Source organism: Lathyrus oleraceus, chromosome 5, assembly GCF_024323335.1.
Source record: "Lathyrus oleraceus cultivar Zhongwan6 chromosome 5, CAAS_Psat_ZW6_1.0, whole genome shotgun sequence".
In the NCBI taxonomy this organism is placed as follows: domain Eukaryota; kingdom Viridiplantae; phylum Streptophyta; class Magnoliopsida; order Fabales; family Fabaceae; genus Lathyrus; species Lathyrus oleraceus.
The window spans coordinates 629908353-629980441 of NC_066583.1; the positions used below are offsets into that span (position 1 = coordinate 629908353).

The 72089-nt window shown below is 33.8% G+C and overlaps 3 protein-coding genes across 3 annotated transcripts; 2 read left to right on the forward strand and 1 right to left on the reverse strand.

Annotated features, from left to right (window-relative positions):
* Nucleotides 1-17988: 17988 nt before the first annotated feature.
* LOC127087348 (uncharacterized) lies at nt 17989-19778 on the reverse strand. Its single transcript, XM_051028235.1, has 3 exons — nt 19659-19778; nt 18971-19391; nt 17989-18643 (listed from the first exon to the last, which is right to left on the reverse strand). Exons 2-3 carry the CDS (start codon nt 19347-19349, stop codon nt 18165-18167), a joined length of 858 nt encoding a protein of 285 aa, XP_050884192.1. The 5' UTR covers nt 19350-19391; nt 19659-19778; the 3' UTR covers nt 17989-18164.
* A 21268-nt stretch (nt 19779-41046) lies between these two features.
* On the forward strand, nt 41047-43795 carry LOC127087349 (glyoxylate/succinic semialdehyde reductase 2, chloroplastic). Its single transcript, XM_051028236.1, has 12 exons — nt 41047-41379; nt 41450-41531; nt 41603-41668; nt 41759-41834; nt 41921-41976; nt 42143-42227; nt 42367-42427; nt 42753-42805; nt 42904-42974; nt 43072-43144; nt 43278-43382; nt 43467-43795. The coding sequence occupies exons 1-12, from the start codon at nt 41235-41237 to the stop codon at nt 43635-43637; spliced, it is 1044 nt and encodes a 347-aa protein (XP_050884193.1). The 5' UTR covers nt 41047-41234; the 3' UTR covers nt 43638-43795.
* A 10664-nt stretch (nt 43796-54459) lies between these two features.
* On the forward strand, nt 54460-58231 carry LOC127087350 (nucleosome assembly protein 1;4). The gene is made up of 11 exons (XM_051028237.1): nt 54460-54683; nt 54853-54896; nt 55556-55651; nt 55908-56000; nt 56100-56184; nt 56271-56332; nt 56425-56609; nt 56692-56869; nt 56951-56994; nt 57412-57610; nt 57773-58231. Exons 1-11 carry the CDS (start codon nt 54644-54646, stop codon nt 57812-57814), a joined length of 1068 nt encoding a protein of 355 aa, XP_050884194.1. The 5' UTR covers nt 54460-54643; the 3' UTR covers nt 57815-58231.
* Nucleotides 58232-72089: the final 13858 nt, after the last annotated feature.

The following is a 72089-nucleotide window of genomic DNA, read 5'->3' on the forward strand; positions in this document are numbered from 1 at the left end:
TATCCCTCGATGCGCCATATTTTGAGTCCTTTGAATTGTGGATAGAATTCTCCCTATGTGATTGTCTTAGCTCTCCTCTTCCCTGTTTCTATCTCCATCTCTTCGTTTGCTTTAATCATTGTATGACATGTTATAGGAGATTAACTTTGTTTTAATTCCCTAACATGACTGATACATACATTGTTATTGACTGACCTCATATAGGTATGGATTCTACATAAGCCTGCTTATGATTGCTTAACATAGCTCTAAATTCCCCTGACACAATCAATTGATCACTAACTCCTAACATTAGTGTGTGTTCTTTACATTATTGTCATTTAATTCAAGTCAGCTACTTTATGTCGTTTACTTTTATGTCATTTACTTAATGCACTTTAATTTCATGTCTCATTAATCATCATCTCACTTCATATTCTATTCATCTTGCCTTATTCATTTGTTGCTTCTTATCTTGTTAGATTGATCTACTTATGAATATTAATGAATCAAAACATGATAAAGTGGCTTTGACTTAATCTTAAACTTGTGCTTGACTTGGAGTGTTGATGACCTCTTCGACTATGGACTAAGACCTAGGTTTTAGACCCATTTTCTTGACTTGGAGTGACCTTGGACCCATGAACCTTATAGAAAATTTGACTTTCTCTTCTCATATGCACCTTTAAGCTTGTGGTTGTTATTCATCTGCTGTATGCCTCTTGCATTCATCTCCTTAGGCTTAGAATACATTCTACACACGCATGGCTTTCTCTTGGGCTACCTAACAATGAGACATAGAATAATACACTTTGCACCCACATGGCTTTCTCTTGGGCTACCTAACAATAAGACCTCTGGTTAGTTTTGTATAATCATGCATCTTATTTGTTCATAAATTTTATTTCCTTTGATTTGGCTTGGTTAATTGATCAACTAGATATTTTCATCTGATACACCCCCCCCCCCTTTTTATCTATGTCAAGTGACCATAAGTCCCTTGGTCACGTGATGGGACTTTTCTCTATTACTTTGGAGCTTCAACCTCTCAACAAGTACAAGACTCTTAGTGTACTACAGATCTCCTCAGTAGGTCACAATCATCTGATTCATCCCCACAAGCATCTTTGGGAACCTGCTTCAACAACTTGTCAGTCATTGACTAGGCTTGCATACCACGAGCCTTAATAAATAGGAATTTGATGAGAGGGGATTTTCCATACCCTTGTCTAGAGTACCTTTATGCATAGGATGTAGACCCTAGTTGCTCAGAGTATTCGTTTCTATTCATAGATTTTAGTGCAATTCCAGTCAATTGACTGTCAAGTCTGCAACTTGCCATGTGGCTCTTTTATCTCTCTTAGTTTAAAAACCATTGTAATCACCTTTATTAGGGACACACCATTATGGTTAACCCCCAATCTTTGGGATACACCTTCATGATCATTCCCCATTTCTTGGTTTAAACACCATTGTAATCACTTTATTAGGGACACACCTCATTGGTTAACCCTTTATCCTTTTCTTTGATACACACCTCTATGGTTAACCCTCATCCCATGGTTATGAAACCATAATTTAGGGGCACACCTCTTTGGTTAACCCCTTGTCCTTTCCTAGTTTAAACATCATCCCCTTACCCTATGAGACCAATGTCTTGGTAAGACCCTTTTCATTTAGTCCTTGTGCTTTAACAAGTTCCTATTTTTCTTTCTTACCATGTTAGACTCAGTGCTTTGGTAAGATCCCTTTCATGTTAGACCCAATGCTTTGATAAGTTCATGCTTTCCTTACTTACCATGCCATTCTCAATGCTTTGGTAAGCCTTTTCTCTCTGGTTTAAATACCACCCCCCCAATCATATTTTTTCTTAGTCTTTATCCTCCAAACTACGGAGTTATGACTTCCTTATTACATTATAAGGATATTTAGGCACGAGGATGTGAATCCTTGGCGAGCACATTCCTTTCTTTTCTTTGTCCTCCCCGGTCCCACAAACTACGAGGATCTAACTGTCTCATTGCACCATGATAATACGTAGGCACGAGGGCCATAATCCTCCTCGAGCACTCTTTTCCTAACCCATTTTGTCATATATCTTCAATTGGAGACTATAATTGGGACGACCTAGTTGGTAGAAGGAGTTAAGCCTAGTTTTGTTTGTTTCTTGCTTGCTTAGGTGTTTATTTTATTTTATTTTTGCTTGCTTTTAGCTTTTATGTTGTGTATTACATTTATCTTTATTTTCTTTAGATTTTCCTTTTTCCTAACCATGTTTTGGATATTATTGTGGTACTCTGTGTTTGTTAGGGTTGATGTTCCATGAGAGAAGCTTTATACCCGAGCTCGAGCATAAACATAGGATACTATCATGAGTATAGTCGTGGAGACCTACTTGGAGTTAGTCCCCATTTATCTAAAACATGTGATGCTTGTGAATCCATGATGCTTGCATTATTATTACATCATATTTAAATTAATTTTTAGCATGTGCATTTTCAAGAGACCATCAGTTCATCACTTGAGGTAGTTCATTCAGTTACAGAGAAATATGACCGAAGGAATACATATCAATACAAACTCAGAGAGTCCAAGTTTGATAAGCTTAATAAGCTTGGTTCCCTGTTGATTGGTGAGCAGAAAGATGTCTTCAAGAGGGCTTATGGTAATTTGTAGGGTGTCCTGATGACCAAGGTAGATCCGAGGTTGATCCTTACTTTTGCCTAGTTCTATGATCCCATGTTGCATTGTTTCACGTTCTAGGATTTTCTCTTAGCTCTTACCCTATAGGAGTTTTCTCATATTGTCCATATTCAAGTTAGAGATCATGTTCCTTATATGGGTGTTGTTGGATTTCCAGAAGTCGCTTTGGTTGCTCGAGCTCTTCATCTTGAGAAGAATCTGGTTGAATCTAATCTTTGTACAAAGGGAAACGTCGGAGGTTTTACTTTGAAATTCCTTTTTGAGAAGGCCACTTTGTTTGCTAGTAGTGGAAGTTGGGATGCCTTCTATATTGTTTTCTCTCTCCTTATTTATGGGATGGTACTCTTTCCAAATATTGAAGGGTTCGTTGACAAAACTGTTGTTACTATTTTCATCTCCAAAAATCTTGTGCCTATGCTCTTAGACGATGTTTTCTTTTCTTTCCATTGGAGAAACCATAAAAGAGGTAGGAAAATTAATTGTTGGATCCCTTTTCTCTACAAGTGGATTTTGACAAACTTTCCAAGAAGAGGACCTTTTGCAGACAACGTGGGAGATTTGAAGTGGTCTCAGAAGTTAATGTTGTTGGATGCCGATGATGTTATTTGGTATTGTCAAGACTATGATGGGGTGGACGTTATTTATAGTTGTGGAGATTTCCAAAATGTTTCTCTTGTAGTGCCAGAGGTGGAGTCATCAATTACAACCTTGTTCTTTCACTTCGATACTTGGGTTATCAGTTGAAGGAAAAGCCTGAAGCCAAGCTATTAGAGGAGTCTCTTATAGCTGAAGGGGTTGAGAATGAAGATATGATGAAGAGGATACCCCGTGCTTAGGGAAAAGTTTACCGTATGGAGAAGAACCACATATCCATAGAGTAATATATAAGTTTAAGGGCCTAAATCATGATTATTCAAATTCTGGTTGAAGCATGTATGGTTTGTACATCATGGTAAGTCAACAACTTGAACCAAGGCCAAATGAAATTGGTTCGTACATTTTGTTCAAAACTTGTGACAAATGCTCCTTGCCATGTCCTTGATTAGATACAGAAAGAACCAGGTCAAAAGGAGTTATGGTTTGGAAATGGCAATGTGGTAAAGTAGTGATCTCGGTCATGTTTTAGGGCATGGTAAGCATGTTGGACCAATATGGCCAATGCAAAAGTTGAGGTCTTTTCTCAATGAGTTAGGTCTTGGACCTTGAAACAAAGTTGGATAGGGACTCAACTAGGACATTTTTTTCGAAGTGGAACTTAAAAATCTTGTAAGATGAGAAAGTTATGGACTTGATAACTTGCCATAGGCCATTCTTGCCAAAATGCAACCAACCAACATGACCTAAAAATGTGATTTTGATATTTCTTGATCTTTAAGCTGAAATAATAGATGCTTGAAGCTCATGTGATCATATCATGATGTAAAATGAGTTTTGGGGCTTTGTGGAGTGATGTTAGGTCAAGTTCATAGGTGAATCAAATGCCTTGAAAGTTCAAAAACCATGATCAAACCAAGTACTTGTAACATGAATTGGATGAGTGTTTGAATGGTGAATTGTGGTTGTAATTGACATGAAATAATGTTGAATGAGTGGTGGTATGATGGTGCGATCAAAATTAAGTAAAGTCAATGATCAAAGGATGCCCAAATTAGGGTTTCTTGATCCACACGTTTCATCAAGAACCTTGGTCAGACAAATTAGGGTTTGGTAATGCAAGGGTCATATTGAGATGTTTCAAAGGTTTGAGGCATGAAAAAACTTTGGAATTTAGGGGTCCTTGGTGACATGGTCAAGATCCATGGTAAACCATCACTTGTACAAGCCAAAAAGGGTCTAGAGCTAGGGTGAGGGTCCTTGGGTGACCAGATGAATCTTGATGCATCTTCAAAGGGGACTTAGGATCCAAATTGGGTTTGGAGAGTGAGTGAGATGTATTGAGTGATTCTCCAAGATTTGTTGGATGTTTGAGGATAGATATTAAGGTTGATGTGGCTTGGGCACACCTCAACATGGCTAGAGAATCTTGAAGCTTCACAGATGAACCCCATGCCTTTGGGACATTGTGGATTATTAAGTACAAATACATATGAGATGGCATGTATGGATGCATGCACATGAATTAGGGTTCAATAAGGTGATGTGGGGGTAGGGTAAATTTAAGAGTATGACAGAACCTAGAATTGGATCTGAACGTATCTCGTTTTACGTTCTTCATCCAGAAACCTAAATGTCTAAAAAAATCAATCCTCTCGCCTTTCACAAACTAACACTTCATACCTTAGTTATCCAAACCAGTAGGGAAGAAATAAAATCTATCTTTCTTGATAAAGTGGGGGATTTGGTTGATCAGAGAACTTCAACTTCTGACCCCGACAGCTTATACTGCTAAGTGGGATTGTCTCTAAATCTTTGTTGTATCAGTTATTCAGAATCTGAAGGATGCCACTTCAAAATTTGTCACCTCTTCTAGCAAAAGATAAGAGCTTTTGGAAGAAAAGTTGGCCTTTGTTACTGCTACTCAACAAGTTGTGTCTATCAAGCAAGTTGAAGTGGATGAGTGGATGAAGTCTATGAATGTCAGACAAGACATTATGGGTGTTGATCTTTAAGTTATTCTAGATCTTCTGAAGAAACCATAGGCTTAAGACTTATATCTGTTTTGTGTTTTATTTTTTCATCTTCTCAAAACTGATTTTATTTAATTTTAATATTTACCTAAAATCTTATATACTTTTTCTTTCTATCTAATATCCGTGTGTATGTGTGTGTGTGCGCGTCTGTTATACTATAAGTTATATTCTTTGGGAATCTTTATGTCTGATGATAAAATTAAAACTGGTTTTTAATTTGTGCTCAATTGGTTGATTTTTTTCTTCTCTAATGATTGGATCATTGATAAGGAATAAAATGACTACTCAGTAAGTATCATTGCAAAAATATTCATGGAAGAAGAGTATAAGAGGATTGATATACGTACTTTTATCTAAATATGAACATATCCTTGAGCACAAAAGGACGTCTCACATTCTATATCTCGCTCCTCAGAACCTTCATCTGAGTCGAAGTAAACAATTTTCTTTGGCACCTTCTTCTTCTTCTTCTTCTTGAGAGTCTTCTTCTTCTTAGAAGCCTTTCTCACCCTGAGTTCCCCTTTGATAGTGGTTGACCCAGAAGGCTGGGCTTCTTCAGTTCTCAGTTGATGGTGCTATACAATTGTGTTGGTCTCCCTCACCATTGTGGTCTCTATTGAGACGACGATGTTGGTTGCTTTAGAATGAGTGCTCATGTTGATTAAGAAGGAAAATAGTTGGATGAAGTTGTGAGAACTCAAACTATGGAGGTGTGCTTTTATAGAGGATCTTGAATTTCTTTTAAGTTTCTTATGGAGGTTAAATCATATATGCTCTTTAATGATACTCTAGGTCTTGTAGCTCATTATTGCAATTATTACTTCTGATGGTTCATATTCCTGGAATCTGAAATACACAAGTCTGACTGTATTGGGAAGTAGAGAGGATTTTTCAACCAATCTAAGTCATTTCTCTTTCCTTTGAAAATCGTTATTCTTTTTCTGGAAAGTGCAAAAAACTATTTTTTTTTTCAGAATATAAACTTATCCACACATTTCTTTTCTCAAATATATTTTTTCTCTCAATGATGGCATATATTTTTATTTTAATCTTTTGTTATTGATAAAAGGGGGAGAAAATTATGGGATTATTTAATAGGATAAAAGTATTTTTGAAATGCTTTTATATACATGAACCCTCATCAAAACTTATTTAATGTTTAAATCTGAACGTATATGTTTTATATTAAGATAAGTTTAAACAACTTCGATAGGACTTAGGGGGAGCTTACAAAACTCAACCTATGGCCTATTAAACCTAGAGGGAGCTTACAAACCTTAACTCTGATATTGTCAAGTTAGTTAAACTAACCAACCATTATTCTTAAATATATTTGTTTGTTGTCGCTACCGGGATTTCACGATAACGAAACCGGGACTAAAGAGATACCAAAGAGAGGCAAAATCAGAAGAGTCGTCACCGAATTTTATTTAGTTTACCTCTATCGAAGATACGAGGGGAAATAGTCGATAAAACCCTCAAAAGATACGCGCACGGGAAGCGCTAAAAGAGAATAAGGAATCAGTCTCGCAACCGAGGTTTGGGTTCGGAAGTCGGTTACGCAAGGGGAAGGTATTAGCATCCCTTACATCCATGGTACTTCATGGGAATCATTTGGGTATTTACATACATGGAGATTTATCTATCATTGTTTTATTTTCAAAAGAATATGTGTGAAAAAGGGGGTGTTTTTGTTATTATAGTGCTCGCCAAGGATTGGGGTCCTTATGCCTACGTATCACTCATTCGGGGATGAGGAATTAGAGCTCTGTAGTTCGGAGTAGAAAATATTTATGTGTTGGTTGATTTTACCTTTGAGAAAAGGGTTTTCAGAATGATGCCCTAAGGCACGAAAATGAGTTTGATAAGTTGTACTATTTTTACCTTGAATAAGGGTTTTATGAAATGAATGTTTGTGATTATATTGCGCTAAAGTCTATGGGCGGAGGCGATTATTCTAAACAACAAGACAGGCGTCTTGCGTCTAAAATAGTCTGACTAAGGGTAGGAATGCTCCATTCTTACTCCTTCTCCGCCACTTAAGGCTCGTGGCACACAATAATAATCGTAATTTTATTGTATTTGGAATTTGATTATGAAAATGCCACTTGACGTTGAATCAAGGGTTTGGTTTATTTGATTATGAAATTTGGCTTATGCAACATGAATGTAAAGTAACCAAACAAGAAAGTAAAGGGTCTCATTGTAAGGTAGCCCAAGAGAAAGCCTTATGTGTGCAAAAAGTGACATAAGCTAAACAAAGGATAATGGTCTTACAAACATGTCCCCCTAAGGTGGTGTCATGATGTCAATCTTACAATGCATGTAAGTTACGGATGAAAATCCAAATGTTTACAAAGTATCACCAAGAGTAATGAAAAGGCCTCCAAGCAAAGGTCCTAAGATGAAATCTTCTAAGTCCAAGTTAATTAAGAGCGAAGTGAATATTTTTGGTCTTATCATTTTATCATGTTTTTGTTATTTTTAATGTTTGATGATAATAAAATAAATAACAAGTAAATAAACATGCATTATGAGTTTGTACAATGATGATGATAATGAGTACTTGAATGTAAATTACAAGGTAATGATATAAAAGTAAATTACAAGATAAAAAAATGACAATATCACAATAATAATGGTTAGTGGATATAAATGACATTAAAATAAATAACAAGTTAGTAGTACCAAAATTACAATAACAAAGGTTAATGATAAACAAAGTTATTGAAGTATAATTAGTGGTTAGTAATATGTACAAAATGAACATCTTGGGGACTATTTTCATAGGTCAAAAAGACTTAAAATATAAAACATTAAGGGATAGCTTATCATTGATGCAAAGTATTGAAGATGATTAAAAAATCAATTAATAATAGATTTGTAACAAAGAAAGTTATACAACTCTAAGTTCATCTATCAATATTTTAACAAGTTATGATTTGTTCTCTTTCTTTTGTTTTTTTTACTTCTTTTTATTTAGCAAGGTAGTAAAGAGTAAATAAATTAGCATAATGTAAATGATGTGGTTAGATAACAATAAACATACACATAAAGGACTTGAAGTAAAGTGAACAATAAAATAATTTGCAAGGAAATAAAGTGCAATAATGTAAATGTTAGAAATTAGTACTTAGTGGTTAGTGGTTAGTGGTTAGTGGTTAGTAGAATAACAATAAGCAAATAGAATAACAAGTTAATGTAAAGAAAATGGTTTCATCTATGCATCAAATGGTTTCATCTATCAATATTTTAACAAGTTATGATTTGTTCTCTTTCTTTTGTTTTTTTTACTTCTTTTTATTTAGCAAGGTAGTAAAGAGTAAATAAATTAGCATAATGTAAATGATATGGTTGGATAACAATAAACATAAACATAAAGGACTTGAAGTAAAGTGAACAATAAAATAATTTGCAAGGAAATAAAGTGCAATAATGTAAATGTTAGAAATTAGTAGTTAGTGGTTAGTGGTTAGTGGTTAGTGGTTAGTGGTTAGTAGAATAACAATAAGCAAATAGAATAACAAGTTAATGTAAAGAAAATGGTTTCATCTATGCATCAAATGACTCAAATATGATTGAAATAGGGGCAACATATCAATGCCTCAAAATATCATGAAGGATCTATTGATCAATCATTAATAGGTTTGAAACATTGAAGATTTTATCAACTCTAAACAACCATGATCATGATCTAATAGATCTCATCAACCAAACAAATGTGAAAACAAGTCCACAATAAAAGAAAATGATACCAAACACAAAGCAAGACTAAAAAAAGGTCAACAAAAAGGTAGTAAAAGCAAGAAATCTAAAAAAAATGTGTAAACCAAAGTTAATCATTTTTCGCAAGCTTGAATCTAAACCCTCTCAAAAGATCAACCAAGAACAAACAACCATTTTTTAACACAAAACAGAAACAAAAAGTTAACAAAGTTTAAGCTAAAATCATTACCCAAAAATGTGAAAAAAAGCTAGGTTGAAATGGTGTTGAGATTGAATATGAAGCAAGGGGTTTGGGATGAAAGTATTTATGGTGGAAGCTTAGTGAAGGGGTTGAGTTGTGAGTGTTAGAGAGTGGGAAGTTTTTTGGAAAAAAATGTGAAGTGGAAAAAAAAGTTGGTGGGGGTGACTTTTGGGAGAGAAAGCTTTTTTTTGTTTTGACATAGGTTTAGAGAGGAGAGTGAATGATGATTGAACAGAACTTTTGGGAGCTAGAAAGCATGGAAAATAAGGGGAAATAGTGCCCCTATTTATAGGGAAGGCAAGTGGGTAAGGGGGTGAAACAAAAGTCACTCTGTGTAAAAAACATAGTCGTTGCTGCTGTTTACGCATGTGTAATCGATTACCATGATTGGGGTAATCGATTACACCAGCCAAAATGGAATGGGAACCTGATTTTTTGCCAGGTAATCGATTAGCATGATTAGGGTAATCGATTACACAGTCAAAAAATTGATTTTTCCTTGTTTTGTTGGTGTTTTCTCATGTATGAACACCATGGCTTAAGCCCGTGCAACACGTCTTTGGTTATGGATGTTAATGCAATTATGATGATCGAACAATGAATGTATGTAGGAGTAATAGGGAAATGGATCAGATGAAAGTTGTATGGGGGTAGAGTGAATTTTGGGGTATGACATTTGTTATCATTAAAAAGGGGGAGATTGTTGGAATAAGATTTGTTCATATCCCTTGGGTTTTTATGATAACAAAGTACTTAAAGAACAATTGGGTATACTAACATATGTTCAAGTATGCAGGATCATAAATTTTAAAATATACTCAGAATTGACCCTTCTAAAAGCATTTGTTGACGAGCTGAATGTCTCCGATTCGGATGAATCAGAATCTGATGACTCTGAAAGACCAGCCTCTGAAGGATCAAACTCTGGTTATGATACTTCTACCTCTGGTGACAACTCAGACTCTAGAGACCTCAGCTTGAAAATCTCAACCTCTAGTCCGTACTCTATCCCCATAGCAGACATGTCTTGTAAAAACCATACTTAGTGTAAAAGCCAAATATAGCCCCTCAGTGCAAGGCTCAAGAAAAGCTTATGTGACTTGTCTAGTTCGCCCCCTCGCCTAGTTTATATCTAGTATACAGTGGACTATATTATTACACATTGGTTGAAGATCTTAACAGTATTTGTCTTTCAATGACTCTTTCTTGGAGCTACTGCATTTCAATAGGTTCTCTTGTGCAAACAACTTTCCAATGACTCTTTTATCTTCCTTTATAAAAGGAAGCTGGAGATTTTAAGAAAGGTTAACAATCATCAAACATCTTAACATAACATATTGAGTACAAACTTTGAGCTAAAATTTCATTTGTTTATTAGCACAAGCTCTTAAGATTTCTTATCTTCGTATATCTTAGAAATCTTAAGTGTTAAGAATGTTTGTAATTGTTGCAATACTTTTATACTTCTGATTGTGTATCAAAGTATAGTTGTAATTATTTCTATTAAATTGTTTGTTTAAAGTATATGACGTATCTTGCAAGGTTGCTTGAGAAGTGAAGTCTCTTGCATGTGTGATTGAATGGTGAAGTCTCTTTCTTGTGTGATTGAGCAGAAGTCTCATGCAGTATTTCTTGAGCGGAAGTCTTTTTCAGGATTGATTGAGCAGTTGAAGTCTCTTTCTAGTTTGATTGAGCAAAGTTATAATCATAATTGATTATAACAAACAATATCTTGTTGGACAAGGGGGTTGGACTACTCTCTATTTAGGAGAGGAACCAGGATAAACTATGTGTGGGTTTTACTCTTGCTTCTATTTGTTTATCATTCTGCTGCAAACCAACTATGTGTTCAGACTCTGAACTTGTTTAAATCTTGAAGTTGGTTTATCATAAGTTTTTAAAGAAGTAACATACACAATTCAACCTCTTATCCCATTCTTGTGTATTTTTCTCACCTTCATTATGTTGTCAAGTTTTAAACAGTAAATATTATGTGTCTAACATCAAAAAGTGTGGAAGTAGGAGTTGTAATTCAAAGCTTTGGAGAGACACCATGAAACTGTTGGCAACTGTGAAAGATCATGGAAGTTGGAGCATTAACGACGACTCGAGTACTGATGCTTGGCGTGATTGTTGGGTTGAACCGAGCATCATCATTCAAGATTTGGATTTGGACATTCCTGCAAATTTGGGTAATGTTGAGGTGTGTGATTTAGTAAATATTATGGGAGGTTGGGATTGGCAAAGATTACACTTGTGGTTGCCGAATTCGATAACACAGAAGATTAAAGAAATTATTCCTCCTAACTCTTATTGTGAGGGTGATGAATTTCTTTTGGCTGGAGCAGGAAGCGATGGTTATTCAGTTAAAAATATGTATATCAGTTTGGTTATTCAGCATGAAATTAATGATCGTGGTTGGAGGAATATTTGGAAAATGGAAGACCAAGACCAGGTTCGACGCTTCATTTGGATGCTTAAACATGATAGACTTTTAACCAACTTTAATAAAAGTGTGAAAGGTTTGGGAGGTGCTGACTGTAAACTATGGGGTGGCGTGATAGAAAGAAACCTACATGCTTTGAGGGATTGTCCAAAAGCCATGCAATTTTGGATGAATATGGTGCCTGAAAGAATCGTTTCGGACTTTTTCTCTATGAATACGATGAATTCAATTTATTTGAATTTGCATGAAAGAAGCAATTGAGTTAGTTATTGGGTGGTTGGATGTCATAGCCTTTGGTATTGGCGTAATATGGGGATGCATGATAAAAATTACAATAAACATATGTTCTAAGGGAACCATGTTCAAGGAAGAGTGGAAGATTATTGTGAAGCTATGAAGAGTAATGTGATTGCTGCTCGTGGAGAAAATATGTGGTTATGGTTGGATGGAAACCACAAGCAAAAAAATAGACCAAGCTTAATATTGATGAAGCTTGTTTTGCTGTGAGAGATTTTGGGTGTGTAGGTATTATTCATCATATGCATGGTGATTATAAGAGTGGTTTCTCAAAACATATTAGGGAATGTAGTGCGTTAAGGATTGAGTTATGGGATATTTATGTAGGGTTGTCAATCACGAAGAGTTTAGGATTCCATAAAGTAGAGTTAAATATTGATTCTTCGACCATTGTCAGAATGCTTGAAGCGAGCAAAGTTTCAGTTATCGATGGAGTTTCAATGGTCTATCAAATTTTACTCCTTATAGAGACGTATGATGAAGTGAAGATAACTCATTTCTATAGTGAAGCAAACAAGTGCGCGAATGTACTTGCAAAAGTTGTGGCCGAGAGTGGAGAAGGCATAGAATTTGGAGATCAATTTCCAAATTTTATTAAGAATTTTGTTATGTGTGATATTAAGGCCTTCCTTGTTCCGAAATTGATTCTGATTTAGTTTTCTCTTTTTATTTTGGCGTTACCCCTCTTTATTAAAAGAAATACATATTTAAAGAAAGAACTTAAACAAACATTATTTTTACCTTGTCGGTCTTAGTCTCCCCACACCGATGATTAATTTAATAAGATCCCAAAACTTATGTTTAACAGAAAACTTATGTTTAAAGGATGTTGATAATTTGACAAAACTTTCCTATGCACAACACAAAAACATATGGTAATAGGATCAACAACTTTTGAAGCAACCCCTATCTTTTATTGAAACAGATTGAGTGTAAACCTTCATATTCTAACGGGAAAGTTTCCCTTTTACTTTGAAAGATGTATACAACCATTAAGTCCTATGATTCATCTTAATATTCTGAAATTCTATCTACAATGATGAAAGCACAAATTATTTTTAAGTTAATAACATATTAAAGTCTTAGCACGCATTATTCTTCAATACGATAAGACTTTTATATATATATATATATATATATATATATATATATATATATATATATATATATATATATATATATATATATATATATATATATATATATAATATATATATATATATATATATATATATATATATATATATATATATATATATATATAATATATATATATATATATATATATATATATATATATATATATATATATATATATATATATATATATATATGATAATTAAACGCAATATTCAAATTATATAGTTTAAATAAATTGATACACCAATTTAAGATTTTTTTTAAATAACCACAATTTAAAGAAAAATATATAAAATAATCATTTTTTCAAAAAAAAATCTAAAATAACCACCTTTTAAAACAGATGCGTCAGATGAACTGGTGCATCCATTTTGCATCATGAAGATGCGTCAATGCCTCTGGCGAATGCACTGGAAGTCTCATAAAGAGGCGTCAATGCCTATGACGCATGTATTTGGCTCATGAAGATGCGTCAATGTCTATGGCGCCTACATATCTTGACATGTCAGGCGCCTAACCCTTTGGCGCATGCATTTTCCAGTTCCTCTGTATAATTACCTCGTCCTGTATGTAATATTTTTCACTCAAATCTTACCCTACAATCATATTTTCTTTCATTCAACTTCACTCTCCTTCAAATTTTTTAGTTTTAACCATGTCTGAATACATTCACAAGCGAAATGCCGATTTAATATTTTCCGCCGTTGCGTCTCCGATAAAGATTCGACTTTGGAATATAGATTCATTTGAACGTCTTAATCGGACGTTGAGCAGTTGGTTAGATGGAGAAATTGGGGATGGTGAAAGGATTAGAAGAATCCAATGGCTTGTGTCCACGTTCAACCAAAATGGAGAAGTGCGTGAATGGATGAATATTAAGACTGACCGAGACGTTCATAGGATGATGCATTACATGTTCAAAATTGTTTTGATGGTTGTAATCGCTTAGTTATTGTATTGTAGTTGTTTTAATTGTTTGTGTTGTTGTTTATGTAATCATATTTCCTCACAAACTTATAATATGAAATAAATTTAGTTTTTCATATATCGCAACAGAGGTACATGTGAATTTATCTGGTTGTGCTCGTTCCAACACTGGGACAGTTAGTACGATTGTGACTTGGCTGACGGCATGAACTACATAATCTAACCATTTTGTTTGCCGTATCCATTTGAGTTCGAATGCAGGTGCTGTTTGGGCGACCATTTTTCTTCCTTCGTATAACTTCGTTGTGTTAGACGATATACCTTTGATATTCTGGCCACTAATCATCTTTTGCCACTACGGAAAAACTAATTTTATAAACATTTGATAGGCTGGTGACTTGTAAACGTCAAATAGCAAGTAGGATAGATCCCTTCGAACCTTTGAACATGTCGCAATGACATGGGAGCAGGGCGTACGAAAGGCTTGGAACTTTCCGTAGTCGCACCAACTTCTATCTAGTTCGACTTTGTATTATCCCATCGGCATGCCCTCATTGTGATCCATGGACTCGACAACACTATACCAACCTTTAGTGCAGTCAAATTGTGAATACATGTGTGTTTGCTTTGGCAGCTTCATGTCTAATGAATTTCATTGAAGCATCACTGAACAACTGTCCAGATTGCAACACTGAACTCCATTTTGATCTGTATGGGTACTGAAATTGAATGCATTGATATGTTATTCTGATGCACTTAAATAGCATAAACGTTGAATGCATTGATCACACAATTCATCTGCATAGACTTAACTATGCAGAGAAAAGAATGCATGCAGAGACAAGAACATACAATGCATGCGTCTGGTAGAATCTCTGCACACACAAAGCATGCTCCTGCACACAAGGAATCTCCCAATAATCTATGTCCTAATAGTCCAAACAGGTGCCCATTCCCTAGGCGCATAAAGCAACCTAGGCGCCAATACCATGGACGCCTCTTCATGAAAAAGTAAGACTTTCTCATCTATAAATAAGGTTTCAAATCATAACATCTAATCATCTGCAACATTAATCATCTACACTCTTTCTTTACCACACTCTTTCTATGCCACACTCAATCTCTGTACCATTATGTCTCTGTTGACTATGGGTGATGAATACAGAGGAACACTCGAGAATATCTCGACATTTGTATGTTATCACTCTCTTTTTACTTATTTCATATTTATTTTGTATATCTTTCTTATCTATGTTTGTATGATATATTACTTCTTCTTATTGTATTTCTTACTTATGTGTTATTAGGACCCAAAGCGTTTTCGATGTCGTGTACATGAATATGTACCCCACGATCATTTTTGATAGAACCATATATTAGAGGATGTGGATTTGGAAATCTCCTCAACATAATCCCGTACTCGGGGGACTACAAATTCATTCTTGTTTTGTTAGAGAGATGGAGACCCGAGACCCACACATTTCACCTTCCTTTCGGTGAGTGTACCGTCACACTTGAGGATGTATGCATGTTATTGGGTCTCCGTATAGATGGTAAGACCGTGAATGGTAGAGTTAACCAGGACAAGTCTATTTGTAATGAATTATTAAGTGCCCTTTTGTATGACGACCAAACTGAGGGAGAATTTAAAATATTATTATTTTGTGAGTATAATTAAAGTTCGGTGTTATAATATTGTCCGAAGAATCAACCAAGTACGAAAAAATAATTAAAGTTCGGTGTTATAATATTGTCCGAAGAATCAACCAAGTACGAAAAAATAATTAAAGTTCGGTGTTATATTATGATTTCATTTGGTAATTTTTTATTTCCAAAAAGTACAAATAATACAGTAAATATTATGTATTTACCATTGTTACACAACATTAATAAGGTAAGCACATATAATTGGGATTCAACTGTTTTGGCCCATCTATATAGTGCAATGTGTAAAAATACCAAAAAAAACACTTCTACTTTTTATTCATGTGTGTATTTGCTACAAGCATGGGGTTGGTCAAGAATGTCGTCACTCGCCCCGGTAAACGAGAACTCATTCATGTTCCCGTTTGCAACAAAGTAAGTTTAACACTTTACCATTTAATTAATTATGCTTTATATTACAATTAACTGTAAATGATATTTTTCAATTTTTTTTATCTAGGTGGTCAATAAGGGGGATGAACTACAATAGGTGTCTGAAACACACTATAGTACTCTATCGCAATCTATTGGACCACATTGGACCAGACGATGTAATACTCATACACAACTCTATTTTAATTTTAAAATACTTATCAAATTATTTATCATCTAATTGTGTCGTATTGTTGTACAGTTTATCTGGAGGTCATATCTAGGTCTTGATCATCAGGTTAACCGTGACGATGTTGCAGTTTAGACAGCAAAGATACCAATTATCCGATTCACTACTATGAAAATGCACCAGAGTGACCGGGTAAAACTGCAGTTCGGCATGCAACAACAGATTCCAAAACCCCGACGTGTTTGGGAGATGGACATCAAAAAAGAGTTGATGTCCAATGGGATTATTCCGACTGGAGAGACTTTGCAAAAGAGATGTGTCGTTAATGGAGGAATCGACGACAACACATCTTAAACGAACCAATCATCCATGGTGCAAGACCAACTCAATAATATATGGCATGGTTTAGGTCGGTAACAACGCAATAATTTGTGTCAGCCGCGGTATTTTATTGATCCACGCCAACTAGTTTCGTCATCGTACGCCCAACAATAAGTCCCCTTCCAACACCAATGTCAAACCATTCAAACTCAACAACCAACCTCACATCATCAACCTATCACATACACCCAACAACTAAACGTCCAACTTCGCAACCCATTCATATCATCCACCCAACAACCAAACACCCAACGTCGCAATCCATTCATGTCACCCACCCAACCACAAAACCAAGAATCAAACCATACCCACCAACAACCATACACTTCAACCACAACCGTTTATAGCCCAAATGATTCATATGGGTCACTTCATCGTAGCCCTCCACCAATGACCACTCAAATATCTCATCACCAAAACACACAACCATTGTTTAACTATAGTACATCCCAAGAACAATTGCTTCGTTTCCAAAACAATTCAATGTCTCAATTCAGGCAACTATATCCACAATCCACCCAACCTCACTGGCCTAACTACGATGACATGGGCACCGAACTCCATTACTGAAGCGTCGTTGGCCAGAAGGCATACACCACATGCCAAAGACATGCGTCAGATGCATTGATGCATCTTCATGAGGCATCCAATGTATGCGCCACTCAAATTGGCGCCTCCTCTTTAGGGGAAATTGATGCGTCAATTCATCTGACGCATCTGTTTTGAAAGGTGGTTATTTTTGAGGAAAAAAAATAAAAAATTATTATTTTGATTTTTTTTTTTTAAATTGTGATTATTTTCAAAAAATATCCCAATTTAAAAAGGATAAATAACGTGTACTTGACTAATTTATTACAAATGTCTAAATATTTATCCAATTATATATTAAATAAACTCTAGTTCTCACACATTCCTTTATTCTCACAATTTTTCTCATTTTCTCCTGCACAATACTTACTATTATTTTAGTTTTCCATTAATTTTGGAAGGACTTGGTGATTTATCTCAAAAGTAAGTAACTAAATCCACCCAAAATCAATGAAACCAAAAAATATACCTAAAGTTTTGTCGTTGTCTTTATAGAAATCACAACCAAGATTTGGGTTATAAAATGAAGGAAAAATATGGATGTAGGAAAGTTGTTTAAATGGTCACATGACAGGCAATTTCACTCAGAACATCTAAGTTGTGATTACATGTTCTTTATTTTTGACAATAATTTATGTGTTCTTTGATGGGTTGAAAACCAAGAGAAAAGAAGATGTTTAGAGTTCATAGCCATTTCATACATTGAATATAGTCCTAAACACAACAATTCATCAGACCATCACAAAAAACAATCAAATTGATGTTATCATGATGAAACTTGGTTTTTATCACAAGGCCACAAACTTGGTTTTTATCTTGATTTTTTAACCCACCACAGCATCAATCGTCATCTTCTTCCTCTTCTTCAAACTCTTCTTCCTCCTCATCTTCGTCGTTGCCCTGTTCTTCACCGTTTTCTTCATCGGTAACAATGAAACCTCCTAGCGTCTCATCATCATCATCATTATTGTCATCTTCTTCTTCTTCTTCTTCAACAGTTTTGTTGACACTAGCTGTTTTCTTTCTCTTAGCTCCTCCTTTATCTTTAGACCTTGTGGAGTACACAGGTTTCTTACCTTTTCCCGTCTTAGCAACAAGGTCTTTATCATCTTCACTATCACCGGTCCACTCGTCATCCTCATTGTCTTCAAATACTTTTCGCTTTCCCTTCGTTTTCCTCGTCTCCTCAGAATCATCCCCATCGTCATCCTCGCTTTCTTTGCTAGGCTCCTCGAGGAACCATTTCCAATTCTCCACTTTCTGGATCATGCCCTTTGGATACCGGTCAAACTCATGTCTCATCACAAGAAAGCCAAACTCTGCATTTTCAAAACCACAATATCTTCAAAAGTATTCAAGAGGCTATCCCCGCAAATTCAAAAAACAAACTCGTGTCACAAAAATAACCATCATGTGAACAACTGTTAAACTGACATGAACTATACTACCCTTAGGTTTCACATATACATACAAGATATAACCGAAGATATTCATCACAAAATATTGCTATGTTAGAGTACCATTGTTGACATGAATTGAACATAGTTTAACTAACAGTCATCAACTTGAAAATCTCTATTTCACCATCATCATTAGCATGCAAAGCAAAGAAACAAAAATTGTTTCGATAGAAAATGCAAAAGTACCTTGAACAGGATCAATCTGTGAAAGATCAAGTTGGTCAAAGTGAATCTGAGTTTCAGAAAGTTGAGGCTTGTTCAATTTGAACCAGAGGGGAGTTTTCCCTGACAAACAGAAACGGTCTCCGAGTTCCAATTGACCGTTATCGAACTTGTTGAAGAGCTTAAGAGTTCCGTCATTGTTTTTCAAAACCCAAATGGGGTTTGTTCCGATGACTTGGAATGAAACCCTAGGAGGCTCTGAATCGGCATCGTTGAGTTGGAACGAAACGTGACGGCGGGAAACAGTGTGGTCGTCGGTGTTAAAACCAGAACCTCGTCCGAACAATGCTTTCTCGCCGCTTTCCAAAGGGAATTTGGAACCATCTTCGCCTTCGAGCTCCATCCACAATTCTCCACAACCATCTTTTCATTCCGGTTGCTAGCGCTAAAAAGTAAATACTCTATTTTTAAATATTCTATATATTTCTTTAGCAATGATATTCTTACCCCTATATTTTTCCATTAATGATATTCTATTTTTAAATTACTTTTTCTCCCTAAAATTAATTCTATTTTTTATATGTTCAATGGTAATATGGATCGAAAGAAAGCAAAACAAAGCTGCCAAAATAGCATAAATTTCGGTAATTTTAACAAAAGGTGTTATAATATGTAATATCTGTAATACATAATTGAACAGTAAGGAACTAACCCCGTCTGAAGCTGAAATAATAGAATGAAGATTTGGTATGAAATCAGCACTTTCAATTTTTATAATCATGTCTATATCAGCATTATGTTCTGCAGAAAAAATATACAACTAGTGTGTTCTTAAAAGGATAAATATAACAATAAAGAAGAAACATGATATCATATCCACACGCTCGGATAAACAAGCACAAAAAGGAAATTAGACAGAAAAAAAATAGTTACTTTTGAGGTATTCTTTTAACTCATAAACCACTATATATGAAAATGTTCAAAATGGCAATATGAAAACGTGGTTCAGTTATAGCATGATACTTGAACTTGTTTATTAAAGTTGGTGCAATTTTACTTTTAAGCAAGTCTCTCGTTGATTTTGTTTCAAATATTGAAAGAGTTTATAAAGCTTCGACATATATATATATTGCTTAAGTAAAATAGAATGATAATAGGCTTGTTGGACTATTGGTGTATTTAATGGACTTTAATTTTAAAGGTGTTAACTAATTAATTAGTTTAGAAACATATTATTTCAATTTATTAAATATTAATTCATTTAAAAATATATTAATTAATAATTATACTAGCCACCGTTGTCACCTAATTAAAAAATACTTTTTTATCTTAATCATCAATGTCACGTTTGCAAAAGTGGAGGGAACCGCAAAAATCCAATGACCATCAAAGTTAAGGGATCAAAATCACAGGTTTTATAATAGGAGTACCAATTATTTGAAACGCCGAAACTAGGTGGATCAAAAGTGCATTTAAGTCAATTGTTTAATATTAACCAATTTTATTTTACTATTTATTGTTTTTTAATTTTTAAAATTTATTAATCAAATTATAAATTAATGTTACAACTTGGGTAATATTATGTATTTTATTGGTTAATAAAATTGTGAAGTTGATTAATAAACTATCAGGAAAAATATATGGTTAATAACATATATTTTTGTGGTTAATGCAATAATAATATTGATTAATAACAAATGTTATATTTTTGTTATGAAATTAATTTAAAAAATATATATTTTATAAATATATTTTATTTAAAATAAATTTTTAATATTATTTTATTAAAAAAAATTGTTCATAATATAAATAAAGTGAATAATATTTGTATAAGTATTGGTATAGACAATGGATGTAAGAATAACATTACTCATATTTTATATTTTATATGTATATATTTTCACTTCTTCCATTTTGTGTCAAACAAAAAATAAACTATCAATTTAATGTATTCTTATATATATATATATATATATATATATATATATATACTATTAATAATTTATTCTAAACTATTCATAATTCATCAATATTTAATATAAAATATATCAATTTAGTTATCAAAACATACACACACAAAAATTGCAAATTTAGTATAAGAACATCTTAATAATAAGATTGAATCAATGTTATTTTGGACAGGTTAAAAACCTAATTGACCAAGGCTTAATGTATCTTAAATTAATTTTATTTAACCTAAGGTGTAAATCAGTTCACACGATAAGATCAAAATACAATCTCTTATCTCCATTTTTGATATATTAAAGGAGATTGAAGCCACTTCACTCACTTCAAACACTTCTATTTAAACTCATTTAACTCACTTCACACACTTTCGCTATTATCACAACAATCTCAACAATGGCTTCTCCACAACAATCTCAACAACAAGAACAAGCTCAACAATAAGATGTTATTTCTACTCAATGTACTTGTCATGGTTCTGCTTCATCTGAAGGTGGCAAGAAACACAAGAAATCGGGGTTTGAATTGGTTTCTAAAAACAAAAGTTTTTCCAAAACCAACTCAAAAAACAATAATACGAATAAAAAATAACATAATTATATTTATACTAGTTTGCTGTCAACAAAACTACCTTCAGTCCATCCTACCAAGGTAATTTTTCCTTCTCAATAAGGACTTAATCCACTATAATCAAAACCTGATTACAGACGCCACAAAGACAAATTATCTTTGTCTTCTTGAGTCTATCTGACTAAAACCTAGTTACTCAAGGAAAACCACTCAAACAAATTTGAGATTTACAAGTTTGTGTTTACAAAGAATGCTTCTAAGAAAGCAGATTAACACAAGTTTAATACAAAGAATATCTCACACAATAACGAGAAACAACTCTTGTGTGTTTACAAAGAATATACACATAAAACATTTACTATATTAGAGAGAGTGTGTATGTTCAATAACGTAAGCGTTAGCAACTTTTTTAATTCTTCCAAGTCTTCTTTATATAGGAAGTTAAAAGATCTGTTGGAGAGTAGAATTGGAATAGAAAATTACAGTTGTCTCTTTATGTAACAGTTTGCATATAGGAGAAAAAAGTATACAATAGTATTGTCCTTAGCCAACAAAGTAAGTGTAGTGGAGGGAAGGGTGATCTTGTACTGTGTACTATTTTTCTGATGCAAAACCTTTTGATCTTGTCTTCTAATCTATAGAGGCTTCTGATGAAATGATGATGAAGCATGCTTATAAGGATCAAGAGACTAGTTGATAGAATCTTCAGAACCTCGGCCTTCAGAGTCTTGACATAGTTCCTCAGAACCTGGTCTTCAGAGTCTTCAGATCTTATTCTTCAGAATATTAAAAAATTGAGCACAGAATCTTGAAGGCTGGAAATCCATCAAAGACTCTTCAATCAGAGCCACGGTCAGAAGCTTTAGCATAAACGTTCATCAGAATCGTTGTCTAAGAGCTTTCTTGAACTTGATAGCATCTTGTAAAACACTTGTATCTCTTCAGAGTCATAGTGTGTTAATTTCATAATTTAATGGCGTCACACGTTAATGTTTCAGAGTCAAAACCTGTTAGCAAAAGCTACACACTAGATAAAAACCATTAGTGTACAAAATTGGTCTCTAAGAAACAATGCATTATTATCGTCAAAACTAAATGCCAAATGCAAAACAAAATAGTGTTCTAACAATCTTCCCCTTTTTGATGATGACAAAATCATGTATTTTTATGAACACTTTTTACTTGGTTTAATTACATAAAAATATCATAGTGAGGTTTGTAAGCTCCCCCTAAATTTTATATAGTTAAAAATTATTTTCAGCTTAGAATATCAGAGTTAGGTTTGCAAGCTCCCTCTGAATTTAAGACGTAAAATAATCTTAACACATATAAAAATCTCAATTAACATGAAAAAAATAACTTCCCATAAGGCAGAATCTTGCTTGCTATTATCTTTCCATAAGGCAGAAGCCTGGTTACTATCTTCCCATTGAGGCAGAATCTTGATCGTAATGGTTGAAGTAACTTCTCATAAAGCAACTGCTTGGGTACAAAAGTATTTCATTCATAATCCTTGCTTGATATCAATCTCATCATAGAGCATGATTTGTCAAAGCTTTCATATCTTGGTTGTATTCCTGATGTCTTATTGTTATCAGAACTTGAATATATTAGGTTCAAAGCTTGTATAAACCAGATTCAAAGTTTGTATACTCCTGGTTCAACCTTAATCATGTGAACTTAGTTTAGAACAATAATATGTTTGGTTAACTACAAACTGCCTAGTTAACTATAAACTGCTTAGTTAACTATTCAGAACATAAGCTTGATTCTTAAACTTAATCCTTGTTCCTACGAAGTTGATTAAACTTGCTTGGTTGATGCCTTAGAACCTGAAACACTTGGTTAACATGATGAACTTTTTCAAAGTTCTCAGAATCACCAATGTCATAATATATAAAGACATGTTTGGTTTTCATAATGGAATTATATATATCAAAATCAAAGTTATTCTTTCTCCCACTTTGTCATCATTAAAAAGATAAAATAAAAGACAAAGTGAACACCAAACAAAATTTTCATTTCATGATTGCAAAATTATCAGCACATAACAAAAATGAAAAGATAAAAACTTAGAAACTAAAATTTGAATAAAAAATAGGGGTTTCTAAGAAGGCAATTTGACTAAGATGGCGTCCAGCATTCCTTTAATCTTTGAATTTTTCCCAGCGTGAGCCTTAAGAATCTCATTTTGCTTATCCAGCCTTTCTCTGACAATCACATTCTCAACCTTGATTTCTTCTAAAGTCTTCATCAACATAGAAGGAGTAGGGCATGAGTCTTCAGCAATCATTACTTCCTTTGATCCAGAAGTGGATCCAAATTCAATAACTAATTGAGGAGGAGGAAGAGGTTCTACAGAAGGAGCGGAGAGCAAAAACATTGCAGGATCCTTCTGAAGCAAAGGTTCCACTATACCAGAGAGTTTGGTATGAAAGTCCCTTTGTGTTTCCTTCAAGCACCAGAAATTCAGTTCCTCAGAACTGTAGTCAACCCATTTTATGAACTCGTTACACATAGTGTGAACTTCATAAAGGTCTACAATAGATGCAGAACCTTCAGTGAGAGAGTTCAACTTGGCAATAGCCTCAATCTCAAACTGTGAAAATAATTATTCCAAAGGAGTTATGAGGATGTTTGTTTTGAGGGTAGTTTGGATGGAATATTGGAGGGGGTTTCTATCTGGTATGGCAACAATCTCAACCTCTAACTCAGAGTTAGAGTCAGAATCAGAAGCATCTGATGTAACTAAAGGAGCATTAGGGTGAGTTGAGCTTTGTGGGAGAGTGATTGAAGATAAGAGTGATGGTGAAAGTTGAGGTTGAGGAGATGGTGTGATGGTGGATATGAGGATTTCAGTAGGTGATGGGGAGGATAATGGAATTTGTTGTTTAGAAAATAAGTTGAGATGTGGAAAAGTATCATTTGGATTTGAGGTTTGGGGAGCAGAAGGTGTTTGGAAATGAACTTGTTCAGAAGTATGAGCAGGTTCAAAGTGAACTTGTTCAAAAATATGACCAGATAAAATGAACTATTTCAGAAATAGAGATGGGTAGATAATTAGTGGTAGGGATGGAAGAACTATTAATAACTGAAAGAGAAGGAGTTCCAGATGGAACTGACTTACCCAAGACATTTCTAATAGATACAAAAGCAGCAAAAGTTTTGGGTTCTTCATAAGAAGTCTCCTGAGCCTTCTCAATAGCCGTAACCCTTTTTCTATTCTCTCAAAATGCTTCTTGGAAAGCTTCCTATTCTTCTTCTTAGTGGGTTCTAAAACTGTAATGCTTCTTAGAAAGCTCCCATAATCCAGAAGCTCTTGATTTGAGAAGATATGAAAGTCTTCCAGATGGATCCTTTTGTTGCAAATTAATTCCTTAGGAATTTCAACTAGAGGACTGGTTAGATCAGTTACAATGCCCATGTTCTTCAAACTCTTGGCATTGGAAAAATTCCCAACGAGAGATTCCATCCCTTTGGTCTTCTCAGCATCTGTTAGAGAGTCTATCAGTTTGCTCTCTATCAAAATGTCATAAATTAGCCTACCAAGAGGAATCAAGTTTCTCATCTTTCTGCTTATATTCCTTGTTACATTCACAACATCCATAAAGTCCTGAAAAAGAAGTGCATAGAGGTTCACCTTATTTTCCGTAGCAATATAATACATAACATATTGTTGATTAACATTGACGAAGTTACAATAATTTGTTGGCTTTCTGTGATTGACACAACCAAGAAGAATTCTTGCCCAAATTATCATACTAGGGTGAAGATTTTTGATCTTGCTTGCATGACTTCCAGTCATGGAAATTACTTTGGAGATTTTGACCAAATCAGACCTTCTTTCTCCCATATTTTCACACTTTATTCCAGACCCATCATGACCAATGAGTTTAGATATGACTCTCTCAGAAATGACAATCTTCTTTCCCATAAAAAAAGAAATAATTTGGAAGGTGGAAATCTTAGCATGAATCCAGAATTCTCTAACAAGATGAAAGAAAACTGGACCTTGAAGACGTTCAAAGTACTTTTCCCAGCCTTGAGTTTTGACCACAGGTAAAAGATCAAAGCCATTTTCTTTCATGTTGTCAAAGTCAACCATAATTTCACAAAGAACTTCCAAATCTTCTACAGGAGTGGATAAAGTAATTTCAGGAGTATCATAGGCATCTTCAGTGAAAACAAATTTACCAGGATGCGAAGAAGATTATGTCTTATGGGTTTGGAGAAGATGAGGAATATGTTGTGGTGGTTGTGATGATGAAAATTTGTGAACAACCTTTTGAATAATTTCACCGTGTTGTTTTTTAACTTGTTGTTGAGAAACCATTTGATGAAGAACGGGTTTTAGGATTTTAGAACTTTTGGCTCAAAGAGTGAAAGTGTAGGTTGTGACAGTAGCAAAAGTGTGTGAAATGAGTGAAATAGGTTTAAATAGAAATTTTTGCAATCATGACAAACATAAATCAAAAAGCAAACATCTGACAAGGGGGTAAAGTGTGAAAGATTTTACCTAATCCCAAGGTATTTTAACCCAGCGTGTCACATCAGATGTCAGAAACGATTTAGTTTTCTAAGACAGTTGTCTTAAAAACCATTCCACTATTCGAGACTGATTGACAACTATTTAATGAAAATTGTTAAGTATCCATAATGCATATTTGTTTAACCAAACAAATTCTGACTGGATACATTTGAACTTATGAAACCTTCTCACTTCAGAAGACTCACACGTTCAGAACAACCAACAAATATTAGAGTCTAATTTTTCAATTATGAGAGATTAGCATTCTGATAAAAACATCTTTTTCATTCTGGACATAAGTCCATTTTCAAATTTTTTAGAATGAAAACGAATCTATCTTCCTCAAGGAGTTTTGTAAAGATATCATCCCATTGAGGGTATGAATCAAGAAATTTAGATTTAAAATTCCCTTATGAACATAGTCACGTATAAAGTGATGCTTTATCTCAATATGTTTAGCTCTAGAATGAAATATGGGATTCTTAGATAAACAAATAGCAAAAGTATTATCACAGAGTATAGGAATGTTACTCTCATATATCTGGAAACCTTCTAGATGACTTTTCATCTAGAGCATCTGAGTGCTACATCCAGGGGATGTTATATATTCAGCTTCAACCGTTGAAAGTTCTATGGTTGATTTCCTTTTGTTGGGCCATGAGATCAGGTCATCTCTCAGAAAATGACAGATTCCAAAAGTGCTTTCCTCTCAAGTTAGTCTCCAGCGTAATCAGCATCACAATAACCACTTAGATTTTCTATAAAATAAGCTAAGGTTAATCGTACCTTTCAGATCCTCTTAACAGTTGTTAAGTGGGACTCTCTAGGATCTGATTGGATGCGAGCACTCAAACATACACTAAACAAAATGTCAGGTCTATAAGCAGTCGAGTACATAAGAGGACCAATCATACCTCTGTATACCTTATGTTCTAGCTGAGCACTTACCTCATCCTTCTCAAGGATGCATGTAGGTTGCATAAGAGTCTTTGACATCTTACATTTTGTCATATCAAACTTCTTTAGAAGTTATTTGGTGTACTTTCTCTGATGGATCCTTCTGGACTTCGATTGATCTGAATCCCCATAAAGAACTTGAGTTCTCCCATCAGACTCATTTCAAATTTTGCATGCTCAGACTTGGCAAATTCCTTGCACAAAGTAGCATTAAAAGAACCAAATATGATATCATCAACGTAAATTTGAACAACAAGAATGTCGTTTTTTAATGACTTACAGAATAATGTTGTATCAACTTTCCTCTGGTGGAATCATTTTATAACTGAAAATTTATCAGTCTTTCATACCATGCTCTAGGAGCGTGTTTCATACCATACAATGATTTCTTCAGTTTGAAAGTAAAATCTGGATTGTTAGGATTTTCAAAACTATGGGGTTGGTGTACATACACTTCTTCAGTAATGTAACCATTCAGAAAGGCACTCTTAACATCCATCTGATATAAGATGATGTTATGATTAATTGCAAAGGAAATTAAGAGACGGATATACTCTAACCTGGAAACTGGTGCAAAGGCTTATGTATAGTCAATCCATTTTTTCTAACTATAACCTTGTGTTACTAGTCGAGCCTTATTTCTTATTACCTCACCTTGTTCATTCAACTTGTTTCTAAAAACCTATTTGGTTCCAATAATGTGAGTTCCTTTGGGTCTTGGCACCATATCCCACACGTCATTTCTGGAGAATTGATTGAGTTCCACTTGCATAGCCAGAATCCATTTTGTTCCCATAAGCGCTTCCTTAATTTATATAGGCTTTATCAGAGACATCAAACCCAGAAGAGTTTCTTTAGAAGGTTTGAAAGAGGATCTGGTTCTAACAGGATCAGACTTGTCTCCCAGAATCAATTCTTCAAAATGTGAATATCTCTATTTGTGCCTTCTCATAGGAGTCCGAGCTTCAACAACTTCTTATTGAGGAGCTTCTGAAGTCTTTCCTTCAGAACCTGAATAAGTAATCTTCAAATCTGCAAATTTCTCTACTAGCTTTGACTTTTCAGAGTCAAGCTTATTATCGAATCTGACATGTATTAATTCTTCAACAATCTGTGTCTCAGTATTGTATACTCTATAGCCTTTTGAGTATTCAAAGTATCCTAACATGATTCACTTCTATGCCATATAATCAAACTTGCTCAGATGCTCCTTAGTGTTTAACAAAAAACAAGAGCATCCAAAAGGATAAAAATATAAAATGTTGGGCTTCAGATTCCTCCACAATTTATAGGGAGTCTTACCAAGAATAGGTCTTATATAGATCCTGTTCTGAATATAACACGTTCTATTGACTGTCTCTGCCCAAAAGTGCTTAGTCACATTAGTCCCGTTGATAATGGTTCTGAACATCTCTTGCAGAGTCCTATTCTTCCTCTCTATAACTCCATTTTGTTGTGGAGTTCTAGAGCAGGAGAAATCATGGGAAATACCATTAGCATCAAAGAGTTTTTCAAAGTCTTTGTTTTTAAATTATCCACCATGATCACTTCTGACTTTTACAATTCTGAGATCCTTCTCATTTTGCACTTGGGAGCAGAAGGTAGAAAACACAAAATGTGACTCATCCTTGTGTCTGAGAAATTTCACCCATGTCCATCTGTTGTAGTCATCAACAATGACTAGTCCATACTTCTTACCATTGACATAGGCAGTTTTCACTGGACCAAACAAGTCAATGTGAAGAAGCTTCAATGATTTGAAGGTTGAAACAACATTTTTAGCCTTGAAAGACGTTTTAGAAAAATTTCCTTTCTAACATGCTTCACAAAGAACATTTGAAGCAAACTTCATATTTATCAGGCCTCTAACTAAATTAAGTTTATTTAGCTGAGAAATCCTCCTCATGCTAACATGGTTCAATCGTTTATGCCACGTCCATTGCTATTCATTTATAGACATAAGACATTTTACATTTTTATTCTTCAAATTAGAAAGCCATATCTTATAAATTTTATTCTTCCTCTTTCCATTGAAATGAATTGAGCCATCCTTTTGACTGGCAGCTTTACATGACTTTTGATTGAAAATAATATCATAACTATTGTCACTTAACTGACTTATGGGAAACAGATTATGCATTAAACCTTCAACTAAAAGAATATTAGTAATGGAAGGAAGTTTACCATTACCTACTGTTTCGGAGCCATTGATCTTCCCTTTCTGATCACCTCCGAAACCGACGATACCTTTAGGGTTAAGTTCTAGGCTTTAGAACATATGTCTTATTTCCGTCATGTGCCGCAAGCATTCAGAGTCCAGGTACCATGACTGATGTCTTAACTTTGCTGCTAAGGATATCTGTAACATATACTATCTTATCCTTAGGTACCCATATCTTTATGGGTCCTTTTGGGTTAGTCTTCCCAGAGTTCTTAACGAACTTGGGTTTCTGTGCAGGATATTTATACATGAATGCATGATTAGAACGAGCATGAGGATTTGCTTTATCCTTAGGTTTAGAAACAATTCTACCTTTAAGCCTAACATCATTTTGTTTCCAGAAGGAATAAAATGTGACTAAAAAGTATTTGGCTTGTCATTTTTTTTCAGAATTAGATTTGTCATCAGAATCATAGCCAATACCCCTTGTCCCGTTTCCGCTAACACCATAAATCATGAAAGTCATTAAGCTTTTATTCAGGCTTTTAGTAAGAAATTTCTGGAAATATTTATCATACTTTTGTATGATATCACCAAAACCTGTAGAGGCTTTAGAAATAATTTTCTTTTCAGGTTTGAGACTCTTGCATTGAGGCACAAAGTTGTTGTTTTTCAAAATGAGATTTTCTTCACTCAAACTTGAAAAATCTTTTTGAAGCTTACAATAAGCTTCTGATTCAGATACATGAATCTTCTTCAGATCCTTTATTTGTCCAGAAGATTCTGATATTTTTCCATAACTTCTGATAAACTAAATTCAAGCTCATAACGAGAAAGTTCAGAAAATACCTCTTCAGAATCTGACTCAGATTCTAATTCTGATCGAATCGTTTCTGCAAGAGCTTCTATGCAAGCCATCAACGCCATTTTAGCCTGCTCTTCTTTAGAATCATCTTATGAAGACTCTGAATCATCCCATGTAGCCATCATACCCTTCTTCTCTCCTCTGAAGTTATTCCTAGGCCTTTATTTCTTTAACTTTGGATATTCATTCCTGAAGTGGTCAGGCTCCTTGAACTCAAAGCACGTGAGTTCTTTGCCAGCTCCAGCCTTCTTGGATCCAAATTTGGACTCATAACGACCATTTGTCCTTCTTTGTCCTATGAATTTATGTTGTCTTTTCTTCCAGAGTTGATTAACGTGTATGAACAGAAGAGACAATTCATCTTCTTATTCTGATTCCTCTTCATACTCTTCATCCGTTTCTGCTTGAAGAGCTTTTGTCTTCTTAGATCTTCCTGAAGACTTCAGAGCAACAAACTTACTCTTTCTCTTGGGCTCATCTTCCTCGAGCTCAATCTCATGACTTCTTAAAGAACTGACCAGTTTTTCAAGAGAAATATTGTTAAGATCCTTTGATAACTTCGGAGTTGCTACCATAGGTCTCCAACACTTAGGTAGATTTCTGATGATCCTTTTAACATGATCAGTAGTAGAATACCCTTTGTCCAGAACCTTAAGTCCTACAACAAGAGTATGAAACCTTGAGAGGATGTTCTCAATAGTTTCTTCATCCTCCATCTTGAATGCTTCATATTTTTGAATCAAGGAAAAAGCCTTAGTTTCTTTTACTTGTGCATTCCCTTCATGCATCATCCTCAGAGAATCAAATATAAACTTATCAGTATCTCTGTTGGTTATTTTCTCATACTCAGTGTCGTACCCCTAATTTTGATCACTTTCTCAGCTAACTCAGAGTTTTGATTATTGACATGTCCAAAACTCTTTACAGGCTATCTGGTCAACCCAAAGACTTAAAAAGTTAAAGGGGGGTCCTTTTGACTTTTTATTCTCCTCTAAGGAGTTTAATCTTACATTAGAGTTTAATTGCTATTTTAGATTTTTTTTTCAGGGAATAGTTTAATTTGTCAAGCTAACATATAATTGTATTAACTACTTAGAAAAACATATAGTTTGCAATCTATTAGAAAATACCGGTTAAAGTCATTTGGTCATTTGTTTAGTTAAGTAATTAGGCTAGAAAAATTATTAATTATTATTGACTAGGATGATATTTTAATTAGTGAACTATCTAAGTTTAAAATAGTTAAGATTAATTCATGGTTATTGAGATATTTAGATCGTTATCATATATGCTTGCCTAAGGTACTTTATTTCAAATAATTGAAATAGCATAATTGGTAGAAGAACATGTATAAGGAGTTGTGAGTGTGAGAGGACATGAGTTTGAATCTCAATTTTCTTACTTTAGATCTTATTTTTACTAACATCACAAATCTTTTTTTTAAACTATTATTATAAAGAACTTTTTTTAACAAACATCATAAAACTTTTATAACTAAAATCCTGAAATAATTTCTAAATCAATTTTATTTTCTAACAATATTTTTTAAAGTATCATAATAAAAAATGAATACAATCTTAATGTATAATCTATTTCCAATTAACAAAATCCTAATTTGTTTCAAAATCACTAACCAAAGTTAATTTTCAGATCAAATCATAATATATTAAAAATTATATAAAAAAAAGACAAATAAATATTTAATATTTTTGTACATCTTATATTTTGTACTTTGTGGTTAAAATATTGAATTAGGACAAGTTCCGCTTTTAAATCCCTTTTTAATAAATGTATATTTAAGTAATCAAATATTTCATAAAAAAAATATACAAAAGAAATATAATTAATTAGGGTTATAATTTAAAATTAATTAAATTAATTTAGGATGAGATTAATACAAAAAAATAACTAATTTGGATAATTTTAGGGATAATATGGGATAAGGTTATGGGACAAAACCCTAGGATTCTAAAGGATGAAAATTTATGGGATAACTATGGGATAATTTAGGGGATAACTTTGGGATAATTTTTGGGAGAATAAGTAGGGATACATTTTTAGGGTTTTAGATATAATTTTTTTTATAACAATTTCAAGGGATAAAAACAAGGGACAAACATCAGGATAAGTGATATGGTCTTTGAGATTATATAATTAAACTTTTAATATGTTTGTTAAAATAACTATATATAGGGCCCATTTGTTTTGGCTTTTTTTAAAAATAATTTTTATAATGTTATATATTTTAGTGTAAAAAAAATTTACAAAGAAACTTTTCATAAAAGTTTCAAATGAAAATTTGGTTTGAATAGTTATTCTTAAAATGTTATTTTAGGTATTTCATCATTTTATCGAAACTTTTTTGGGTATCAAATTTTCAAAAAATCACTTAATTTTGAAGCTATTTCAAATAGCTTTTCATAAAAATTATTTTTAAGACACAACTTCTTGAAAAAATTGTGATTTTGACTATGTTTTGATCTTCAATAATGTATATTTATGTTATAGAATGAACAATTCAATCTTTTAATTTATGAAAAACAAATTTAGAAAAACTTATAATATTTTTAAAAACATTTTTATAAAATCCATTTTCAAAAATACAAAGAAAAAATCCATTTTTTTAAAGCTAAAAGAAACTGGCCTAATATCATTATGGGTTTAATTTCTTAAATCAAAATAGTTATATTTTTTTTCAATCAATCAAAAGGGATATGCCATATAAATATATAATATTTATTTTCATAAATAAATAAATTATTATTTTTTTTGTAATCAATAATGGGGATAATCATATGATAAATCTCTAAGGAAATTTTAGGGTTTAACAGATAAATAATTAGGGATAAGGGATATAATACTTGGGTTTATATAATTATCTTTTAATAAAATCTCTAAGAAAATTTTAGGGTTTAACGGATAAATAATTAGGTAGGGATAAGGGATATAATATTTGAATTTATATAATTATCTTTTAATTTATTTTTTTAAATAAATTAATAATTATATTTTTGCGAATAATCAATTGGGATAAAATCAATCTAAACTCACCTCAAACTATAAGTCATCTACTTTAGTGCATTGAGGTATTTTTCAAAATCAATTACTTCTCCACCCCCAATGCGTGAGAACTTTTAAGAGATAAAAACAATCAATCAACCAACATTTTAAAGACGAACTACGGGACTCTGATCCTTCAATAAATTTGAGGGTACGTAGGCATAGAGTGGTAAGACTCTAGCGAGTATAATAATCAAAAAACAATTTTTACGACTTCCCTTATTAAAATAATAAACATTTTTTTATAAATAAATAAATAATTAAACAATTAATAAATATTAAAGCAAACATTCCTTAAAAGCACATAAACCCTAGAATTAAAGGAGGATCACATTGAGTACAATGGAGGTAAGGGGTGCCTAATACATTCCCCTTACTTAACCGACTTCCGAACCTAGCATCTTACCCTTAGTTTATAGGTTCAAAACCAACTCAATAAAGCAATAACACGAACAAGAAAAATAACAAATTTATTTTTATACTTGTTTGTTGTTAACGAAGCTACATGCAGTCCACCCTACCAAAGTGATTTTTCCTTCTCAATAAGGACTTAATCCACTATAGTCAAAACCTGATTACAAACACCACAAAGACAAACTATCTTTGTCTTCTTGAGTCCACCTGACTAAAACCTAGTCACTAAAGGAAAACCACTCAAACAACTTTAAGATTTACAAGTTTGTGTTTACAAAGATTGCTTCTAAGAAATAAGATTAACATAAGTTTAATACAAATAATATCTCACACAATAATGAGCAACAACTCTTCTGTGTTTACAAAGAATATACACAGAAAATATTTAATATATCAGAGAGTATGTGTATGTTCAATAGCGTAAACGTTAACAACTTCTTTAATTCTTCCAAGCCTTCTTTATACAGGCAGTTAAAAGATCCATTGGATGGTATAATTGGAATAACAAATTGTAGTTGTCTCTTTGTGTAGCGGTTTGCATGTAGGAGACAAAATGATACAATAATATTGTCCTTAGCCCATAATACCAGCGTATTGAAGGGCATGGTGATCTTGTAATGTGTATTATTTTTCTGATGCAAAACCTTTTGATCTTATCTTCTAATCTTCAGAGGCTTTTGATGAAATGATGTTAAATCATTCTTATAAGGATCAAGATACTAGTTGACAAGATCTTTAGAACCTAAGTCTTTAGAGTCTTGACGCAATTCCTCAAAACATGGTTTTAGAGTCTTCAAAGTCTTCAGATCTCGTTCTTCAGAATCTTCAGAACTTGAGCGCATAATCTTGAAGGCTGACAATCCTTCAGAGGCTCTTCAATCAGAGTCATAGTAAGAAGCTTTAGCATAAACGTTCATCAGAACCATTGTCTAAGAGCTTTCTTGAACTTTACAGTATCTTGTAAAGCATTTGTATCTCCTAAGAGTCAGGATGTGTTGATTCCAGAATTTGATGACATCACACGTTCATGCTTCAAAGTCAGCACCTGTTAGCCAAAGCTACACACTAGATAAAAACCATTAGTGTACAAAGTTGTTCTCTAAGAAATAATGCATTGTTATCATCAAAACTAAAGGCCAGGTTCATAACCAAATCTTATTCTAACATCATCATCGCAACCAAAACCATGAATCCCACATATGCTACAAGTTGTTTCATCAAGATCTTTTTTAGGAAAACGTATGCATGTTGAAGATGCTTATGATGCTCTTGAGGTTACTTTGTCTACTCCAGTAGAAAATCTGGAAGTGCTGTGTGAACTATTGGTTGAATTTGACAATATGAAAGATAATGGTATTGATCTTTTAACTGATGTCAAAGTTCAAGATTGGGAATAACTATCCAACCGTCTTCAAGGCCTAATCTTCTTTAATCTGGTTAGAGAAATTTAGATTCATGCTAAATATTATGTCTTCCAAGTTACATCCTTTGTCTTTTGAAAAAAGATTGTGATTTTAGAGAAGCTGATTTCCAAACTCATTGGACATGGTGGGTCTGGAATCAGATGTGAATCAATGGTGGAATAGGAGTCTAATTTGGTTGATATTCCCAAATTGATTTTCTTATTTGGAAAACACTCTAGAAAGGTCAAGGATCTTCACACTAAGCTCAAGGTTTGGGCTAGAATTCTTTTAGGATGTGTTCATGAAAGAAAATCTACATACTTTTTTTACTATATCAATGGTGATCAGTAATACGCCCTTTACTATTTTGCTAGTGAAAAGAAGGTGAATCTCCTTACACTTATCTTTCATCACTTGAGGGAGAGTGTGAAGGAAACCAAATATGGTAGTAGAAAGATGAGGAACTACATTCCTCTAGGTAGGCTGATCTCAAACATTATGATGGAGAGCCAACTGATTGACTCTCTAACGGATGATCAGTTCTCCAAAGGTATGTAACATTTGGATGGAAGGATGCTTAATGCCAAAGGTCTAAAGAATATGGGAATCATTACTAATGTAATAAACCCTCCCGCTAAATTACCCAAGGAAGTCATCCAACACAGAAGGATCCATTTGGAATATTTTCCTATCTTCTCAAAGCCATATCCTCTGGAAGAGGTGGTAGGATTTTTGGAGAAGTGTCATTCAGGTGATATTCTTGCAGCTTCTAAAGCTACTTCTCAGAAGAAGAAGAAGAAGAAGAAGAAGAAGAAGAAGAAGAAGAAGAAGATTACTAAGAAGCATTATGAAAATGTGGCCAAGAAGTTTAAGGCTTCTAGGGAGAATTTGGATACTTCTGCTGAAGAACCTAGATCCTCTAAAGCTACTTCTGCAGGAACTGCTTCTGGAAATTTTGTTCCTTCTGAAAATCGTCTACTTACTGTTAATAACAGTTCATCCATCCCATCAACCACACTCACTTCATATATCCCTTTTCCACACAATTCTTTACAAGTTTGCTTCCTCCCTTTCTCTGCTTCCCAAACTACAAATCCAAATGTTACCATTCCACCATCCTCACCATCACCTTCTGAAATTCTAACCTTAAATAACTCACACACACCTCTACCAATATTTCCATTTGACCTCTTATCCCAACTCTCCCATCTAGAAAACCCATTAACAACTCATTCTGAAAACTATCAACCCACACCCCCCACTCACCTTAACGTCTTTATTGTAGAATCAGACATTGATTCTGATACGGAGTTAGATGTTGAGCTCATAGCCCTCCCAGACAGAAACCTTCAACCCTACTCTGACTAAGCACCCTCTCAAACCAACATTCACCTTACACCTCTAGATGAATTATTTACTCAGTTTAAAGGCGAGGTTGTTGCTAAACTCAACACTCTCTCTAAGGTTTGCACTTCTAATGCAAATCTTTCTGAAGTGTGCTCTAACCAACAATTTCAAAAGTTGGATAGAAGTAAGCTCTGAAGAGTTGGAGTTCATGTTCCTGAAGGAAACTAAAAGGAAGTTCCATGTCAGACTCTCTGGTATTGTTTAACCTCTGCTTCAGAAGGTTCCTCCAACATTTCTTCTTCCTGCTCCAAAAGTTACTCCACCTCCTTCTCTAGTTCAACCTGCTTTTGTTGCCTCTAAGATAACTCTTGTAGCTGGAACCGATTCTAGGGTTAAGAAGACTATGATTTCTGATGAAGTCATTATGAAGACTTTGGAGCACCTGACGGCTGAGAATTCTGAAGTTAAAGAGAGACTCAAGAAACAAGATGAGAAGACATCAAAGATTGAAAGGATGCTTGGATTGATCTTATCAAGACTGCCACCCCCTCATTAAACCCTAATTTTTAAAACTTAATGTTATCTTTGTTGTTCATTTATGTACTTGTTTATATTTTTTAATGGAATGGAATTTTATTCTGGTTTACTTTGTCTTTTATTTTTACTTTTTTAATGATGACAAAGTGGGAGAAAGATTGACTGATTTTGATATATCTAATTTCAATTCTGAAACCCAAACATGTCTCTAATTGGTTATTCTTACATTGGTAATCTCCCTGAGAACTTTGAAAAAGTTCATCATGCTAACTAAGTGTTTCAGGTTCTAAGGCTATTTAGTTCATATGAACCAGGCTTATGTTCTGAACCATGAATAAGGCTTATGTTATGAATAGTTAACCAATCAATTTTCACTTAACAAGACATATTCATGTTCTGAACTAAGTTCAAGATAACCATGTGTGTTTTGAACCAGGCGTATACAAGATCTAAACCAGATAAAGTTCTGAATCAGGTGTATACAAGTTCTAATAACAAACATGCATGCATAATACAACAAGGCATATTGAAATCTCTGACAAATTATGCTCTGTGACGAGGCTAATAACCAAACTTTCTGACACTTAAGCAAAATCAACTCTGAATGAAATAGTTATGAACCCAAGTTGTTGCATTATGGGAAGTTACTACATCTATCATTACCAAGCTTCTTCCTTATGGGAAGATAGTAACCACACTTCAGTAATCAGGCTTCTCCCTTATGGGAAGTTATTTCTTTCAGGCTGATGAGATTTTTATATGTGTTAAGATTATTTTAAGTCTTAAATTCAGGGGGAGTTTGCAAACCTAACTTTGATATTCTAAGCTGAAAAATAATTTTTAACAATATAAAATTCAGGGGAGCTTACAAACCCCGCTCTGATTTTTTTACATGATAAAACCAAGTAAAAATTGTTCATCGAAATACATCGTTTTGTCATCATCAAAAAGGGGGAGATTGTAAGAACAAGATTTGGTTCTGCATATGACCTTTAATTTTGATGATAACAATGCATTGTTTCTTAGAGAACAATTTTGTACACTAATGATTTTTATCTAATGTGTAGCTTTTTCTAATAGGTTCTGACTCTAAAGATTTGACGTGTGATGTTATCAAATTCTAGAATCAACACACTCTGACTCTAAAGAGATACAAGTGCTTTACAAGATGCTGTCAAGTTCTAGAAAGCTCTTAGACAACGGTTTTGATGAACGTTTATGCTAAAGCTTCTGACTGTGACTCTGATTGAAGAGCCTCTGAAGGATTTTCAGCCTTCAAGTTTCTGCGCTCAAGCTCTGAAGATTCTAAAGAATAAGATCTGAGAACTCTGAAGACTAGGTTCTAAGGAACTGTGTCAAGACTCTGAAGACTGTGGTTTTGAAGATTCTCTTAACTAGTCTTTTGATCCTTCTAAGCATGCTTCAACATCATTTCATCATAAGTCTCTGAAGATTAGAAGATAATATCAAAAGGTTTTGTGTCTGAAAAATAGTACACAATACAAGATCACCCTTCCCTCCACTACGCTGATTTTGTAGGCTAAGGACAATACTATTGTACCATTTTGTCTCCTATATGAAAATTGTTATACAAAGAGACAACTGTAATTTGCTATTCTAATTCTACCATCCAACATATCTTTTAACTTCCTATATAAAGGATACTTTGAAGATTGGAAGAAGTTGCTCATGCTAATTCACTGTGCAATATTACGCTCATACACACGCTCTTTGCTGAAGTATATATTTTATGTGTATAGTCTTTGTAAACACAAATAGAGTTGTTGCCCATTATTATGTGAAGAAATTCACTATATTTAACTTATGTTAATTTGCTTTGGTAGAAGCAATACTTGTAAACACATACTTGTAAATCTCAAAGTTATTTGAGTGGTTTCCTTGAGTGACTAGGTTTTAGTCAGATAGACTCAAGAAGACAAAGACGATTTGTCTTTATGGTGTCTGTACTCAGTTTTGGTTATAGTGAATTAAGTCCTTATTGAGAAGGAAAAATCACATTGGTAGGGTGGACTGGAGGTAGCTTTGTTAACAGCGAACCAGTATAAAAATAAGCTTGTTATTTTTATTGTTCGTGTTGCTATTTGATTGAGTTGGTTTTGAAAAAGCTTTCATTTTTAGAAACCCAATTCAAACCCCCAATTTCTTGTGTTTCTTGTCACCTACCTATTCTTGTAAATAGCCACTCATAGAACGGGACCACGCATTTGTCAAAAGAATTGCATATCCTCTTCTCCATTAAAACCAAAAGGACCAACCACTATGAAGGATCACCAACCATAATGTCAGCATCGGTTAAAGCGGCATTAATACTCGAAGTCGAGCAAGTTCTCACTACTTTTTCATCCACCCAGTCATACTCCAATGCATCCGATCGACTTTGAAGATTCAAGTGCTCCAACACCTCAGTGTTTCTCGGATCAGAACCAATTATTCGCAGACAGAGTTTATTGAAGTCTCTAGCTCGTCCCTCATTTGCAAATTAGCTCGTACCTTCTCTCCGACAAGATGAGTGGGGGGCATAGGGATCTCAAGGCAATGTATTATTATGTCAACATTCAATATAAGGGCGTCTAACGACCTAGAAGAATAAGTCTTTTCCTATAAGGAGCATCCTGGGCTAATGGTGCTTCAATTCCAAGAATCCATATGCCACTAATGGATGCCACATTAAGAATGGTGGGAATAATCATGTTGAATATTCCATATTTATTCCAATCTTGGTCTTTAGATATCTCTATTTGAGCCACCCAGATCAAATAGTCAATCATTAACTGAGGAAAGATTCAGAAGTTACTTGGTTTCCCTTTAATGAAGAACCATATATCAGTAATCAATAGGTTGTAGTGCTTAATATGGCACAAATAGAACACTAAGAACATTGCATTGTCACTGATAATGAAATTGGAATAGCTCAGGGTGAAATGATCCGAGATTGGGATCAAAATGCTAGATTGACCAAATGTTTCTCTTACGAAAAAGGGACTAATCAAAGAAGTAGACGAAGCAGTGGAAGTATAGCCCAATGAATCTCTCCACTATAGACGTGACCATGATTCTAGGAATGAAATAAAGACATTGTTAGAGGGGAAATTTCTATTTTAATGAATGAAATGTAGGAAGAAACACGAGAAATAAAAATGTTCTAGAAAAGTAATGAAACTCAAAGGTAAATGGTGTAAAGTAGGAAAGAGATATATTGACTATAACTATTTATAATATCTATAAGGGGTTCCAAATAAATATAAAGATTAATCATGAGAAATCCACTAGAGGTAGGTGGTTGTTGGGAAAATCAAGTGTATACCGTAGTTGTCTTTTTGTAGGCTGAGACGAAGTTTACAACAATTAGGTTTTTTATTTTACGATACAATGGTAACATTGTTCACTCGTAGTAATCACTAGTCACACCATGCAATCCCATACCTCAATATTTGTCATTAATTAAAGTGTTAATTAGAATCGAGAGATAAGTGATTTGAAGGTTAACTAAAGGTTCCTCCGCCAACACAAGATCTATCGAATACAAATATAACAAAATGTAAGCAAACTTGATATTTCTCTAGTATATCGGGGGTTTATGATGGTGGTCGCCAAGACTCTAGACTAAGTGGAAATACAGTAATGCTATATAATGGAACTTTATGATCATATTTTAGCTTTGTAGCACCACTAACTAAATATGGCAAAAATTATGGAACCATAGAAAAGTTAAGCATACATGAACCGAGTTAACATACCACACTAAGAAGCATACAACGTCTAATCAAACGTGGGTCGTCATGTATCTCAAAATGGAGAGAACACTCATACACCACTCACATAAATAGTTGAATGAGACATCATTTGCTAGTAGCCACAATGTTAGAGTGAGTAGAACAATTTCTTTTATAAATACCACACATCGTAAATCAGTTACAACACTCAACCATTCAATCAAATTATTTATACACTATTTTTTCTTTTCTTTTCTTTTCTTTATATGTATGCATTTTTTAAAGTAATAGTTCAACTTTTCACATTCATATTTAACCCAATTAGTTAAAAATTGGAACGATCTTTTTTTCCTCAATGTAATATCTTGGAGATTAAGATAATCATTTTTAAAAGCTATCAACCTAATCTCAACAATTTGGAAAAAAAAAACAAAAAATAATCATATTAGTAAATTTACAAGTGTACTCATACATTCATTTTTACTCTACTTTCCAATTTATTTCCATGTCAAATCTTTATAAATTATTGAGTAAATTATGAACCAAATGATTAATGATAGTAATAACTGATTTGGTCTTTGCTTTTTCCTTTGTCATATGATGCCTATCTATAATCTAATTATCTCTCTTACATGAAGAGTACACCACCATTTTTCATCCAAGATAAACATCACCTTCCACTTGTAAATTGGAATAGAAAAAAAGAAGAAGATAGGAAGTGGGGATAACATAACCAACACAAGAATTATGACTAGTTTGGTGAACAGCAGTCACTTTGCCATTCACCGTCTCCCATCTTCATTTTCCACTGCCATCGCAACTCATTTCAACTCTCCGCGCTTCTCTCGCCACATTTTCAATGTCTCTGTTTCCTCACAACCTCAACAACAAGGTACTTTACCTCTTTACTTTTTTCCCTTTAAATTCAACTCTACAATTCATCTCCATATTTTTGTTTTCAGGAATTGAAACCCCTCCCCGCGTTGGCTTTTTGGGCCTCGGAATCATGGGCTCTCCAATGGCTCAAAATCTCATCAAAGCTGGGTACTTATTTTCCATCCTAACCAATTCAATTTCAAGTGTATTCAAATTAACACAATTCTCCTGCGGTTTAGTGTTGATTTGACGGTTTGGAATAGGACCAAGAGCAAGTGCGATGCTCTAATCACCTTGGGAGCCAAGTAAGGATTCACCTTTCCATTACTTGCACTTTAAAATAACTAGAAATTTCAAATTCTGTGTTTGAAAACATGTGCATTTTGCTTCTGCAGATATAAATCATCTCCCGAAGAAGTAGCCGCATCTTGTGATCTCACATTTGCTATGCTTGCTGATCCTCAAAGTGCCGTGCGTCGTTTACATTTCTGTTTAGTTTTTAAACCTTATATATATGTTATGAGAGTTAGTTATATTTGTTCTATTTCATGTATCAGATGGATGTTGCTTGTGGGAAGTATGGAGTAGCAAATGGAATGGGTCCAGGAAAAGGGTACTATATGTACATTTACATTTACATTCAAAGTATTTTCAATATATTGCGACAATTTCGCAGATAATAGAAATTCAAATGAATGTTGATACCTCTATATGTCCATTACTTGTCTATCTATAGTTGCCAAGACATTGCAGGCTTAACATCTTATATATATTTTCAGATATGTGGATGTTTCAACCGTTGATGTGGACACGTCTAAATTGATTAACGGGCACATAAAATCCACTGGAGCGCTGTTTCTGGAGGTGTGGTTTTCTATAATTTCCGTATGTATTCTCTATGGAACATGCAGGGTGCTGTTTAATTAGGATATGCGTTATTCCTTGCATGTTTTAGATGGATGATTACATGAACATGTTGTGAGTTGTAACACTTGTGAAACAGGCTCCAGTTTCAGGTTCCAAAAAGCCAGCAGAAGACGGACAATTGATATTTCTAACAGCAGGTGAATATTCTTCATCAAGTACTAATAACTTAGCGGTGTTAAACTTGGCACGGAAAAGGAGTTGGTATATGATTTTTTCGTACAAGTAGAAAATTCAGCTAGGATGTGTCATGAAAGTTGCATCACTGATTCATTCCAATAGCTACAGATATTTGAAATTATGAACTTATGAAGTCTTTTTCAAATGTGTTGTACCGTAAAGAATTTCTTCCTATATAACTCCCATTTGAAGACATAGCAGCGCATAACAATCGTTCGGACTTTAGTTACAACTATATTGGAAACTTACGGAAACTGAGACAATGTATGTTGTATATTGTTTCAGGGGACAGAAATCTTTACGAAACGGCTGCTCCTCTCTTGGACATCATGGGGAAAGTATATATATCGAGTCCTTCAATTAAAAAAATCTCCGATCTTTCTTTCAAAGCAAACAATTAATTTGTATTATAATTACGGTTTATGCTTCGATGCAGTCTAAATTTTACCTTGGTGATGTTGGAAACGGAGCTGCAATGAAGCTTGTCGTCAATATGATCATGGGCAGGTCCTTTAAAATTTGTCTCCTGCTTTTTTGCTTCTATTTGAACCTGTGTAGATGATTACGGTGACATTATTTCTCTCTCTTTTTCACTGGTGTATAGTATGATGGCATCCTTTTCTGAAGGTTTACTTCTCAGTGAGAAAGTTGGGTTGGATCCAAAAGTACTAGTCGAGGTATTCAGTTATTCACTAGTCCACGAAATAAAACCTAGAGTGCCCGGTGTTTGTGTCGGAGTCAATGCTTCATATGATTACTGAAATAATCATTCTATTATATCGGTCCATTAACGAAATGGAACTTTTGCAGGTAATTTCACAGGGTGCGATTAATGCTCCAATGTACACAACCAAAGGCCCGTCCATGATAAAGTCACATTATCCAACTGCATTTCCCCTAAAGCATCAGCAGAAGGCAAGTAAACAAGAAATCTTGTTTTATAATTCTCAAACATCAGATTTAATTTTGCACTTACACAACATAACTTAACGTTGACAGGATCTAAGACTTGCCCTGGGGTTAGCGGAGTCTGTTTCCCAATCTATTCCAATTGCAGCAGCTGCTAACGAGTTATACAAAGTTGCAAAATCACATGGCTATAGTGATGAGGACTTTTCAGCTGTCATTGAAGCATTAAAAACCAAATTTCAGAACACAGAAAACCAGTAATGTTCTTATGAGAAACAGGTTTAGTTGACCTGACATCAAGTATAGACAGGTTGTGAGACTAGTCAACTTAAAAGCAATTCCCAAAATGTAAAATACATAGTACTTTCAAGGGCTTAAATTTTTTGGAAAAACATTATTTTCAACAAATATTTCATGTATGTCCTCCTCTTAACCATTTTTTCCTTGATTTGTTCTTCCATAGCATACTACTTACAAGCAACTTCAAGCAGTAACTTACAAAATATGAATCCGATAAAAAATATTAACATAAATGAAAATATTAAAATAAGATTTAGAGATACAACTTAGAAAATTTAATTACTATGAAATACTTAATTTAAAATCCAAAGATGTCCAAAGGTTGGTGTGCAAGAAGGCGGCAAAAACGGATTACAAAGAGTTATTTTTCACTCATCATTGTTATGAATCCATCCATCTTTGCGTGTGTTTTTGAGGTCACCATGACCAAGGAAGCTTTGGAAACTGTCACATGGTGTATGGAGGTGTTGAAAAGTTGAAGAAAGTGAAACTTCAAACACTCACAATATGAGGTCTTGAACATGTAGAAGGAAAGTGTTGCAGATTAATTTCACAAATGTGACCACTCTTACAAAAAAATATAAAGAACTGAGGTGAATCTTTGACAGGTCAAAAAGTAGTTCAACATATTTTGAGAAGTATCAATCTAATATTTGATCATATTGTGATGGCTATAGAACAGTCAAAAGATTTTGAAAGTAAGAAGGTGAAGAAACTCCGCACCCTCTTATCATATTACTCTCCCTCTTTTTCCAAGTACTTCCACTTTGAGTAAAGAATTCAAATGTAACCTTTGGATTATAACCAGCCATGAGCTCTTTCATGTTTTCCTTTTTGCATTCACTGTTTTGCAGACAACACATTTCATCATACCATATAAAAAAAATGGTCGGAGAAAAACTCGGGGAATGTATACTAGTCCATGCATCCGTGTTCCCGAGGGAGACCCTTTCTCCATTTACCAGTTTCCAGGCTACCATCACATACAATGAAGTTTTTATCGTCCGACAGGAGCTGACTAGCAACAACACAAAAGATAAAACCCATCGACTTGAAATTTGGAGCAGAAGAGAGATCAACAGTCACTGAAGTCTGTGTGGTTCTGTACATGAACCACTCCGGAATTTTACTTCCAGGGTAGGTCACGTCAACCAGACCATCAAGAAATTTGTTTCCTAATATTGGGAGACTACAAGTACATAAGTTACACGTAAAATCCCAAAAAGAGAAGGTTAATCTATTAGTCGAAGAGGAAGGCTGACGAATGCTTAAACTGATTCAGAAATCATCAAAAAGAGAACTCTATGGAGGTCTTTGGTGAGATATCGACAATTTAATGTCGGGAAGGAACATGAAGACGCGGGTCAGACCACGAGCGACCTTCACCCGAAAAAAGGGAATGTTCATCTCAATGTGTTTAGTACGTCGATACTGAACATGATTGCCTGATAGGTAGATAGCACTAACATTATCACAGTACAGAAGAGTAGCCTGAAAAACGGGAAAATGAAGCTCCAAGAGAATGTTGCGGAGCCAACATAATTCTGAAAGCACATTAGCAGCACCCTGATACTCAACCTCTTTAATGAAACGAGAAAGTGTGGATTGTTTTCTGGAAGACCATGAAATTAGGTTGTCACCTAAAAAAACACAATAACCAGAAGTAAATCAACGGGTATTGGGACATCCATCCCAATTAACATCTGTGTAGAAAACAAGCTTCTCAATTGGAGAATGATAGAGATGCAAACCATATTGTAAGGTGTCCTAAACATAACACAAATTTTGAACATCATGTGTCGACATATAAATAGGATAGGTCGGCACATAAAATCAATTTTTAAAAATTTTCAAAGTTCTTTCAGAATGTGTCGACACGTGTGGTGGATAGGTCGGCACATAAAATAAATATTTGAATTCTTTATAGCTTCAGTATAGGTCGACTCATGACCTTGATAGGTTAGCACATAAGTGACTTTTCTTGGTCAAATCTCTTCATTTCTGTCACTCATACATGCACCCAAACTCTTCAATATCTACATTTCATCTTTAATTGTGAAAATCACTCAATTGACATTAAATATTGTTAAGCACATTCACTTCATATCATTAATCATCAAAACTTTATCAAATTGTTTACATTTTCATCTATTTTCCTCATTTCCCCTTCAAAAACCCTTTTTCACCCAAACTCACCATAACTCTGAATTTGCACTTGTTTGTGGTTTCTCTCTATTTCTTTATGTGTTTTTGTGATTGTGTGTCTTGTTTGAGTGTGTGAGTACTCATTTATCACTCATACTCCTTCATTTTTAGTTCACACATTTCATCAAACACTTGGTGTGCACACTTTGTTTGAATATTTTCCATAGCTCCTAAGCTCTCCAAGACCAACGGTGATGCTAAAGGCAAGGGTAAAACTAGTACATCTTCTGCTACTATGGAAACTCTGCTTTCTTTAGTTTCTAATAAGTATGCTGAGGAATTTGAGGAAAAAGATAAACATAGGCTTATGGTGAAATAATATGTTTGGAAGGCAAGTTTGGTTGGTGGTTTGGATATCCCTGAAGTGGCTAGTATTATTGCACATCAGTAGATTGATTTTTTTGCAACTTGCTCAAGATTATAACGAAGATCTCATCCAGGTATTCTACTTTGGGCTGCATGTTACGAAAGGTTCTTACTTCAAATTTACTATAGGTAACATTGTTTATGAATTCACTGATGAACTTTGGAAATCCTTATTTGATATAATTGTTGTTGATGCTAATGATGATGAAGTTGATTCGTTAGTGACTGATATCCACATTCATCTTCACTTTAAATGGAATGTTCATGTGAATGAGCTACTTAAAGCTCCTCATGCTGATGACTGTTATGATGCTATTACCATTGGATAATTGAAAATGGTTCCTAGAATTTTGCTATGGCTAGTTTCTCATGTCTTGCGCCCGAAAAATGGCAGGTTGATTTTGCCGAAATTCATCTGGTGTATATTTTGTTGTACAAGATCAAGATTAACTGGCCACATTACTTTGTCTCTCGTATGTTTGCTATTAAGGAGTGCAACAAAGGAACGTCTTTTGGCTATGTCTCCATGATCATCAAGATTCTAAATTACTTCGAAATTGCCATGCCTAATCTCACATACAAATCTTCTGGACCAACTCAAGACTTTTCTCAACGTACCCTTACCAATTTGGGCTATTTTTGGAACATAAACCGTCGAGCATATTACTTTCGTACAAGTAAAAATGGTAGGAAGATTTACAATTTTGATGATCTTGCAAAATTTGGTGATGATGTTGTTGATGCTCATATGGATGATGAGCAACTTATGGGTGTTCCTCATGATGTTCTTGAGGGTGATGCGGTAATGCAAGATGCTCTTCATGGAGATGCTCATGGTAGTGCTTTTGGTACTGGTTTTGGTGATACATCCCCCCATCATATCAATGCTCCAGAATATGCAGTTAAGGTAAGACAAGAGGCATGTCGAAGATTGTCAAAGACGAGATGCCTTTGAAGCTGCTTAAATGGAGAGGTTATGTCTGATGCAAGAACACACGACTACTCAGAATGCTAATTTTGAAGCTTTTTTTTCGTATGTTACGGAAAGTCTTGTGTCAATGAGGAGTGATATGGATGTGAATCATGTTGCCACTACTGCTAGGATAAACCATATGGTCGCGTCTAAGAATGACAACCATCATCATTATATGAGGTTTTACCGAGAGATGTGTGACTTCTTGGGTCATCACTATGGTAATGATGGTCAAGGATGGTATAAGGGTATAAGACCAGTGTTTAGGGGACGTGGAAGAAGATAAAAGGTTGTTGGATGAAGTGTTGCGATGTTGTTTTGTGTTGTCTCTTTTGAGTCTCATGTTTTGTTATGCATGTTTTGACTCATGCTTTGAGTCTTCATGCATTGTTATCTTTGATTCATTTATTTTGCTACTGGTTTTGTATTGATAATCTTACTAGTTTGATTGAACTTGTAACAATGATTGTACTATGTCTATTGTTTTGGATAATTAATGTGTAATGTTGTTGTGTTTATTAATATTGTGTATTTTCATGTATGTTGAATATATGTGGGAGTACGTCTTATCTTTGCAATTGCTTATGTATCGTATATTGAATATGTGATTTGTTGTATCTATGTGATACTACTAATAGCTTGCTTTGTCTCTTTTTGATGTTGTCAAAGGGGGAGAAGTATATGAAGTTGAAGTTATGACACATACATTAAGGGGAAGCCTTTCATGGACACGAAATGCATCGTCTCAAGTTTTTCCATCATGAAAAAGGGGGAGTATGTGAGTGCAACTTTCCATTTGATGTATTTTGTATGATGTCAAAATTAAGATACTTTAGCGTTTATATATATTTAACAATATCGTCTGATTCTAATTGTGCATTTTAAGCATTTTAGCATTAGGAAACATGTCAACATATTTGGAAATGATTTAGAAAAGATTCATGCATCAATAAAAGATTTTATGCATAGAAAAATTCATTTTTGTGTGGAAAACTGTCTACAGGTTGCCACATACGATTATAGGTCGGCCTATAGAATTTTTTTCTAACTACAGGTCGACACATACGATGCATAGATCGGCTCATGTGCTGAAGTATTGGAACCTATAGGTTATGTCCCATGTGCCACCTTTACAGGTCGGCACATAGCATGTATAGGTCGACACATGACTTATATAGGTCGACCTATAGATCAAAAATCTTGAAAAATTTAATTTCTTTCTATTCATTTTGCATTCCTTTTTTCTTCTCATTTTGTTTACATATATATACTTGATACATGCACCATTTACTAGCAAGGTTTCTAGTGAGTAAAACCTATACAAAATCGGGATTTCAAAACATTATCATCATCTTAAACCTCTCTTCTATGCATACGCATAATAAAACTACACATAATCCTTTTTTGATTGGGTGTCATCAAGATTAGGGTTGATAACGTCCAATTTAGGTTATTTATACCGTATATTAGATTGAGAACTTTGAGGGTTTCAAATCAGAAAATCAAGGTGGGGGTTTCCTTCAAGATCTTTGAGGGTTTGAAGGTTTTGGACAAGATTACTCAATCCGGATCTGATCGAGTGAAGTCTTTGAAGAACGGAAGATTCTTGGCAAATGAGTAGTATGTGACGGTGGATCACATTGGTAAATCTTGGGATTTAACAAGTGTGTGCTTGGAATTAATTCGACCGAGCGAAAGCTTCGAAGAACAATGGGTTTCGTTCAAAGAAGTAATGTGAGACAGTGAATTGAAGCGGCATTGTTGGTTACTTAATCAATCTTTGATCAAGGGAAGAGAAAGTGGTAGAATCAACTTCAAGCCCAGGGTTTGTAGGGTTAGATTTCTACATCTCTCTTGTATTCATACATTTTCAAAGTAAGATATATTACACTATCTCAATTCACATTCGAATTGAGGGCAAACGTACCCATAACAAGGTCGATTAGGGAACTGCCTAAACAAATCCTTGTGTACTCTCTCTCTCTCTCTCTCTCTCTCTCTCTCTCTCTTTTATTTTCGGTTTGCAAACTGTCGATTGCATTGATCCTTCGATAAATTTTGTTTGGATCATAATTTTAAACACATTTTAAAATTGGTGTTGTTGTGTAGATCACAAACCATTTGTCTGTGATTGGATTTTTAGAACAACAATACCACATAGAATTCCAAACATTACTGATCGTACACTAAGTGTTTGACAAATTTCTTCACTTGATTTTGTGTGTGAATTTTCATTGGAGATAGACTTTCCCTATTACATTGCATTCAACTAGTTGTGATTATTTGTTGTTGATCGATTTATGAATCATTATCATACTGTTGTCGTTAATACACATATTCAAGGTTTTTGATAGCGAGTTCGGTTAGATGATTTTTGATCCAGGATATTTGTAACTTACTTTCGCGCCATAAATTTTTCAAACTAATTTTTGTCAAGTTTTTAACTCGGGATCTATTCCCCCTCCTTTAGATCTAGGCATATCGTCTAACAAGATGCACTATCATATTTCACTTGAAAAAACCAGATTTTCTAATCAATAATCAATGAAATACATGTACATTACATGAAATTACATTTTCTTTTGTTATTTTTGATATCAAAACATATAATAATGTTGTTTTGAAACACAAAACTTGAATTATAATGAAAGGAGATTTTGGTAGGGATTTTCAAAAATGGTGTTATGATCGTGAAAAGCGGTATACATGCAAGGTGGTCAAAATTTGTTTTTATGCTTGGCATTTTCGAATTTCAATATTTGAACGATATTTGAAGATTGCTTTTCAGACACACTTTTGGCGAAAATGGAGGTGGATCTTTAATGAAATAATTTGGTGTATAATAGAAGTGTTCGAATTTTAAAATCTAGACGATACAAAAATTAATTTAGAATTTCCATATAGTGAGTGATAACACTGTTAACTTATTTATCCCATTTTTAGAATTTCCATATAGTGTTTGTTAACTTATTTACATAATGGAAATTTCGAATGTTTGGAGTAAAAAATGCCCCCAATTTTAGGAGATGCATCTCCGACGCACCCATCTTTTAATTTGACATAATTTTTGTTCAAGTTGCATCTCCGAATGTTTTCTTGATATATTTCGAAGATAAATATCTGAAAGTAGCCCAGATACTTCAAACCAAAAATAGAGACAATATGAGCAAGATCTAGAAAAAAAATCAACTTAGCATTAAATTAAAACACTCAACATTACATAGATAATTGTTAACATAAATTTAACATTACATATCATTATAAGCGGGTAGTTCAGGATGTTGCAACATATTGATAATATCGCCAGCAGATCTTTCAATCTCCGCGTCCACTTCAATTGGACTCTTTGATGCGTAACGGTAAAATATACTCCACATGACCTGTAAATCTTCATTTGTCTTCAGTTCGAAGTTGGTGAACTGTATCTTCCCTTTGCTGTCAAGTGATGGTGAATGATACCCGAGCTTGACAACTCTCCAATTTTTTGGATATCACAGAAGAGTATTCAATTTGGTTTTCAGATCGACGAGAAGTATGTCGTCGCATATTCAAAATTGAAGTAAAGGGTTTTGCGCCTTTGAAATACACAAATTCAAGGTGGGGATATGCATTCATTCTCTGGTTGTTGTGTGTTTTATCGAAAATATGGGTTGAGAGACACCATATTTATACAAGTATTGACTTACTTTGAACCTTAGAAACCTTATCATGGCATCAAGTCACTTTTCGGAGATGCATCTCCGATTAAACCCTGATTGTTTACGAAAAACGGTGTTTACATATATGCATATCCAAAAAGTTCCACGATGTTTTTTAATATATATGAGGTTTATTCGGATATGTATATCCAGAATTTACCCTAAACTAGATTCAAACCAGAACCTGTGTATGCAAAAACAAAAAATGCAAACCATAAAATTTGTGAATTGAAACAGTCGACATTAACACCATCATTGCTAAATATATATTACTTATGTATTCAATCGTATCAAGATTACATTATTTACGATAATACATTCAAAAAAGTGTATCAATTACAATCTAAAATGTCTCAAAAGACGAGTCACCTCATAAATTTACTACCAGTTCCTCATTCGACTTTTCCTTATTTTATTCTCTTTCAAGCTCGCTCAATTTGGTGAACTCTTTCATCCTTTCCAAAAAGTGATCAGACCAAGTTTCTGCCTCTTTTATAGAATGCGACGTCCACTCCAATGATGTTCTTGGTAGAGGACACCCCGATTTCAAATAAACCTCAACAAAATATAGCGAATCTGAAAGCCACCCATACACATGATGTGTCTGGAAGGATCTTTAGGTGGGTTACTCCGAAGGGGGGAAAATGTCTCAGAGAAACCAAATCTTGTTAGATTGATACTCACTATGTTATATGCATTTTCTATAAGATGGCCCATTCAAGGAAGCGCATCCATTTTGACTCTGGTATGAGACCGCTAACACAAGGAATAAAAGCATAATGAATTGCATCAAAATGTTCTTGTTTTCCTGTATAATGATGTGTATAATTCCATATGCGGCGTCAACTCTTTCAAAAGTTGTTGGCAGGCAATAAAGTGGTTCTCCTCTCCTCTAATGAGCAAGTCGGATACGACCTGATAACCATAATAACCATCACCCTTAACATTTACAATCTGCTCAATGTGTTTGTGCATAAAAATTGGTATTTCTTTGATGAAGACATCTTTTGGTTTCGGCGGTGAAGGAGGTGGTTTGCTAATGCTAGCACCCTTGTAGACACTTTTTTGAAATTTTGGTGTTGGAAAATCCAGGAAATGTGAATCAACATGTTCGAAGTATGAAGGAGACTGTTTCACTGTATTATTATCTTGCGTTGTTTTGAACTTTTCAGAGGATCCATTGGTTTTAACCAATTCCGAAGGAGGTTTAAAATCTGTGGTTTTATGATAGGCAATCTTCCTCAACTGCTCTTTGATATTCAATTTCATGGTGTCATCAACTTTAGAAAATCCAACTTGGATTATTTCCCACTCGGTCGTGATACTTATACATGCTTTACCATCCTTCATCACACCATCGTCATCAAACTAGAGCCTTTTCCAGTGACTTCACATTTCATCCATACGTATCGGGGCATCAAGCATCAACTTTTTTGAAATGAGACAAGCACATGGAAGACCGTAAGTCATCCTAAGTGTACATCCACACTTCAAACTATCTGAACATGTTTGCTCTATTCACCTCCTCCAATTTAAGGCGACATACAATGGGATGACCGACAAGCTTGGTTTGCAAGGCATGATTATGTAAACCATAAATCACATTAAATTTCCATGTATCGGCCATCTTACGGTACCCGTGCAATTTAAACAGACACTCATATTTTCTCGATCCGGTGTCATTACGTTTCAACTTCCAAATCAGTGGAACATATGTGCCACTTCTCTCGCATCTCATGATTACAAATGCTTGCCTTATATTAGAACCAATATCAGGCCTTCCGATTAAAATGCCAAACCCTAATTTTCTGGCCTCCATCGGACCCATTCAAGCATATGTTCATGAGCAGTAAATAGTTGTTCATTTCTAATTTGTCGACCAACATCTAACTCGACATCAACCGATCTAGCACCCGATTTAACATCATCCTTCATCTTATCCAGTTTAGCATCATTACTTACAACAACTTTGAGAAACATATCCGGATGCACCATATCTAATACAAACTAAAACAGAGAAACACTTAAAAACATCCACAATCATAGGCAACTTCGGAGATGCATCTTCGAAACAGATAGCAGGTGAATTCAGATATGCATCTCCGGACTTAACGTTCATTTTTTCAGCTCAAGAACAAGATTAATGCAATCAATGAGGTATGAAACGAATGAACTTTACCTTAAATTTTAGTTTCTTTAACTCCCTTTGATATGATAAAACACAAGAATGATGATTTGAAGTTGAAAAGATGATTGAAAATGAATTTTTTAAAGGGTTTTGGGTTATGCATAAGGTATGAAGTGTGAAAGAGATGATCATGCAATGTGGTTATATATTCAATTTCCCGCTTGACATTTTCGGAGATGCATCTTCAAAAATATTACTGAATTGTTAAATGATAAACCATCTTAATGAAAGTGTTGCTTAAGTGGCTTCAAGAGTATTTTCGAAGATGCATATGCGAAATCATCCCAGAAATATTCGCAGATGCATCTCCGGACTAAATTTTATAAAATATAAACTTTAGTGTATTAAGAGATGCATCTCAGAAAAAACTTGGGGGCATTTTTAGGTTTTTAATGATGTGATCCACACCATAAGTGTGAGAAAAAAATTGTCGTTTTAAAATGAAGATTTCTTAATGCACCCAATATGTTTCTTAGGCACCACACGAAATTCCAAAAATACCCTTAGTTTTCGAAGATGCATATCCGGATATCCGGATGCATCCCAATACACACATTTCATTAGTTTTTAAGTCACATCACAATTTTATAAATAAATTTATTTCAAAAAATTTCAAAAAAATATATTTCCGAAACATAAAAAACAGAAAAAATTGCAATTACATATCATTTTATTTCATAGAAACACAAGATCTTAAGATGCACTCTTTATTTCATAGAAACACAAGATACACTCTTTGCATAGTAATGTTTTCTTTCTCTCCCTTTGTTTCTTCATGATGGACCATGATGCTACGTAACTTCCTGACTGCCTATCATTTTATTTCAAAATCATCCCTCCATGTTTCTTAACTACCACATCTATGAATGATTCTATAGAAACACAAGGATTGTTTATTATATTTGTCTACCCTTTCAATCTTATGCAATTTTTAAATCAATAGTCTAGATTAATTGAAAATAAAAATAGAAACAACTATACATATCCACATACAATCCCCAAATATTTTATTTTCAAATTTATTAAAATTCTGCAAGAAATATTTTCTGCACAACAATTTGTGATATTAATGTATTCATTTGTCATTTTTAAGAAAATGATAGTATTATTATAGCATGATATTCATTTTAGGTTCCAGAAATATATTTTCATATTTTTTAAAAGATGCATTTTTAAAATAAATAAAATATATATATATATATTAGAATATGCTCGTTAGAGAAACAGATATGGTACATTAAGAAATTTTCGTTAGAGAATGGAAAAGTGTTAAAAAATAGTGGCCTCATAAAAAGGCCAGGCCTAGTTCCGTGTTAGGTCCAACTGAGCTGTCACTAGTACTTGATCACTACTACAACCCCCATTCTTACCACCCTTTGTTTCTCACGCTCTCAACCCGCACGTCTAAACAAACTCAATAGAAAAAGTACACATATTCACTTTTTCAGAGAAATAAACTCCTCCTCCCTATATCTATTCATTTCCCGTTTTCCTTCTTCATCTTTCTCGCCTCCCCTAAAATCCTCCTCTCTTCATCATGTCCGATCACTCCGCCGATCTTCCTGCCGCCGCCGCCGGTAATTTCGATTACAATCACAATCTCTTAATCACTATTCGCGCCGATTATCCATTTCTCAATAACTCATTCTTAACTATCTTTTCATCACTTCTAATTTTTAACCCTAGTAACTAACTTTGTGAAAAACCTAGTTCTAAACTCTAGTGTTTGTTTTCTTTTCCATGTAGCTCTTAGTGCCGAAGATCGTGCTGGTCTCGTTAATGCACTCAAAGTAAGTTTCAGACGCATATCATACTGAATTAGTCTCTTAGTAATCAGAAATTTAATTACAGTAGTTTTTTTTCTTACTTCGTGTTGAATTGGAATCAATTGTTTCTCAATCAACAATGACATTGCAACACTATAGTATTACTGTCCAAAATAGACACCGGGACACAATACGGCCACGGATACTGATAATATAAAAATAAAAAATATAGGACACCTATGATAGGATTTGAGTTTGCATCTATTATTTAAAGATTTAAAAATATTCTAATCAAAATTAATATTTTTTATTTTTTATTGATAAGCTTGGCTTTGATACTTGTTTAGCTTTTTTTAGATGTGTGAAATTTGTATTGAAGCAAAGAAAAAAGTTTTTTTATTTTTTATTTTTATGAATCACTTGTGTCATACTTTACCGATTCAAAGAGTTCTGAATCATAGGAAAAAACATTTTTTGGGAAACATTTGTCTGACTTTACCTACATGTGTGACGAGTGTCATATACATATTGGACACCAAAATGTGTCGGACACTGCGGCGCTCCTACTTCTAGAGGCGTTTGTGCCTCATAGATATCAAGGAAGTACTATTTTTGTGAGTTTGCAATGTGAGTTTTTATTTTTTCTTGTGGAATTGTTTCTGCAATGTCTACTGTTTATGTAGGATAAGCTTCAGCTCTTGGCTGGTGAGCATGTGGACATCTTGGAAACACTGTCATCAAAAGTCAAGCAACGTGTTGAGGTTCTTAAAGTTTTGCAGGTTTGATGATCCTCCTGCTATCTCTTGCTTTCTCATGTTCACATGTGTTTTACATAGTTGTAATTACTTTTCTTTAATTTAGTCATAGGTATACTAGGGTTGTTTAGTTTTAAAAATTTGATCTTGAATTAAATCTACTTGCAATTATTTTTAATTTCTGTTAAAGTATACCTGCTTGTAGCTATGTGCTAGAAGTTCCAATTTTATATTAGTGAGGGGAAGAAATGATAGTATGATTTTGTTTTTCAACTTGCAGAGCGAACATGATGAGCTGGAGACTAAGTTCTTAGAGGAGCGAGCTCAGTTGGAAGCTAAATACCAGAAGCTTTATGCACCACTTTATACTAAGGTGTGTGTTACTCATTGGTTATGATTATAATATCCAACTTTTTGACAGAATTACTTGTTGTTTCACAATGGTTACAAGTTCTTTTTTTTATGGTTATAGAGGTATGAGATTGTGAATGGTGTTATTGAGGTTGAAGGAATAACAGATGAAACAGTACCCGGAGAAGAAAACAAAGCAGCTGAAGGCATGTTATTTTAGTTTTCTTCACCAGTGTAGATGGTAGCTCTGTACGTTGTTTTGATACTATTTTGCATCTTCCTTTTGATTCAGAGAAAGGAGTGCCTAACTTTTGGCTAACTGCATTGAAGACTCATGAAACACTGGCCGGAGAGGTAATGCAATTTCTGTATATATATTGTATAGCTTCCATATGTTAATGATTGTATATTTTTAGTTACATCTGCTTTTTCTGTTTCTGTGGTAGATTACTGAACGTGATGAGGAGGCCCTCAAGTATCTCAACGATATCAAGTGGTGTAAAATCGACAATCCTAAGGGTTTCAAGTTGGACTTCCATTTTGATTCTAATCCTTATTTTCGAAATTCTGTGCTGACAAAAACATATCACATGATTGAAGATGATGACCCTATATTAGAGAAATCAATTGGGTAAGCAATATCTTTTTAATTTCTTAGGTTTTATATTCATATTTCTGTTTGCACTATGCTAATTATTTTTTGGACATTGTAGAACGGTAATTGAGTGGAATCTAGGAAAGTGTTTGACACAAAAGCTTCTGAAGAAGAAGCCAAAGAAAGGATCAAAAAATGAGAAACCAATCATAAAAACTGAAAAATGTGAAAGTTTTTTCAACATTTTCAACCCTCCCCAAATTCCCGTGGATGATGATGAAATTGATGACGATGTTGTACGTCTTTACTTTATATCTATTCACTAAAAAGTTGTAAAATTATTCTTATTGACCATTGCCTTTGTTTTACATTAATAGGTTGAAGAGCTTCAGAATTTGATGGAACATGATTATGACATTGGGTAAGTCAATAGTGAATACTTGAGTGATATATATATTTTTCCTTTGATCTGACGGGTGAAGCCTCTTGGCGCATTTGTTGATCTTGATGATAATTGATTCTAGTGAATTTAGATTTACAATTTTTTTTAGGAAAAAGCTTCTGTTGTTCTATTCTATTATTTGTTTGATGAATTTATAATTTTTTATTTATTTAGTTTCCATTCAAAGGTATTTGTCGGAAGGTTGTTTGACATGTTCAGTACTAAACTGCTTATAGTGCATTGGATTATTAGTTCAAGTCATTGATGCTATAATTGCTTTGTGTGCCATTTATAAAACTGGAAATAGTAGGTTTCACCGGAAAACAAATTTCCCCCCTCTACTACTACTACTGCTATCTTGTACTCAGATGTATTTATGTTGGTGTGCATTTGCAGTTCTACAATACGAGACAAAATTATTCCTCATGCTGTGTCATGGTACACGGGAGAGGCTGTAGAGAGTGATTTTGAGGACACGGATGAAGATGGTGATGAAGATGAAGAGGATGATGAAGAGGATGAGGATGATGATGACGATGATGATGATGATGATGATGAGGAAGAAGATGAAGGGAAGGAGAAAAGCAAGAGCAAGGTATGAATACAGATTTCTTAATTTGGCATATTCTGCTGCATTCTCGTATCAGATTACTGATTATTGATTCTGTTCTTTTATCGTAACTATCCGTTAAACTATGGGTAACTTATAGGTAACTAGCGTTCTGACTATATAATGTTTTGTTTGTCTTAACTGCAGACTTTTAGCACAGAGCACCCTCCTGATTGCAAGCAGCAGTAGTGTTTGATTGGGTGCAACAGTCCTGGATATATTTCCTGTCAGTGGTACAATTACAATTACTATAGAGTTTGGGTTATTTTAGTCAAAAGCTGCAATTTTACATTACTATTGTGACCTTTTCTTGCCTTTTTTTGGGTTAATCTTTTGGTCTCTGCTTAGGATTCTTGGGTTTCGATATTTATTTTACATTGCTATTGTCCGTCATTTTCTTGCCTTTTTTTTGGGTTAATCTTTTGTTTTCTGCTTAGGATTATTGGGGTTCTTTGTGTTTGTTGTTTTGCCCATTGATATTTTTTTATATTTCTCATTTTTCTTGGGTTTTAAAAGTAAGTGATGAGGATCTGTGTCATTGTCCATATTTACCTATTGTAAGAATCTGTACATATCTACTTCCATTACTATGATTATTCTATCAAACTTATTGAAAATTGAAAATGTTAACTATCTAGATCAAGCATTCGTACCAACACGACACTCGATCCGACCCGGTCGATTTCAAACGAAACAGTTCAAATTTGTCCATCCCTAATTCAAGTAGAATGAATCTTAGAATTGAACATTTTAAGTTGAGTGTTGGGGAGGCCAAACTAAAAGTACTTAGAAAAACATCATTTTTTAAGCTTTTCATTTTGCATTATTCATTAGACACTGGATGTGAATAAAGCTGAGTTGAGTAGAGTTAGGCTTTGCAAGACTTTAGTTCGGTCTTGCTCAAATACTTCAAAGTTTAAGTTTAGCATGCTGTCCATTATAGACTTTAGTATACCTTTTTAAAAAAGGTTAATATGACATATTAGTTTACTTTATAATCTATTTCATATGAACAATATTTAAATAAATAATGTCACACATTTAAGTAGATCCAATATGCCAATGGGATTAAATCTTATTTTTAACATTTAATATTATATTTTTGAAAACCTTATTATATAAAATTTATTATAAGTCAATTCTAATTTATAATGATAAATTTAAATTATTAAAAAAATTATAAATTTATAAGAGTTTAATTGAAATACACTGATAGTGTAAAATGATTTTACACCGTCAGTTAATTATAGATGGTTGATATTAAAAGAAGTTTGATTTTTATTTTAAAAATCTATAAAACAATACAGACGGTTGATGGTGATGAATCGACGCTGTAAAATATTTTACACTAACGTATAGTAATTAATCTCAATTTATAAAGAGGTTAAAGGTAGTGCACTATTAATGTAAATAAATATTACACTAAAAGGGTGATGTGAAGGGATACGCGAGTCTCATTGATTAACGGTGTATGTGTGCATATTCATTTTTTTTCATTTATAAATTAATCTTCAATAAAAAAATGTTAGTATATTAATAGGTCGGTCCGTTGACTTGTTAGGTTTAAATTAAATTAAAATTTTGTACGCTTCTTTTTATTTACGATTTACAATCTATTTTTTATAATTTTTTCTCCAAACAATAGAGAGAAAAGTCAAATGAGTAATTATTTGTTTTTCTTTTATAATAAATTTAGGCATAAGTTTCTCACAAATTTTCAATTTGTGAATTAAAAACTTTTTATTTTAAAATTGTTGTGCTTAAATTTGAATATATGAATGATTAATCATAATTTAGTGTTTTTATTTATTTTTAACACTTTTATATTATTATTGTGGCTATTTTAATTTTAATTTATTTCCAAAATATTGACCTGTTTTGCCCCACAACAAGATGAGAGTGAGATTTCAAATCGGCCTGTTTTACCCCACAAAAAGTATTGAAACAAGAGGGATTGATCCTGCTCCTCTCCAAACAAAGAAACCGCTCTGCCCCAAGAAAGGACATTCCTAGTTTTAATTAACCAGGGAGTCAAGGAATTATGGTTATATATGTTGTCCATCTTTTATTTTGTTCAATGCGTTAACAATTTAATTCATATTCATTAAATTCATCCATTTTGTAGTTAATTGGATATTAGGGAGAGATTTCGGTAATACCACAACCCTTAAATCAGAAATGATACTCCCTCCGTTCTTTTTTAAGTGTCATTTTTAAAAAAAAAAGTTGTTCCTTTTTAATTGTCAGTTGTAAACTTCAATGTAATATAGTGACACTTTTGTCAAATTTATCCCTAGATAATTATTATAGACAGAGAAAAAGTAAAATAAATATAATAAATAATTAAGAATATTATAGGTAATAGGAGAATTATTGTTTGGAAAGTAACAATAATGATTAGTTTTATTGGTATGTATAAAAAGTAAAAAAATGACACTTAAAAAGGAATAGAGGGAATAATCACTTGAATACCAATTGGTGATGTAAGGAATAAAGCTGACACATAATACAATTTTAAGGAAAGAAAAATGATTGAGGCAGAGTTTCAACCGGAGACATGAAAAATATTGTGTATTTGCACCTGTGATGGCAACTCTAATTGGTACGCTACTTTACCAATTTTTCAGTAATTTTGAAACGATTATAAAACTTAGGCAATAATTTATAGTATAACTAGTTCCTCATTGAAAATTGTCTAAATGGTTGTAGCTTGAGGTACACGAAATCCCCAATCTCAACTTGTTTGTCACTTTTGTGCTTTTCAGTCTTCTTCACTAAATAGTTTTGACCATATACCAAATGGAATTTCAACAGCTTTACACTATATAAATTGATATTGCTCAAGGTCAATATTCTTGTGTCTGGACAATTAGTCCAATCATTATCTGTGTAAAGAGGCACACTTGAGAAACAAATTCAATAATATCATGAATGTAATGAATGATATATTTTTAAGGTATGTATTGTGTTTTTGGATCATGCATAAAGAGACACACTTACTAAATTACATATGATATATCTGATTTTGTAAATTTCAAGTACTGTGCAAGACTTCGATATTCGGTTGGATCATGATAGGGATTACCCACGGACCCAATGAATTTTGATTTGGTATCCATCGGTGTTGGGCTGACTTGCATGAGGGCATTCTTGCACGTTCAATAATCTCTTTCTGCATATTTTTTCTGAGAGAGAAAAGTACCTCTTGAATGTCGAGTAACAGAGATGCCTAGAAAATAACTCAGAGGACCTAGATCCTGCATTGTAAATTCATAATTCAACTTGGACATAATATACTCACAAAGAGAGATAGATGAAACAGTGAAGATAATGTCATATACATAGAGAAGAATGTAAGCCATGTAATTCCCATTAGATGATAAATAAATAATAACTTATCAAAAATGCTACGAGAGAATCCCATTGTAGCGACATAATCAGTGAACCGCTTATACTATGCATGTAGTGCTTGTTTAAGTCCATAGAGAGATTTTTTGAGCAAACACACATTGTTCGGGAGTTAAGGATGAGAGAAGCCCGAAGGTTGATGCACGTACATGGTTTCATCAAGATTGTTGTGCAAGAAGGCATTTTTAACATCCAATTGATGAAGACACCATGATTTTGACATGGCAACACTTAGTACAGTGTGAATAATATCCGATTTGACTATGAGGCTGAAGGTTTCACCATAATCAACGCCTATTTGTTGATTCGCTTCATTACCTATAAGGTGAGGTTTGTACCACTCGAATGATCCATCTGAATTCTTTTTATACCTGAAATCCACAAACTTTGAATAATATTAACAATAGACAGACGAGGAATTAAGTCCCACGTCTTATTTTCAATAAGAGCGTCTTATTCGTCTTTCATGGCCATTTTCCAATTAGGATCATGTAATGTATCTAAGGGTTTGTAGATAAGAGGGATATGGAGTTTTGAGATGAAGTATGTAGGTTAAAAACTTGCGAGGTTTAACTATACAATTTTGGGCTCGGGTAGTCATTTGAGGATAGAATTGTGGTAATATTGGTGAAGGCGCAGGTGTGTGTGTCAATGTAGTAGTGTTACCTCGATATTTCGACACAAGCCTTTATCAAGATTTAATAATTTTGGAGATGGTTTAATGACTTGTTTTTAAGTTGGTTCGAAATGGTCATTCGACCATCAAGTTAGAACAAGCATTTTTCAACGAGGCATCTCCATCAAATGATATTGACGACTTTAGTCGAAATCCCAGTCAGTTAGTTAAAGATTAAGGATTTTATTAGTTTTGGGATTTAGTGAAATTTAGAGTATCCAAAATGTTTACTCCACATGGTCGAATGAGGTGTAGGTGGAAAAGATCATACATTTATTTTCGAACACATGGAAGCCTATTGAAGATGAAGGTTGCATGGAGACGAAGAAGTTGCATAATTTGCTTAGTCGACCGTTGCAGATGGTTAAGTTAGGACTAATATATAAGTAGCGTTCACTTATAGTTTTTAAGGGTACACAATTTTAAACAAATTCTTAAAACTCAAAGTATCTGTGTTTGGTGAGAAAAGAGTTGTGAGAATGTATGTATCTGCGTTCCATTTTATGAACTAAAGTCTTTCTTTTCAAGTCATTTATTACTTTCCAAAGTTGTTTTTACGTCTCTTGTCAATTTCGACTTTTATGTTAAATTCATTTCAAAATTATGATTTTCACACAATATGTCCTGGAATCTTTTCGAGTTTAATCCCTTAAGTGAAATCAAACTTGTTTTTGTTTACTAAATTTCACGTTAAACAAGTAGCCAATGTTTATTGTTTGTTGTGATTTGAAGGAGAATGAGATATAGGTGTGGAGGAAGAGGTCGGTGGGGATGGTTGGTTGGGAGAAGGAATAGATGGAGGCGGGTTTGAGGTTGGGGTTCGTGAATTGTTAGATTTAAGGTTATTTAGGGTTGGAGTATTTGGGGTAGGGGTGCCATAGCAGTAGGAAGGAAGGAAGGAAAGGTGTGAATCATTATCTAAAAAAATATAGTGAATTGTCTTAGGAGCATTTAAGGCAGAAAAGGGACACATATTTTCTTCAAATATGACATGCCTAGAAGTGAAGATCTTACGAATGGACAACCCATAACACTTATATCCTCTATGATTAGGTGGAAAACCTAATAATACACATGGTACTGACCGAGGTTGTAATTTAGTTCAAGAGGTTGAGGAAATTAAAGGATAACATAGACACCCGAAGACTCGAAGATGTGAATAAGAAGGATACTTTTGGTAGAGTATCTTAGTGGGTGAATAAAGGGCAAGCTTTTTGGATGAGAGGATGTTATGTAAGTAAGTTTTCATTTGCAAGGCATGATGCCAAAAGGATGATGGGATAGGGGCATGGGCTAGAAGGGTGCGATTGATATTATTTATAATACAATTTTTTTTCTTCAAATTTTCCATTTTAAGGGGAAGTATGGGGACACAAAAGTCTAGATGACATATGTCATATCCCAAAATTTGTCCTACCTTTTCCATTTTTCATCTGGCTCTTGGTCCATGGTTCATCTGCATACTCATTGTCATTTAGGTCATTTATTTACAATTGTATTTAAAAAAAATAGCATCATTTGATTCAAAGGTTCCTCCTTATTTAAGAAATAAGGCATTTGGATTATGGTTTACAAGCTTGGTTCATTATGCATCTTTGACTACTGGCTATGGTCACAACAAATTTTTGGTTAGTCATTCTCATGGATCAAGTCGTTATGGAATCCTAACCTTTGGCCTAAGATCTTTGTTTGTGTTGGATTACACCATGCATCGCGATCTGGAGGTCATTCCCAAGTTTGGCCTTATTCAACAAAGGTCAACCATGGAAGGTTGACTTTTTGTTGACCATTTTCTAATGAGCTCTTACTTAGTGATTACCATGGACTTTTGTTTGATTCATGACATGAAATTTAATTCAAGGGGAGTTGCGATTCAAAATACATTCAAGACTCAAGATTCATGTTCAAATTCAATCAAGGTTCAAATTCAAGAGAAAGGTCAAAAATTCGAAATGCAAACTTGGAGGGAAAAGGTACTTTCTTGGAACACAAGTCACAATTCACTTCAAATGGCCAATTGTCATTACAAAAAAATCCATTTCATTACAAAAGCCGATTTACAAAATTCTACACAAAATTACATCTTTTGACCTACAATTGACTTTTAGTCAACTATTGACTTTTTTGTTAAACAGTTGACCAAAGTCAACTAACTATCCTAAACCCTAATAAGCTCTTTGGCCTTGATCATCCTTGATCATCCTTATAAGCCTCTAAGTGTAACAATGTTCTTCATGTCCATAGTAAGAACCTTGATCCATGCCTTGCCCAAACCTTCATGCCTTGACCAAAATCTTCATTAGCATATCTTCATTTCAAGCCCATACCAGCCCTACAAAATCAGACCAACAATGCACAATTAGAACTCATACCATACACATGCATAGACACACATAAGCATTAACACAACTCAATCATCAAAGTTGATTCACATCAATTTGCATAACATTCCAATTAGTATAACATCACAACAATGATAGTTCTATTCCATTTCTAAAAACTACGTTTGTTCTAATACTAGTCAATAACAACACAAACGTAGCTCAAATAGTCCTTAACTAATTCAATTGCAACCATAAACTAAACATAACTTCTAACTCCATAATATTTCCACACCAATCTCAATATAACTACCATAATCATAATGCTAACAATGCAATTTGACTAATCAACATATAACTCTAATTCGAAGTTCAAGTGAACATCACTAGGTAACAAGGTTTTTCTTTTTATAATTAGTTAGTTATCCTAACTACTTTCTTCATAAGTCTCTCATGCGCGAGCATACAAGTAAATGTTTAACTGCTAGAATGAGACTCAAGCACGTCCTTTCTACCATAAACAAACAAATGCTTAAGTCGCCCGTCCGTGAGCATACAAACAATGCTTAATCGCTAGAATGTTAATGTTAATATTGTTCACTAAAAAAACAACAAACAATCATTTTCTACTATGAACTACGGAGCTCTGATTCTTCATTTCACAATAATGACACGTAGAGACAAGGGCCACAATCCTTGGAGAACACAATAATAAAAAACCAACCATTTGGCGCGATAACAGATAAATATTAAGATAGATAAAAACCCATTCATATAGACAACTTAGATGATTCCCATCGAGTACGATTGATATGAGGGGTACTAATACCTTCCCCTTGCATAACCAACTTCCGAATCCTAATTTGGTTACGAGACCAATTTTCTTCTTCTTTAGAGGGTTTTATAGATTATTTTCCCTTTCCTATTTTTGTATGGAATAAATAAAATCCGGTGGCGACTCTGTGTCCGTCCAGTCAGTTTTCATGTAGTGACAATCCTCACTCGTTCATTTAACCCAACGGTGAAAACCTCTTTAGTTGTTAATATTTGAGCCAAAGTGCAAGAAAAATAAAAAATAAAAAAACGATGAGATCATAGTCACTAACAGATTATCTTGCTATGAATGTGAAAGGATAATGAGCTTAATGTGATTGCGCTAGAATGAAAAAGGACAAAAAAAGGATGAGTAAGTTATGCTTGAGCATAATAATATGATTCAGATTGGTTTGCATAAGAGGGAGGTTGTGACTGCACAATTGCGTACTTTTGTTCTTACGATATTCTTAGTATGTGAGTTAGTACCTATCAATACAAATCCTAACCGAATTAGAGTTTATGGCCCAGTATGAATATTTGAATGCAATTGCTTTTTGTGAGTATTTACTTTAGATGCTGCGGTTTTCAAAGTTTTATTTTTCATATGTGTAACAACATTGCTTGAGGACAAACAAAAATTTAAGTATGAGGGGGTTTGATAACCATGAAACTTATATCATTTTTCGACTTGATTCACATGCATTTTTATCTGTTTTGTATCCATTTCGTGTTTATATGTAGTGTTATGTTTTTATTTTGATTATGTTGCAGAGATTCTCAACTTGGAGTTGGCAATGAGATAAAATGAAGCAAAATTGGTCCAAAAGTGGAGAAAAGAGCACATAAGCATGAAGCACTTCAAGAGGTGGCTTTTCAGCGTGTGACGTTCGCCATAGGGGCATGGCGCTCGCCATGTCCCTCCCGCTTTCCACGTCACCCACATTAAAGTTATGGCGAACACCATGAACTTTGTGCCTAGAATTTTAGCAGTTGCATGACTGAGTTCTTTCCCACTCACCCACCTTTTCCTCAACTGATTTCTGCACAAATTCTACATTACCTCAGAGTCACACCATTATATATAGGTTTAATTTTTAGGTTTTAGGAATCCAAACTTTTTTTAGAGTTAAGTAGGCAAAAAATTTACTCTATAAAAGAGTGCTAGATTGGTAGGTCATCGCTTTGCAAATTCAGAGTTCATATGTTTGTACTTGAATCAATAGTTAATTAATCTTGCAATTATTTTCATTTGGAAGCTCTTCCATTCAAGTTTTCCGTTTTATTTTCCCACACTGCATTATTTTCCATAAATATTTATATTCTTTAATTTTCTAGACTTGTTTATTTTCCGTTCTTAAATATTGCAATTGTTGTTTTTAGTTGTTTTGGTCAATAAGTACTACATATCATTGCCATCTACTACCATATACATATATAATTGCTTTTGCACGTACTTCTCTCTCTCTCTCTCTCTCTCTCTCTCTCTCTCTCTCTATATATATATATATATATATATATATATATATATATATATATATATATATATATATATATATATATATATATATATATATATATATATATTGCATTGCAACTATTTGTATTCATTATTATTATCATATTCATGTTTCTATTTTGCATGCATAATAATAATATAAATTTTGTTTCAATTATGTCCGATTAAAATTCCTAAAGTCCGGATGTGAGGACCGTCGTTTCGACGGGACTCAGTATATCAAATTGGTGTATAATTTCAATATTAATTTATTTTTCCGATTTTGTTTTTTAGTTTTTAAAGTTAAAAAGTTTTACGCGAAAACGAAAACACTCATGTACTGGTCAACAACACGACAGTGTGAGACCAGTCACCCGATCGTAAAAATTGGATTTAATCTCTAAAAATAGTGATAACGCTTTAGTCATTAATTATGGTTTATTAGTTTTCAAAAAACTGTTTCGAAGTTGTAATATGTGGAGCGACAACATGACTTTTACGGTTTCGAAACATAACACGGGAGTGTTTTTAAGTTAATAATTTCTTCCGAAAAATATTTTAAAAACCAAAATAAACGCCAAAGATTTATTGAGTCCCAGAGGAGTAATTGGAAATTACATTCAGGTCTCGCTTTTAATTATTTTCAGAAATAAACTTTAATTTTATTCCCCTTCTCAAACAAAAATTGACTAAACTTAAATTTACATAGCGACAATAGATAGCGGTTAAGTTGACTAAAAGTCTTTGTGGGTTCAACATCTTTTGTATCACTTTGATAAAGTTCGTGTACTTGCGGATAAGCTACCACACGAAGCAGCACATCACTTGCCATTTTCAACATAAATGTATCTTTCAACATTATTTGGCTTCCAGTAGTTCAGGAAACCCTTAATTGAAACATTGGTGTTAGTAGTTGAACCAGAGTCTAACCACCAAGTGTTTCCTGACACTGAAGCTAAATTGATCTCGGAACCGACCAAAGTATGACTCATGCGATTGGAGAGATCCCACTTCTAAATTTTTTTCCTTTGTTCAGAGTTACAAGATTCCATAGGATAATGTGGTTGCTCAATCCTTAATGCAAGGTCAATATCCATGCAATCAAGAACAATTTTCATGTTCTTATTCCATTCCTTAAAACTTGTCCCATTAAGGACCAGAAACAAATTCATATTAGCAGACATTGAAGCAATTGCAGCTAAAATTAGAACAAAAAGAAACACTATAAATATACTCACAAAATAAATCGAATCTTTAATATGTTCAAATAATGACATAATTCATCTCAAGATACCTAGCGCACCAATAATATCAAGTCTTTGGACAATAATATTGACTGCTAGTGGTATTCTTGTTGTAATAATCAAACATTGATAATAAAACATGTCAAATAACAAACCTCTCTTTAGATTGATTTATCATTCATATGTGAAATCATATAATTATCATATGTTTACCACACATGCGTGTATGAAATGCAGCCAAATATCAACCGTCTTTTAGGCCAATTGATACTGACATGGATAAACATACATACAAAACAAATAATTTTTTTAAACATTTCCCTACTCATTTAAATTGTTAAAATATTGTATTAAATACAATCCGTAGTCAAATTTAAACAAATTTTGTACCAAAATTAATGCTAGAACGAAAACAAGATAACTAAAAAAAGATCTAGACCAAAAACACATGAAAGCATAAATTTCCCAATACCTTTATTTTGAAAAACATTTCAATTGGACATCAAAATAAAATCAAACCAAAATAGAAGAGCAAGATTTCGTGGAACAGGGTCCAACATATGAAATAACAAATGTATAATGGTTGAATTTTTTATTATGGAATGCTACTGTTAAGTTCCTGAGAACCATTGAAATTGGTACACTAAAGCTTCAGGTGTTAGTAGGGGTGGCAAACGGGCATGCCCGTCCCGTTTAGGCCCGCCCCGCAAAAGCCCGCAAAAAAACGGGGCGGGGCGGGACGGTCATAGTTGAGGATGTGGGCCTAAAACTTAGACCCACCCCGCAAAAAAGTGAGGGCGGGGCGGGGAAAGCCCGCGGGCACTGCACTCTTAAAGCCTAAAAATACAAAAATTTATGTAAATACACGTGCCCGCAAAAGCCCGCGAAAAAAACGGGGCGGGGCGGGGCGGACACATTTGAGGGTGAGGGCCTAAATCCTTGGCCCGACCCGCCAAAAATGACGGGTAAAACGGGCATGTCCCGCGGGCCGGGCCCGTTTTGCCACCCCTAGGTGTTAGTACACATCTTCACATCAACTTAATCCATTGCATTAGTCACATAATTGAGTTTTGATACATATTAAGGTCAGTTTTAAGCTTATCACTATTGTCAAATAGAGTAGTCGAAACAGATTATCCAATTTTAAACGAATCTCCCCTAATGAACCTCAAGTTTTTAGGGTCAGACCCAAAAAGGACAAATTAAATATTGGCTTAAATTTACTCTTTAGGTCCAATATTGTCTGGACTGTGGGCTACCCAATCCTAACGACCGATTCTAAAAAAGAATAATTTATTTTATACCGAATTTTTAAATAGAAAACCATTTTATGTTCATAGTGATACATGGTTTACTTAAGAAAATTTGTTACATCTAATTTTGATAGTATCTTGGTACAGAGAGTGGAATTGGAGTGACTATAATGAGTTTTTTTTACCTATGTTTTCCTCTTTGTAGCATTTTATATTATACATAAACAACACAACACATTATAGAAACATAAACCATTTTCTATTTATAATGGTTTATGGTTTAGTTAAGAAAAAACCAGCGATGATACATGGTTTCATTATTATAACATAAACCATAAATACATTTTGCGCTAAATCTCCAAAATAAACCGAAACACAAACTTACCAGAAGCTGATGCTCGCCACTCGCACAATAGCTCAGAACAGTGTTTAGAACAAATGGCATTTCTTTGGTTTTCCGCGGTCACACAATAGCTTATCTCTCAATCAAATATTTTTATTCAAGTTTTGTGGTTTGTTTAGTTAAGATTTAGCCATTTAGGATTAGATTTAAGGGCAAAAAAGTTAGTAATAAATTTTGTTTAGTTTTGTGGTTTATATTTTCTCAATTATTAACTTTTTTTCTTCTAAATTTTTATCATAGTTATTACTAATTTATAATTTTTTAAATGGGTCTTGAGCTATCCATAACCCATGCAGACCAACTTGGAATTTTAGGACTTTTACAAGTTAGGTTAAAAAAGGTCCTTCAAAATTTTGGCCAAAGCCCTACTTTTTTGGGCTCGGTGGATCGACCCATGGACTCAGACCCCTTTTGACGGCTCTAATCAGTTAAAAAAATATTTGTTCATATTCCTTAGATTTTGATGATAACAAAGTATTTAAAGAATAATTGAGTATTATAACATATGTTCAAGTGTGCAGGATCATAAAGCTTAAAGTCTACTCAGAATTGTCATACCCCAAAATTCACCCTACCTCCATACAACTTTCATCTGATCCATGTCCCTATTACTCCTACATACATTTATCGCTCGATCACCATAATTGCATTAACATCCATAACCAAAGGCATATTGCACGGGCTCAAGGTATGGTGTTCATACCTGAGAAAACACTAGCAAAATAAGAAAAATTCAATTTTTGGACTGTGTAATTGATTACCCTAATCATGCTAATCGATTACCTGACAAAAAATCAGGCCCCCAGGCCATTTTTGGACTGTGTAATCGATTACCCTAATCATGATAATCGATTACCTGGCAAAAAATCAGGCTCCCGGACCATTTTTGGTGCGTGTAATCGATTACCCCAATCATGGTAATCGATTACACATGCGAAGACAGCAACACTAACTCTGTTTTTTACACAAAGTGATTTTTATTTTATTCCCTTACCCACTTGCCTTCCCTATAAATAGGGGTACTATTTCCCCTCATTTTCCATGCTTTCTAGCCCCAAAAAGTTATGTCCAAACATCATTCACTTTCCTCTCTAAACCTTGGTCAAAACAAAAAAACATCTTTCTCTCCCAAAAGTCACCCCCACCAACTTTTTTCCTTTTCTCCAAAACTTCTCACTCTCTAACACTCACAACTCAGTCGCTTCACTAAGCTTCCACCATAAATACTTTCATCCCAAACCCCTGCTCCACATCTAAGCTCAACACCATTTCAACCTATCTTTTTTCACATTTTTGGGTAATGATTTTAGCTTAAACTTTGTTAACTTTTTGGTTCTGTTTTATGTTGAAAAATGGTTGTTTGTTCTTGGTTGATCTTTTAAAGCTTGCAAAAAATGATTAACTTTGGTTTACACATTTTTTTTAATATTTCTTGCTCTCACTACCTTTTTATTCACATTTTTTAGTCTTGCTTTGTGTTTGTTATCATTTTCTTTTATTGTGGACTTGTTGTTGCATTTGTTTGGTTGATGAGGTCTATTAGATCATGGACATGGTTGTTTAGAGTTGATTAAATCTCCAATGTTTCAAACCTATTAATGGTTGATAAATAGATCATTCATGATACTTTGAGGCATTGATAAATTGCCTCTATTTCAACCATATTTGAGTCATTTGATGCATAGATAAAACCATGTTCTTTACATTAACTTGCTAATCCATTTGCTTATTGTTACTAACCACTAACTACTAACTCCTAACATTTATGTTATTGCACTTTATTTCCTTTCAATTTATTTTATTGCTCATTTCATTTTTCAAGTACTTTATGTTTTTGCTTATTATTATTCTACTATCCACTAACTACTAACTTCTAACATTTACATTATTGCACTTTACTTCCTTGCAATTTATTTTATTATTCACTTTATTTCAAGTACTTTATATTTATGTTTATTTTTATCTAACCATATCATTTACATTATGCTAATTTATTTACTCTTTACTACCTTGCTAAATAAAAAGAAGTAAAAAACAAAAGAAAAAGAACAAATCATAACTTGTTAAAATATTGATAGATGGACTTAGGGTTGTATAATTTTCTTTGTTACAAATCTATTGTTAGTTGATTTTTTAATCATCTTCAATACTTTGCATCAATGATAAGGTATCTCTTAATGTGTCATATTTTGAGTTTTTTTGACATATGAAAAATAGTTCTCAAGATATTCATTTTGCACATATTATTAACCACTAATTATACTTCACTAACTTTGTTTATCATTAACCTTTGTTATTGTGATTTTGATACCAGTAACTTGTTATTTATTCTAATGTCATTTATATCCACTAACCATTATTATTGTGATATTGTCATTCTTTATCTTGTAATTTACTTTTATGTCATTACCTTGTAATTTATATTCAAGTACTCATTATCATCATCATTGTACCAACTCATCATGCATGTTTATTTACTTGTTATTTATTTTATTGTCATCATACATTAAAAACAACAAAAACATGATAAAATGATAAGACCAAAAATATTAATTCCACCCTTAATCTACTTGGACTTAGAGGATCTCATCTTAAAAACTTTGCTTGGAGGCCTTCCTTTACTCTTTGTGATACTTTGTAAACGTTGGATTTTCATCCGCAACTTACATTCATGTTGTAAGAATGACATCATGACACCACCTTAGATGGACATGTTTATAAGACCATTATCCTTTGTTTAACTTATGTCACTTTTACACACACAAAACTTTCTCTTGGGCTACCTTACAATGAGACCCTTTAGTTTCTTATTGGTTACTTTGCATTCATGTTGCATAAGCCAAATTTC

Coding starts and splice junctions, on each gene's coding strand:
- LOC127087348 (XM_051028235.1), bottom strand. CDS start 19,349: ATGGAGCTCGAAGGCGAAGATGGTTCCAAATTCCCTTTGGAAAGCGGC. Junction 18,644..18,970: donor ACAGATTGATCCTGTTCAAG/GTACTTTTGCAT, acceptor TTGAAAATGCAG/AGTTTGGCTTTCTTGTGATG.
- LOC127087350 (XM_051028237.1), top strand. CDS start 54,644: ATGTCCGATCACTCCGCCGATCTTCCTGCCGCCGCCGCCG. Junction 56,870..56,950: donor ATGAAATTGATGACGATGTT/GTACGTCTTTAC, acceptor TTACATTAATAG/GTTGAAGAGCTTCAGAATTT. Junction 56,995..57,411: donor GAACATGATTATGACATTGG/GTAAGTCAATAG, acceptor GTGCATTTGCAG/TTCTACAATACGAGACAAAA.
- LOC127087349 (XM_051028236.1), top strand. CDS start 41,235: ATGACTAGTTTGGTGAACAGCAGTCACTTTGCCATTCACCGTCTCCCA. Junction 41,669..41,758: donor CTAATCACCTTGGGAGCCAA/GTAAGGATTCAC, acceptor TTGCTTCTGCAG/ATATAAATCATCTCCCGAAG. Junction 42,975..43,071: donor GTCAATATGATCATGGGCAG/GTCCTTTAAAAT, acceptor ACTGGTGTATAG/TATGATGGCATCCTTTTCTG.